The 72,089-nt window shown below is 40.9% G+C and overlaps 3 protein-coding genes and 2 pseudogenes across 3 annotated transcripts; 2 read left to right on the top strand and 3 right to left on the bottom strand.

Moving 5' to 3' along the window:
* Window positions 1–9,220: 9,220 nt before the first annotated feature.
* Window positions 9,221–10,170, bottom strand: LOC114638601 (annotated as a pseudogene).
* A 26,901-nt stretch (window positions 10,171–37,071) lies between these two features.
* Window positions 37,072–38,022, bottom strand: LOC114638599 (olfactory receptor 13A1-like). Its single transcript, XM_028787158.1, has one exon. The coding sequence runs from the start codon at window positions 38,008–38,010 to the stop codon at window positions 37,072–37,074; it is 939 nt and encodes a 312-aa protein (XP_028642991.1). The 5' UTR covers window positions 38,011–38,022.
* A 2,998-nt stretch (window positions 38,023–41,020) lies between these two features.
* On the top strand, window positions 41,021–47,666 carry LOC114638627 (annotated as a pseudogene).
* Window positions 47,667–48,750: 1,084 nt separating this feature from the next.
* On the bottom strand, window positions 48,751–52,156 carry LOC114638626 (olfactory receptor 13A1-like). Its single transcript, XM_028787195.1, has 2 exons — window positions 51,494–52,156; window positions 48,751–48,840 (listed from the first exon to the last, which is right to left on the bottom strand). The coding sequence occupies exons 1-2, from the start codon at window positions 52,154–52,156 to the stop codon at window positions 48,751–48,753; spliced, it is 753 nt and encodes a 250-aa protein (XP_028643028.1).
* A 13,219-nt stretch (window positions 52,157–65,375) lies between these two features.
* Window positions 65,376–66,305, top strand: LOC114638582 (olfactory receptor 13A1-like). The gene has a single exon (XM_028787141.1). It carries the CDS (start codon window positions 65,376–65,378, stop codon window positions 66,303–66,305), a length of 930 nt encoding a protein of 309 aa, XP_028642974.1.
* The last annotated feature ends 5,784 nt before the right edge of the window (window positions 66,306–72,089 follow it).

Raw genomic sequence — 72,089 nt, 5'->3', positions numbered from 1 at the left:
GGTCTCTTGCTAATCAGAGCTGATTGTTCAGCTTTGGCTGATCAGATCCTATAGAATCATCATACAAAAGACCTGGTAGAGTCTGCTTCCCTCTGAAACTTTACAAGCTAGGGTTACATTGTCTGTATAACTCCAAGCTCCTACAGTACAGCCCACTGAGCCCTCAACAATCATGTTCTTCCACAATCCTCCGACAAACAAAATGGTAAGGTCTGCCGCAACAATACCCAACTCTTGGTACCAACTTGTCTACATTAGAGTTACTAGTACTATGATGAAACATCCTGACCAAGCAACATGAGAGGAAAGGGTTTATTTGTCTTACATTTCCACATCACTGTCCACCACTGAAGTAAGTCATGACAGGAGCTCAAACAGGGCAGGAACCTGGAGGCAGAAGGTGATGCAGAGACTGTGGAGGGATGCTGCTTACCGGATAGCGCATCATGGCTTGCTCAGCCTGCTTTCTTATAGAACTTATAAAACTAGCCAGCATAATAAGCAACACTAAAAGTCTTTTGAGAAGTCCATATGGAAACAGTACAGTACATCATTCTTAAAATATATTCATATATAGATACAAAAAGAATTTATATGGAGTTATCTTATAATGAGGGGTGGGCAAAACTTCAATTAGATAGCAAATGCTATCAAATAAAACTCTTGTACCAGAACTGGCTTACCGCTTTCAGAAATGTTAGTCACTGGGTGACATTGACACTCAGACCTTATAGGCTATTGTTATTGTTCTTGGTTGTCTTCCAGAATGTGACGTTAAGATCCTACTGCTGGAAATACCACTTAACTTGAACCATAATTGTGGAGAAATCAAGTGTATACAGACCTGAAAGCTTTATTGCTACTTGCTAGCTTTTACAGTTCTGGAAGATGCTATGCACATTACTTGTGGGAAAAAATGTGATCAGTTTCATCCAACTCTGGACCCTATGAGCCTTAACAACCTGCTTGGCAAGATATGGCCACAGATGCAATAGTGACACAAATATAATGAGGTAATCAACTACATCCTGACTGAATTCAAACCCCACTTCACTAGACGGAACCCATACCTGATACTGTTAACAAGACCAAGAACTTGTGCCTAGAAAGATCCTAAGTTTAAGAAAACCTTACCATTGATTTCCTACTAAATGGACCTAGTGTTCGAGGGTCTTCTACTGCTTTACTGCCGTATGAATAGGTAAGTCCATCATACAGCCCTCAGCAGAGAGGTTTCTTCTTGCAGTAGATAAGAATTAGCAGAAAGGCTTCATACTGGTCAATGAGAACAGAATACAAACTTTGGGGTGCTCAGACCTAAACGGGAGGTTTAGATCACACACCTTTCCTCAAGACTTAAAAATATTCATGGATGAGGGGAGTAAAGAATTTTGTAAGATCTAGAGGTGGTAGATGACTTCATTTAGACAGAAAAATAAGTTCTAGGGCTCTGTATGTAAGAGTGACAAGCTCTACAATCATCTCTTATGTATTTACAAACAATGAGAAGAGATGAGCTCAAAGCCTGACAAGACAGAGATGACAAAGTCACAGAAACAAACTTACTTAGAACAAACAGACTTTACTTATAATATGTATAAACCATGCTGAAATAGCAACCTATGACCCATCAACATATACAGTGACTTGTATTACAAATACCAGTATTGATCGACATCATTCATGACAGCTATTGTTACTCATGATACCAATTCAGAAAAATATATCACAAAAAAGCCAGATATAACCAGACAATGATATAGATGGGGTTCAAAGTTTAAGATGTGCAAAATAGCTGTTAACAATAAAGTTATATGTGATCATGTAGAAGGAAATGCACTTAAAAGCTGATCTGTAGAAGATGCATATCTGTGTTACTTTCTAATTTTTGTGCCCTGATAAGGTGTATGGGACTTCTAGGATTATGAAGATGCCCTGTGTCTTCATAGAACTTGGCTACATGAAAGAAAGCATTCCATAAAACACAAAATGGGTTTAAAATGCAAGCATATAAAAAGATTGCTTTCACCTTTTAGATGGCCTTTAACCAACACCTTGATATCTATATTGAAAATATTTTAAGTGTGTTAGGGCAAACGGAATGTATTTTTAGAGTAATGGGAATACATACTTTTAGGTGGAGAAAGGAGACACCAATGAGAAAGGGGAGAGCGTGTGACCTCTATGGAGTAGGATTACTACTGGAGAGGTTAGATGGGGATGTGTCTTTTGAACAGTGGAACACAATGTCTTTGACACATGAGTAATACAATGGCAACATGTACACTTGTTCATTCACTTTACAATAGTGAGAGATGAACTATGAATGTGTGCATAGCAGGAGATAGGTCTGAATTGAACACAAGAAAACATCAATGATTTTATAGTACATTTATAAAATATTTTGATCAAATCTATATCAACTACATTGAAAAATACAATATTCCATTTGAGTCCACTTAGAGGCAAGAACAGAGAAATCACTACAAATGTCTGAATCCTGGTAAGCATGGTCAGTAAAGGGATCAAGAGCTTGTTTCAGGGCTTTGGCATTGACAGTGAGGTGACAACCTGTAAGAGCCTGTAGTGCCATCTTGAACAAGGAGCTCCTGTCCTAGCAGACAGAGACACCATCAGGGCTCTTGCCTGTGAGCCCTGAAGTGCCCAGAACTGGAAAAAATAGTGAAATCAGACAGGTGCCCAGATCTAGGATTTCTAAGTCCAAATTGAGACTGGCTAATGAACTAGAGGGAGCTTTATTCTTGAAAAAACAACAGAAATCTAAAGATCATGACCATAAATCTGTGATGGGCAGAGGCTGGATTAGACACGGGACTTTCCGGTAGTCTCAGTGGCCTACACATTATCAGTCGGCTCCACAGAAACAGTACTAACTTCCCCCTGTGCACCTCATCAGGTAATAGTATTTGCTGTTCTCATCAGGATCAAACCGGACATTCCCTGCATAGTATAATGGAGGAGCCTCAGTATTTGTACTGGGTCCTACTCAACATTTATAGTTTATCATAGAACATAAGCCACAGAGAGAAATGTGGGAGATTCCTTTGGCAGACCATGACTCCATTTTACTTGGACTGTACAACTGGGGGCTTGCCATGTACTAGTGCATCCAGGAGCCAAATACACAAATTTGATTTTGGAATATTTCATGCATGACAGAGAGGCAAATAGCACTTCTGGAAAATGGTAAATCAACAGTCTCTTCACACACATTGTATTTGGCAAGCAATATTTTGATGTTTGTCATTCCTATTGGCCTAGCGGACAATATTATCATATTTAGATATGGTACTGTCATACAGAAGCAAAAACTAATGAATACATTTCCCAACTGTTCACCAATGCACACTGTGAAGTAGAGAAGTAGCTGCCTCTCCTTGAGCCCTCTTTCCTGTAATCTATCATGCTCTTTGGAATTTAACTTTGATTGCTTATATGCAATCATTTGTGCCTAAGAGGACACGAGAGAATCTAGTGTCCAGGTGGGGAGTTTGTGGGAGCAATTTCACAAAAGCCTCTCATGAGTATATGTAAACCAGATCTCAGCAAGGCTGACTTGAAAACCTCCAGAAGCTGAGCCTCAACCTGGAGCAAAGCAGCTGAGGAACCTCACCAGGGTTGTGAACTAGAGTGCCTGCAGACACCATGGTCAAGACAGCAAAAGCGGCACAGGAAGCATCTACACCTTCAGTTCTGTTACCACAGCCTCCCATTATTTGGCCATTTTTCTTGATACTTAATTTTAGACAGCTGTAATTGTTTCTTTATGTGACTTTCAGTCATTCCAGCCCCGATTTGAAGCAGATAGCACAAGACTAACTCCAGGTGGCTGGACTGATGTTTTCAACTCAAAGTGAAGAACATTTTCTGAACCCAGAATAGTGGACTTGGACAACAGGTAAGAAAATCTCTTCTGTGGCATTTTTTCCACCATTCTCTATGGATACCACAGATCAAAAGGGGGAACATTAAAACTCCTCTCTAGTCATCAATATAGATCTTTGATTCATTTAAATTTGTTAGTTTCATTTCATAATTAGTGGGAATACTGTGGGTGAATGAATTAGTCCAGTTTTGGCTATAACAGACATGAGTAAACTCTTTGATCATGATTAGAAGTTAGACATTGTGCTGTTTGTACAATGGAGCTGGAACCCAAATTTTTCTATTAAATTCTGTTTTCTGATCTCCAACTCATCACTCTTCATCAAACCCAGTATCTGTTGAGAACCTGATCCTCCTGTGTTTCTGTCCCTTTGTACTGATTTCCAAAAACTGGGACAAATGTTATTTTTTAGAAAGTTATCTTTTGCTTGGCCGTCCCATTAGCCTGTGGAAGATAACTCTTCACTCACCTGTCTCTGTCCCAGTGACTTGAGGTGACAGATGGATCCCACACAGTGACCACTGTGCTGAGCACAGACTTTCTTCTCCTGCAAGCACCAAGTCTTTTGTCCTTCTGAAGCTCTGTCTTCCTTTGTGTTGAGTGTCAACTGACCGTCACAAATTCCAATGATTTTCTGAGACCAGGGGCAGGTGTTTGTCCTGGTGCCTCTTGGGATAGAAACCCAAGGAGAAATCTCTTAGGATCAATTAAAAAAAAAAAACTCTTGGCTTCATAAACCTCAATTCCCTGAAGACTGATGTGGAAGAGTGTGGTCAGAGGAGTTTCAAAGGTAGGAGCACTTCCTCCTCACCCGCCCTTCAGCACTCAACACACATTTCCCAGAATGTCTTGATATTCTCGTGTTCTGTTTGGAAGATCTCACCATGGTATTAATGGACTCCTTTGCACTCTGCTGAGAGTATTTCATGTAAACTGGATAAATGCAATGGATTTATTCCAAGTATGCTTTACTTTCTATGCCTCTCTTCCAAGCCTTCAATATATTGTTATGAATTAATGTTCCTTTAGTACATCCAGTCCATTCTGTTTGCTACATTTTAAATCCCTGAGAATATACACACAGGCAGCATTACACAGACATAACAGGTATATTTGATGAATGTAGATGAATCTACACATATGCATTTAATAACTCTTAGGAAATAAAGCACAGCCATGAATTTGTAGAAGAGTGGGGAAGGAATATATGGAAAGGTTTTGAGGTAGAAAGCAAGGACAGAAATATTAGGATCAAATTATAATCTCAGAAAAATTTTAAGGAAAACATTTTGTTCAAAGTTTTACTGTCATAAGATCTTTCATAAAGAAAAAACCAGATAAGACCAATTTAATTAAAATTTTAAATTGAAAAAATTTTTTTCACACAATGTATTTTGATCATGGATCCCCCTCCCCCAACTCCTCTCAGAATTTCCCAACCTACCCAGCTCTATGCAGCTTCTTTCTATCTTTATAAAACAAAAACAAACAAACAAACAAACAAACAAAACAAACAAAACAAAGAAAAAACCAAACTACCCAGGCAAAGGTATCTTGTGGCTATCTACTGATACTCATGGGACTACTCATAAGTAGAGTTTATTTATTTAGTCACGCTCTATTGGTGAGAATGTATTTCCCCTGAGAATTCCAAGGCCTCTCACTATTTGCACATTGTCCAGTTGAGGGTTTCCGTGTTTGTTCCTATGTACTGCAGGAGGAAGCTTCTATTATGACGGCTGGATGAAATACTGATCTGTGTGTATAACAGAATTTCATCAGGAGTCATTCTGTTGCTACTTACCTTCAGCAGAACTGTAGTGTTTGGTGCTTTCCTTGGTCCATGGCCTATTTAGTCTTGGGTTCTTAGGCACATGAGCAGTATCAGGCATGGGTTCCATTTCATGGAGAGGGATTAAATCCACAGAGATTGTGTGGTTGGTTACTCCCAAAACTTTTGTGACACTGTTGTGACTGTCTATGATGCAATCAGTTCACTATTGTAGACTGAAGGGCTTGTAGCTGGAAGATATTTATCTTTCTCTTTCAAATTTCATGATTTCGTAGTTTTTAACACCTGAAAATATTTTATTATGTTAATTTACCACTATTTTTATCTATTCGTGCATTTTCGGACATATAGGGTGTTTCAATTTCTAGATATTCAGCTATTACACACCTAGCATGGCCAAATGTACAGGCCCACTATGTCCCTATTCTAATGTGTTCAGACTTATTGATGTACATGTGAGCACTACAGGATTGACTATAAATAGAATCCCAGTCATTAGAAGTTAAGATTAAATTTCTTCTAGTCTACAGCTTGAATTTAATGGTGAAGTAGTAGTGGGGGTGATGGAAAGATAGATCTCCATCACTCTGTGGAAAGGAGGCCTAGGATTCTCACTCCAGAAGCATCTGTGGGTTTAGATCAGTGGTTCTCAACCTGTGAGTAGTGACCCTTTTGGGAGTTGAATGGCCCTTTCACAGGGGTTGCTTAAGACCCTTGGGAATATAAGATATGTACATTATAATTCATACCATTAGTAAAATTACAGTTATGAAGTTGCAACAAAAAATAATTTTATGTTGGTGGTCACCACAAGCTGAGAACAATCTTAAAGAGTGGCAGGATTAGGAAGGTCAAGAACGGCTGATCTAGATTCTAGATGCTTGATATGCCCTTCTTGGATAAACTCTGTCTCACAATCTGGGGCAGAGCAGTGATAATCTCCTTTCTGCTGATGGCAGTGAGTGGGCCCATCTGCTGGACATTTCATTTAGTACCTTTCTATCACTTCCTGGAAATGACACCCCCTCCTTTACACCACATTTTGTAAGTGATTGGTTCTAATCTTGTGGGTCAGCCAGGTCTGGTTGATTTTTGAAGAAATCACGTAGATCAAATCTAAACATAGTCTAGGAGGTGACATTTCAGAAAATACTCATTATTATTTTTTTACTAGTTGACCATGGATAAAAGGAGCATGGTTCCCTTGACAACTCCCGATCCTGAATCACAATTATTTTCATCTGGTCAAAGGTAAGAGACACCTGTCAAGATTTTTAACACTAGTGTCAGTTTGAGTCTGAGGCATGGAGAAGCCACAGGTTTAGGGGACTCTGAGGATCTCAGATATTTTCCATTTTCATAACTTTGCTTTAGATGGAAATCATGAATGTAAGCTGTGATCCCTGTTCCCTCAATGACCATGGGTGTTGTTAAGATCACAGCATATGATACATTTCAGAAAGGTCCCAGGATTCTTCTAGACAGGCAGTGGACCCAAACTAAGTTCCCAGGTTCAATGTGTACTGGTTCAGCCAAAGGCAGAGCAGGCAGTGTGTGTGTGTGGGGGTGATAGATGAGTATACATACTTAGTGTTTGGCTGATTATAGGTTCTATAGGCTACAGTCATGCGACTAATAACAGAAGAAATGGCACAGAATATGGCTTAAAGATGAAGCAAATAGCATGAAACAAACCAACAGGTAAAATAGGTCAGGCAAATAACTCGCAGATGCTACTCATTATTGTTGCGCATAACTGAATTAAAAATCACATAGGAGATCTCTGAGGGACGATTCTGTTTATGCATGTGTGAATGTGTTTCCAGAAAGTAATCACTGAAGCAGGGACCCACTCTCTATGTGGGTAACAGCATCCCAGGGCACTAGAAAGTATGTGCTAAAGAGAAAAGGAGAAAGTCAGTTGAGCACAGGTCCTCCTCTTCTATGTGTTATGGGCTGCCATGGTGGGAGGAAGCTTCTCTACAACATAAGCCCATCGCCATGGGCCCTGCCACACTATAGGCCAAAACAGTTAAGTGGCCATGGATTGCAGCTTCTGGAACTGTAGGACAAAATTAGTATTTGGAAAAGGTATTTGGGTCATAAGGATAAATTACTGCACCATATATGATTAACATCACAACTCCTCTTATGGTGCAGCAGTTAGGAAGAATAAGGAAGTAAGTTGGTGAAGAATAGGTGTACCTGAAAAGGATACAGCATCTCAGCAGCAGCTGGTGCAGAGATGCTGCCCTTTCTCTGCTGTGTTGTCTTCCCACCAATGTCTCAGCAGCGGGCACAGATGCACTTCTCCCTCCTCGCCCTCCTCCTTTCTCTTCCTTTCTGTTCTCATGGTGTTTTAGCCAGGAGTGGTTGTGTCAGGAGTGGTTGGTCAACACAAAATAGACTCTATCTTTTGTGTGCGTGTTTGTTTTGTTTTGGTATTATTATATCTTATTGTTTTGGATTTATTTTGTGTATGCAAAGAGAGAGAGAGAGAGAGAGCGTCAAAGAGAGAGAGAGACAGACTGAGAGACAGGGATGGAGAGAGATTGAGATACAAAATTATTGGATGGGTAGGTAGGATTAGGGAAGAGTTGTGGGAGGGGAAAGAATATGATTAAAATATGTTATAGGAAAAAATTTGTCTATGATCCATTCTTTGTAGACTTTTATTTAAATATGAAGGAGTTTCACTTTTCTGCGCAAACATTCATCTAGTTTCCCCCAAACTCTTTAATGGAAGTAATTAATCTTTCCAGTGCTTTAGATTATTTTCATTGTCATAAACAAGCTGGAATCACATGTGTGAGTTCATTGTTGAAATTTAAACTTCATCTCCATTGCACTGATTGCATCCCTCCTCAAACCTGTTTCACCTGCTTTGATGTCCACAGCACAGCAGTGAAACTGGGAACCTGAGTCACTTCATTCTTTATTCTTCCCAAGATACTGAGGCCATGCTGGCCCCTCAAGTTTACTTTTGAAATTTAGATTCATTAGCTGTAGTTCTTAACCAAGGCTCTGTGGTGTTCATAGGGTGTCCCTGGATGAAAGGCTATGTTCTTTGACTATCGCCAAAGTCATCCACAGAAAATCTTTTAGCCTAGGAAAATGGAATCTCTATTTAGATAAACTTTACTTTTGAAATGGTTTGTTCTTGTCAGGAGATAAAGTTGGTGTTTTATTTACACTAAATCAAAGAAGTTACAGAGAGTGGAATTGTCCAGTCTTTCCATCAGACAAATGTTTTCTGAAGCAACGGCTGCCCTCAGGAAAGCATTCTTTGTAGACTTTTATTTAAATATGAAGGAGTTTCACTTTTCTGTGCAGACATTCTTCTAGTTTCTCTCAAACTCTTTATTGGAAGTAACTAATCTTTCCTGTGCTTTTGATATTTTCATTGTCATAAACAAGCTGGAATCATATGTGTGAGTTCATTGTTGAAATTTAAACTTCATCTCCATTGCACTGGTTGCATTCCTCAGCCCAGGCCTGGAGAATAGCCTACATATCTCCACTTAATGTGAGAAAGAGGATAAGAGCCTGCCCAGGGCAAGCTTGACATCTTTGTTCCTCAGTGTATAGATGAGGGGGTTGAGGGTTGGGCTGAGGACTGAGTACAGCACCGAGGTCACTTTGCTTCTTTCTGGGCTGTAGCTGGAAGCAGGACTGACATAGGCACAGAACACAGATGAGTAGTACACAGAGACCACGATGAGGTGGGATGAGCAGGTAGAAAAGGCTTTCCTCTTGCCCTCAGCAGAACGCATGTGCAGGATGCTGGCGATGATGTAACCATAGGATAACAGGGTTAGCACGAAGTTGATGCATCCGTAGAAGGCATCTGCCACAAGTGTCATAATGCTATTAATGTATGTGGGGCTACAGGAGAGCAGGAGGAGTGGGGGAATCTCACAGAAAAAGTGGGTGATGATCTTGGGTCCACAGAATGACAGCGTGTCATCAGACCAGTGTTGATAGATGCATTCAGAGCACAGATGGACCACACACCCATGGCCAGGTCTCCACACAGCTGTGGGCTCATCCTAGAACTGTAGTACAGGGGACAGCAGATGGTCACATAACGATCATAGGCCATGGCTGTGAGCGGCAGCAGCTCAGAGGATGCAGACCATGCAAGGAAGAAGAGCTGGGTCATGCACCCCTTGAAGGTGATGGTGTTTTCCTCAGACAGTAGGCCAATCAGGGCCTTGGGAATCACAGAGGAGGTGCACACAATATCCATGGTGGCCAGGTTGCACAGGAAAAAGTACATGGGATTGTGAAGCCCAGTGCTGGAGGTGACCAAAGCAATGATCACAATGTTGCCCATTAGAGCCATTGTGTAGAGGTTCAGGAAACAGCCTGTCAGGAACAGTCTTAGACTAGGGTGCTCTGAAAACCCTTGCAGCATGAACTCTGTCACTACTGTCTGGTTGGGACTGACCATCTTTGTGTGGAGTATTCAGTTCACAGATGTGCAGATTGTCTTCTGAGAAAATATTAAACTTTGCCATGCCAAAGTCTGATTTTGAAACTAGATCATCTCACAATTCCCAGCTGTCATACAGAGAGTGAATGTATTTGCATCAGTGAAGCCTCTAATCCCCTATTTTCTTACCATACCCTTTGGTGTTTTGTTTACAGTTGAATTTTCACCCAGGAATCTCTCCCTGTAGATTTGGATCAAGGACATCCGATCCCCCCTCATCCTTTTGAACATGTCAAATCAGTGCAACATTCCTAGCTCAGGACCTGCCTGTGCTTTCCTTGTACATCACTTGTAAGCACCATGCTCTGCTGACAGTGCTGGAAACAGTGTCCCTTCCTCCCACAGCTGGTATTCTCCATGCAATGGCAACTTTGAAGGAACACACACTGAGCTGACTCACCCGAAGTTCGTCCTTCCGACCTGGTCTATTGATTCTCAGTCACTTTGTTTTTTCTGATATTTAGAGAAGATATTTCTCTTCTACTCATTGAAACTTGATAATTATTGTGTCTTTGGCTAAGTATACATGTATCTTCTGTTTCTATTTACTGTGATATGTGACTTCTCCTGTGGATGAAACTATCCTGACTCTAAACCATTTCAAATCTAGTGCCCCAGAGAGCATTTCTCAAAACCCCAGCCTATAGAAAGATTGTATTTCAGTTCCTTTTCTGTCTCAACAAACCACAGTGATATCAAAGTTAACACACCCAGAGTGAAATAATTGTCATAGTCTATAGATGTTCCCATGTGCTTTCACAGACATGCATAGAAACTCATCACCACCTTCCCAATGCTTTGAGATGTTTATTTAATATAGCACAGCTCCAGCTCTCTGATTCCTATCTTTTACCCCAGGCCCATGAAAGATCCAAAGTAGCTTCCTGTTCTATATGATGAATATGTTCTTCCTCTTATCTCTTTCATCCAACTTACCCTCAAAGCTTGCAACTATCGTTTTCCCAGGATTATACCGTATTCCCAATTTCTTTAAGTTTTTCATAATTTCTGACTTCCTTTCCAACATTTTCTCCTCCATCGCTCAAGAAGCATAGAGTGTGCACTTTTAGATCATTAGCCTTTGGACCCTAGCTCAAATTCACTGTCTCTCTCCAGTCTTTCAGCAATTCATACTCTATTGCTTGATACAGTCTCATCTGACATCACCCGTTCACTTTTTCTAAGGGTTTCATGAGTTCCTATGTGAACACACTCTACCCAATCTGCAAACGTCTTTGTAGCAATTATTTGCACTGGAAATATTCTTTGCCTTGCATTTTACTGCCCAAGATAAAAGAATATTTTTCATCATGACTGAGCACATCCATGGCACATCAGTCAGTGTAATGTTTTCCACTTACTGAATCCAGTGAGGCTCAGTACTTCCCACTTTGTCCTACACCCATCTCCTGATACTTCATTTTTTTAAAGTTACATTTTATCTCCTGTATTGTTTCTGTAATATGCCTCACAACCCATTTTCTCCTCATCCTAATCATACATGTTAAATTTTAAACATTATTTCTGCCTCCATTTCAAACTAGAGGTATTCAAATACAGTATTTTCTGTCTTCAACCATAAGGGCAGTGTTAGAACTGACCATACGTCTCCTCTCCTCAATTCTATTGCACTAGAGAACACCAATACATAGCTTGATATTTCAAGTTGCTCTACCAAAAAAGAATTCAGATGTAAATTCCCATATTGTCCTGGTATATTTTTGAATCTGTCTAGCTAATTCAAGTAAACCTGAATTTTGGATTATACTCCTGATAGTACTGATAATCTGTGAGTGATATTCAGCACCTTCCCTTGGGAATACTGATTAAGATCACCTCAGGCTGAGGTAAAGAGAAATATTAAAAAATATTTGAAACCTATTAAAAACATTTACTGTTTAATAGACTTTTGTTACCAATAGCACATATAATAAAATGAGAAATAGATTTATAAATGACACTCCTAAAAATAACAGAGAAATGTAATAAATTGGGTGATTTGAGGAGCCAGACTTACGTCCACAAACTTATGGATACATGATTTATTACAAAGGAGTAAAAGCATATACACTAGAGAAAAGAAAAATACATACTTTTCTTTCAACTAATGATCATGGTCAAACTGGATGATTGTACATAGAAGAATTATCACTTACTTGGTTAGAGTTACATGAAAATATTTTATATTACTTGTGGCTATTGTAAAAGCTGGGGGGAGTGTCTCTGTGAGGTGGGAGTGGGAATAAGTGTTTGATGGAAAGAAAGGAAGGAAGGAAGAAGGAAAGAAAGAGAGAGAAAAAGAAAGAAAGAAAGAAAGAAAGAAAGAAAGAAAGAAAGAAAGAAAGAAAGAAAGGAAGGGAGGAAGGAAGGAAGGAAGGAAGTGATGTTTCCCTAATTTCTTTCTTGGTCTGTTTATCCTTTGTATAAAGGAAGGATACTGATTTTTTTGTTGTTGTTGTTAATTGTGTATCCAGCCACTTTGCTGAAGGAGTTTATCAGCTGTAGGAGTTCTCTTTGATTTTATATCCTCCTTGATCTCTTTTAGTTGTCTTATTGCTCTAGCTAGTACTTCAACAATTATATTGAATAGATAGGGAGAGGGTGGGCAGCCTTGTCTTGTCCCTAATTTTAATTGAATTGCTTTAAGTTTCTCTCCATTTAATTTGATGTTGGCTACTGGCTTGCTATATACTGCTTTTATTGTGTTTAGGTATGTGCCTTGTATCCCTGATCTCTCTAAGACTTGTAACATGAAGGGATAGTAGATTTTTGTCAAAGGCTTTTTCAGCATCTAATGAGATGATCATATCTGTTTTTTTCTTTCAGTTTGTTTCTATGTAGGATCTTGTTGATGGATTTTCATATAGTAAACCATCCCTGAATCCCTGGGATGAAGCCTACTTGATCATGCTGGATCATGTTTTTGATGTGTTCCTAGATTAGGTTTTCGAGCACTCTGTTATGCTTGCAGACAGGAGCCTAGCATAACTGTCCTTCAAGAGGCTCTATCCAGCAGATGACTGAAACAGATGTAGATACTCACACCCAAACATTGAACAGAGGTTGGGAACTCTTATGGAAGAGTTGGAGGAAAGATTGAAAGTCCTGTAGGGGATGGGAACTCCACAGGAAGCTCAACAGAGTCAACTAACCTGGATGTTTTGGGGCTCTCAGAGACTGAGCCACAAACCAAAAAGCGTATATGGGCTGGACCTAGGCCCCTTGCACATATGTAGCAGATGTGCAGCTTGGTCTTTATGTGGGTCCTCCCAACAATGGAGTGGGGCTGTCCCTAAAGCTGTTGCCTGTCTGTGGAATATGCTTCCCTAAATGAGTGGCCTTGTCTGGCCTCAGTGGGAGAACACACACCTAGCTCCGCAGAGACTTGATGTACTAGGGTGGGGGGAATGTTCAAGGTGGACCTCCACCCTCTCAGAGGAAAAGGGGAGGAGCGAGGGGGGAAGAACTCTGTGAAAGGAGACTGGGAGGGAGGCAGCAATTGTGATGTAAAGTGAATAAATGAATAAATAAATTAAAAAACAAATGAACAAACAAAAGAATTATGCTAGATCCTTATTGTTAATCTTTTAAAAACTAGACTCCAAGTGGATCAAGACCTCAACCTAAGACCCAATACCCTGAAAATGACAAAGGAGAAAATTCATTGTCACTGGAAAGGTCTTTGTGAACAGATCCATGGTACTATAGGCATTGAGATTAATAATTGACAAACAGGCTCACTTGTAACTGTAATGCTTCTGTACAGCAAAGAATGTCATCATTTGAGTTAAGAGGTGTCCTACAGAATGGTAAAAGTCTTTATCATTTAGACATCTGACAGTGTTAATGTCTAGAATATTCAAATAATTACAAACTTTAAACAAGAAAACAAACAACCCAACTGACCTGGGGACTGGAACCAAACAGAAAATTTTAAAAAAATGTAACACAAATACCAGCATGGCTGTCTTCTGAGTGGTCCAACAAGCAGCTGACTGAGACAGATGAGATACTTACACCCAACCACTGGACTGAAGTCGGGGACTCTTGAAGTTGACCGACACTTAGACAGTAGAAGACTGCCTGATCTGGCCTCAGTGGGAGAAGACATGCCTAACCCTTGAGAGATTTGAGGTCCCAAGGAGTGGGGAGGCCTAACGGGGTGGGGACATACTCTTGGAGACAGGGGGGAGGAAGAATGAGATGAGGAACTGTAGGAGAGCACACTAGGAAGTGAGCAATGGCTGGAATGTAAAAAAAATTAAAGTAATAAAAATGTTCAACATGCTAAGTCATCAGAGAAATGCAATTTAAAACTTTTAAGAGTAAATGTTACTCCAATCAGAATGAACAAGGAGGGAAAAAGACAGGCAATGCTGGCAAATATGTCAGGAAAGGAGAATACTTATTCAGTAGTAGTGGGAGAGTAAAACTGGTACAGTTACTATGGAAATCAGTATGGCAGATTATTAAAGATGGAAACAGATATAGCACATACTTCAGGTATATCATTTTTAAGCATAAACCCAAAGGACTACATACCTTAATAAAGCAACAATTGTTCTTACGTGTTCACTGCCACTCTATTCACTGTAGCCCGTAAATGAAAATGACATAAAATGTTCATCATATAATGAATAGAGAGTGAACATGGGGTATTTACAAAATGAAATATCACTCAGCTGTTAAGACAAATAAAATTATGAAGATTTAGGAAAATAGGTGGAGCTGGAAGCAATAATCCTGAGTAACGTGGCCCTGACCCAGAAAGAGAAACATTCCCTGCTTTGTCTCACATGTGGGTATTACCTTTTAAGTTTTAGATATGTATGCTTCCTTTGGAATCCTCACAGAGGATAGCAACTAGTAAAGCAACGTGTTGAGGTAGAAGGGGAGATAGCATATAATGTTTCAGAGATGGGAAGGATCTCATTAAATAAGACAAATGAAATAATGTGGAGGATGGGACAGAGGGTAGAAGCGATTACGCAGAAGGTCATGTAACACTGGAACTTTTTGAAAACTCTCTATGGATATCTGCTGCAGTAGAAGCTTCCTAAAATATACTCATATACAGATATAAAAATATTTAAATGGGACTACTCTATAATGGGGCAGGCAACAGCTCAACTAGACGCCACATGCTACTAAATAAAACTCCTGTATCAGTAACAGATTGACACTTTTTAAGAGATGTTAATCACTGGACACTATTGACTCTCAGACATTACAAGTTCTTACTATTCTTCTTAGTTATCATCCAGAATTCGCGAGTAAGACTCTATTGCCAGAGACACCACCTACTTGAACAGTCAACACGGAGAAATCAAATAGGTACACACCTGCAAGCTTCACCACTACTTGCTTGCTGTCACAGTTCTGAAAGATGTTGTGCAGACTTCTTGAGGAGGAAAAAACATCACCAGTCTCACCCAGTTCTGAACCATATGAGCTACAGCAACAACCACAGACTTGGCAAGATATGGCCACTGATGGGACAGTGGCATGGATTCTATGGGATGAATAAACACCTTCTCATTGAATTTAAGACCCACTTCTCTAGTGGAACTCATACCTGGAACTGTTAACAAGGCCAGGAGACTGTGGCGAGATCCATTCTAGGTCTAGGTATTTCTCAGGGTATGAGAGCACGAGGGAAGAAGTAGTATTTATGCACAATGCAATGTTATTCAACCAGAATAACATGATACCCTATGAGAAATGAAAAATGAATGGGAATGGAGAATAATATGTGAAGAAATACAAGTCAGGCACAGAGAGATACTTAATTTATCCCTCACATGTAGAAACTAGAAAACTCTACCTTAGTAGGATAATGATTCACAGACTTGGTAATTGGCAAAGATGAAGAAATTCTAGGGGATATAGGACAATGGGAACCAAGTACATTTACAAAGAAGAGTAAGTTCCAGGGCTCTGCATGGTGGAGTGAAGACACCCCACAGTCATCTCTTACATATTCACATATAACTAGACAAGGGGAGCTCAAAGCTAGAAAAGGCAGAGATGAAAAAGTAACAGTATCATAAACATTTGCTTAGAATATGTACAAACATTTTGACATATCAACACAGCAACGTCTTGTTTTTCCAAATAGTAACAATGATTGAAAGTATTCATGGCAGATTTATTCATATACCATTTCAGAAAATGTTATCACAGAATAGAAAGTTATCAGCAGACAACAGTATGGAGTCCCAAGTTTAAGACGTGCAAAATAACTGTTTACAATTAAGTTATATGCTTCTATATGGAGGGAAATGCTCTCAAAACCTGACCTGTATCAGAAAATACAAATCTGTGTTACCTATGTTACCTGTGTTACCTACTGATTATTGTGAGCTGGACAAGAAGGTGTAAAGGAATTCTGGGATCCTGGAAATGTCCTGCATCTTCATAAAACTGTGCTACATGAAGGTAGCATCATGTAAAAGGCATCAGATGGTTAAAAGTATGGAAATCTCTTCCTTAAATGTTCCTTGAAAATTATCACCCTGTGAACTTATGCTAGTGGTACCAGTTGCTGCTTTTCATCAGGATAAAACCAGGCGTGCCCTGCACAGTATCATGGAGGAGCCTCAGTATTTGTACTATCATAGAAGACAAACTATAGATAAAAGAGGTTGGAGAAAACTCACTTTGGTGGCTAGTGACTGCTGTTTTGCCTGCATTGGTCAGAGGCATGCCATAAACTGTTATATCTAACAGACTAATGCACACTCTTTTCTGGGATAGTTTGAATGCATGACAGAGAGTAGAATAGCACTTATAGAAAACCACAAATCAATACTTATTTTTTCATACATACTGTGTTTAGCAAGCATTATTTTGATGCCTGTCATTCTTAAGAGTCTAGCAGAGACATGCAATATCATCTTCCTCAGATGTGATAAGATGTGATATTGCTATGTAGAGGAAAAAATGTTTTGCAGCTGCTCACCCATGCATACTGTGAAACAGATGACCTGCATGTACTTGAGCCGTTTATCCATGGTTCCATTCTGTTCTTGTGAATTTAGTTTTTATTGCTAGTGTACCCATTTCTTTCTAAGTGGACATGGGATAATCTAGTATCCAGGTGGGGAGTTCGTGGGCACAAATTCGCAACAGCCTCTCATGATTACACATAAGCCAGATCTCAGCAAGGCTGCCTTGAAAAGCTTCAGAAGCTGAGTCTCAACCAGGAGCAGAGATGCTGAGGAATTGCACCACAGTCATGAACTGGAGTGTCTGCAGATGCCACAGTCTGGCAAGAAAAAAAAGGATAAAGGAAGCATCTACACCTCCAGCCCGGTTATCATAGTCTTCTCTTTATCTGGCCATTTTCTTGATACTAACGGAGACATCTATAATTATTTCTTTAGATGACTCCCAGTCATGCCATCCTTGATCTGCTGCCGCCAGGGCAAGGCTGACACCATCAGGGCTTGGCTGGTGTTTTAACTTCACAGACAGTAAAGGCCATTTTCGGTACCTCAACAGTGGACTCTGAACAATGGGGTAAGAGATTCTATGTTCTGGAATTTTCTCATCATCCTCTCTGGATGCTAAGGCAAGACAAGACAATATTCAACCGCTATCTAGTCATCTGTATATAACATAGACTCACCTAAATATGTTAGTTTCATTTAAAAACTAGTGTGAGCATTGTGAGTGAGGGATGAGTAATGCTGAAATGTCAGACATAAAAATCTGATCATGACTAGAAGCTAGATATTTTGTTGTTTATACAGTGGAGTAGAAATCCATATATTTCTATTATCTTCTGCCCTTTGCCCCAGGACTGTTTATTAGAGTTAAGACCCATTGAAATCATGAGTTGATGTCCCTCCATGCTGACAGCCAATCAATGGGACAAATGCCACTTTTATAATGAGACTTTTGCTTTGCAGCTTCATTTTAGCCAGAGGAGTCACATACATGAAAATTTTCTTTTCACTCACCTTTCTGATGTCACAGGGAATTCAGGTGACAGACAGCTTCTACAAAAGTGCACACTGTACTGAGCACAGCTCTCCTTTCCTGCAAGCAGCAAGTCTTTAGTGTCCCTCTGAAGCTCTGTGTTCATTTGAGTACAGGTCACTGGTCATTCAGAAATACCCGTGATTTCTGAGACCAGGGGCAGGTGCTTGTCCTTGTGCCTCCTGGGATAGAAACTCAAGGAGAAAGCTCTTAAGATGAATTAAAGGAGATTCATGGCTGCATGACCCAAGCTCCCTGTAGGCTGGTGTGGAGGAGGGAGGTCAGGGAAGTTTCATACTGTGGGCAGGAGCAGTTCTCCCTCTGCACCTCCTTCTGCCAACCCTCTTCATTCATGTCTCAGAATGTCTTTGGTGTTTTCATACCCTGTGTGGAAGGTCTCATCATGGTACAAATTGACTCTTCTGTATCCTGCTGAGAGTACTTCATCTCTATTTTAAACACATCAAATGTGATTTTTAAAGTATGCTGTTTGTATACACCTCTTCTTCCTCTCTCTACACTCAACCCTTTCTGTATATTGTTATGAATTAATGTTCAGTCAACACTTCAGTTTGTTACATTTTTAAGCATTCAAAACATTCATTTAGGCCTGCAACTACATATACAGACAACATTTTACAGACATAACAGGTTATATTTAGGAATATACATGAACATACATATACCCATAACCCTCAATGACAATCAATAAATAAAAAGAAGCCATGAATTTGGAGGAGAATCATGCAGGGATAAATGGTAGGGTTCTCAGGGAGAAGGGAACAGTATAAAAGTTAAAATCAAAGTATAATCTCAACAAATTTTAAAAATAAAAGGCTAATTAATGTTTTATGTGTCACCAATCCTTTATAAAGGAAAATCTAAATAAACCAATTTAAGTAAAATTTTAATTGAAAAATAATTTTCACACAATGTATTCTGACTGCTGCTTTCCTTTTCCAAACTCCTCCTAGATCCTCCTTATTCACACGACTCCATGCCTTTTCTTCCTCTCTATCTTTAGAAAAACCAGCTCAAATCCATAAAATGCAAGTAATAGACCAGTCAGAGAATAGTCAACCAAAGAAATATGAGAAATAAAGTCTACTAAAATACTACTGAGTCCATTTTTTCCTCCATTTGGTGCTGGTCATGGGGTGTAGCAGTAAGTGAGGTTTATATCCTTCCTTCCTTCCTTCCTTCCTTCCTTCCTTCCTTCCTTCCTTCCTTCCTTCCTTCCCTCCCTCCTTCCTTCCTTCCTCCCTCCCTCCCTCCGTCTCTCCTTTCATTTCTTAGGTATTGTCTTTATTTACATTTCATGTTATCCCCTTTCCTGGTTCCCACTCCCCAGAAACCCCCTATCCCATCCTCCCTCCCTTGTTTCTATGAGAGTGTTTCCCCACCCACCCACCCACTCCCTCCTCCCTGACCTTGAATTCCCCTACACTGGGGCATTAAGCCTTCAAGTGTCTCCAAAAAGAGGTTTATATTCTTGTCAATACTCTAGTGGTGAGAATGAATTATACATGAGAATTCCAAAGTCTCTCACTACTTGCACATTGTCCAATTGTGGGTTTCTGTTTGCTCCTATGTACTATAGGAGAAAGCTTCTTTGAAGATGCCTAAATAAAACAATGTAGCAAAATAGCAAAATGTCCTTACGAGTCACTTTGTTGCTACTTTCCTTCAGCAGAACTGTAGTGTTTGCTGCTCTCCTTGGTCCATGGTCTATTTAGTTGCAGGTTCTTGGGCACATGAGCAGTGTCAGGAATTGGTTCCATTTCACAGAGTAGGCCTTATATTCAATAAGATAGTGGTTGGTTAATCCCAAAAGTTTTGTGCCACCGTTGCAACAGTTTTTCATGCAATCAGTTCACCATTGTAGACTGAACAGTTTTTAGCTGGGGTGGCACTTAATTTCTGTTGCAGATTTCATGTTTTTTGTTTTTTTTAACACCTGAAAATAGTTTGTGGTATTGCAATATCCTTATTTTTAACAAATCACCCACTGAAAGACATCTAGGGTGAAATAATTCTGGGATTTATGAATAGAGTAGCAATGAAAATGGGTTAGCAAGTGTCTCTGTTGTAGAATGTAGAATCCTTTGGATTTATCCCTCCAAAGATAAGCTGGATCTCCAGTTATATCAATTACCATCTTCCCTTGGAATTGCAACACTGATTTCCCTACTGTGTATCTCTGCACCTGTTTTCATCAGTGGCTGGGTGAAACCTCTCTGGTAACATTTGGGTCAGGTTTCAATCCTTTTTTTTTTTAATCAAATCATAATTTTTACTTATTCACACAGGGGTTATAAACACAAAAAGGCAGAATGTGGGGAAGGGGATGACACTGGAGCATGGGTGTGCAGGGGGAATACAGATATCTTTCAGGACATGGTATCGGCTAGGAGAAAGTTCAGGGGACAGGTCACTATGACTCTCTGTGTGATTCGCTTGTCCTTATCTAAGTTGGTATTATCCACCAAGGCTACCTATTTACAAGGTCTACTACTCAGGCTGGTAAATTTCCACAAAAGCTGCCTGTTTACAATAGCTTATAGCCATCTGTTTCAATGTTTTTCCACAGAGATCCAAGACTTGATGTTAGTGTACATGTATGACAGGCCTATTGCTGATTTTAGGCCTATGGCTGATTTTAGGCCTTCAGTGTGTAAGCAGGGCTGCCCCTGACATCTCATCCCTTCTCTAAGTATAGAAGTGCTGTGGCGATTCTAATCTTGCAAAGGCGAGGATAGAGGCCTGACCTCCAGTAATTGAAGGGGACTTTATAAAGGCTCTGGTCCCCCTGTTGTTGTCCAGTGAGGCATGAGGGCCACACCCATCCTGATGTCTTTTTCCTGGAGAAGGGATACTTTTGACATCAACCCCTATGCAGTCAGGCTTGTCCATCAGGGAACCCAGAGAGATATTTTTAACTTTTATTTATATTCCCTTGCAGTGCTTAGCCTCGCAGCCTAAGCAAGAATTCAGATCACCAGTCAGAGGGGGTTCTGGGTGGCCCCTCTCTGCTTGGTCTAGGGGTGGAAGTCTCCTCTTTTAAGTTGGGTGGAGATGGGTTTTGGGAACACCCTGGATAGAGTAACAACCTCATCTTGGGTCTCGTGGTCCTCCATAGCTAACTTATGATAATGTATCTGAATAGGTTTTGCCACCAAATTATTAATCTGTTGTTACACAAAGTTAGTCAGTCTATTTAAGGCCCAGGGACCAAAAGAAATAAGCAAAATAACCCAATAAATGGTCCCAAGATGGGAGGAGGTAAGGTTGACAACCATGGAGAGGTTGAAAGCCAATTCTTTCACCAGCTCTCATCTTTCTCTTTCTCTCTCTGTCTTTTCTCAGGGCCTTCTCTGACCTTTTTCATGCTCTCTTTAACCATCCCTGTCTTGCCTATGTAAAGGCAACATTCTTCTTTAAGGGCCGTACACAGTCAAGAGCTGTACACAGTCTTTTCTATTGTAAAAGAATGAATAAAGTCCAATAAAGTCTTTTGCAATTTTTGGAGGTCTCTTCAGTCAGCAAAACGAGGGATTTCTTCAGATTAGTGATGTCAACCTCTAGCTGTTTGATATTCTTGTCAATGGCCCGTCGAAGGTCTGAGTAGTATAAGGTCGGAGGCCAGCATCTGGATTAGAACTTCTAACAGCAGACATCATGGGTGATTCATCTTTACCTGAGATACTGCCCAGGTTAGAGCTCCTGGGAGGCCCTCTTCCTCTGGGTTTTGTGAGTACTCAGGTGCCAATCTTAATAAACATTTCATTGACTTTTGTTTTCTTTCTTTCTTTTCTTTTTCTTTTTCTTTCTCTCTTTTATCTTTTTTTTTTTTTTTAGCCAGTCTATCATAGGTCTCTGGGCTGTCCAGCCTCTGGTCCTGGTCTTTTAGGCAGTGTCAAGGGTAGGCTTCCTCTCATGTCATGGGTCTCAAGCTGGACCAGTCATTAGTTGTCCATTCCCACAGTTCCTGTGCAATCTTTACCCCAGTACATCTTGTAGGCAGGACAAATTGTAGGTCAAATGTTTTCTGGCTCAGATGGTGTCACAGTACCTTTACTGAAGGCCTTGCCTGCTTTCAACAAATGGCTGGTTCAGGCTCTGCATCCCTCATTGCTAGGAATATTAGATAGGGTCACCCTCATAGATTTCTGGGAGTTTATATTATGTTTCTTAGTTCTTCCCAGAAATGTCTCCAGATTCCAGTTGTCTCTTCCAGAACTCTCTTCTCACATCCCCCACACCTAGTCCCTCTTGTTCTTATCCTTACCCTCCTATCCAGACTCCTCTACCCATCCACCCATGATGTCTTTTCTATTTCCTCTTTATAGTGAGATTCATGCATACCTCCTTGAGCCCTTTTTGTTACTTAGCTTCTCTGGGTCTTTGGATTGTGGCATGATTATCCTTTACTTTATAGCTAAAATCCACATACCATATTTGTCTTTCTAGGTCTGAGGTACCTTCCTCAGAATGATCTTTTCTAGTTCCACTTGCCTGTATATTTCATGATGTCATTGTTCTTAAGAGCTGAGTAATAGTCCATTGTGTAAATGTATCACATTTTCTTTATTTATTCTTTGGCTGATTCTTTGGCATCTAGCTTGTTTCTAGTTACTAGCTATTATGAGTAAGGCTACTATGAACATAACTGAGCAAATGTCCTTGTGGTATGATGGAGTGTCCTTTGGGCAGGTGCCTAGGTGTGGTATAGCTGAGTCTTGAGGTAGATCGATTCCCAGTTTTCTGAGAAACCATCCTGTTGAGCCAAAACTGATACTCTGCATCCTCTTACTTATCCAATTCAAGTAGTGCCAAAGGCTTGCAACTATATCTTTCCCAACATTATACAACATGTTCCCAATTTCTCCATCTCTTTCATAACTTCTGGCTTCTTTTCATTTCCAACATTTCCAGTTTCTTACTCTATCACTCAAGGAGTACAAAGTGTGTCTTTAAATCATTGGTCTTTGGACCCTAGTCCAAATTTTCTATGTCTCTCCCCAGTCCTTCAGCAAAATACCCTACATAGGCATGGACATAGATGTTCTTGAGACATTACCCATTAGTCTTTTCTATAGGTTTCTTCCTGAGTTCCTATGTGAACACACTCTACCCCATCTGTAAACATCTTCATGACAATTATTTGCAGTGTTACTTATCTGGAAATATTCTTTGCTTTGCATTTCTTTCAGTGACCAAGATAAAAGGATACTTTCCTTCATGACTGAGCACAGCCATGGCATATTAGTCAGTGTGGTGTATTCTGCTTACTAAGTCCAGTGGTGTGCAGCACTTCTAAAATTTCTCCTACAAACATCTCATAATACTTCATTTTCTTTGGTCACATTTTATTTCCTATACCTCTTTTATAGTGTAGCTTACAACTGGCATCAAGAACCCCAGGTAGTGTCAGTGTACCTACCACCCTCACCCTCTCAGAGCCTGCCCAGCTGACCCCTAACCATCCTTCTCCTTATCACCATATCCCTGCCCCGAACTGCTGCAGGGGACTCTGTGTAGACCAGAGACCATGCCAGCTGCCAGAACACCAGCCTCCAACTTGGAAGGAAACCCTCTGCTAGACCAGAGGCCTTCCTGGCCATCAGAAATCCAGCCCCTAACTTGGGTGGAGACCTTGTACTCAACCACAGGTCACTCTGGCCAAAAGATGAGAGAGGAAACAGAAACCAAGGAACAAAAACCACCTAACATCCAACAAAGACAAACTCAGAAATTGGCTCCTAAGCCTATAATCACCCCAAACCCATATGCCTAGATGCCAGTGTAAGAACACAATCAACAACAGCTAGGATAATGCATCACAACCAGGGCTCAGCAATCCTACTACAGGAACCCCTAAATATTCCCCAAACTTGCCATTAAGAAACTAAAAACCTAATTTAAAATGGGGGTACAGGACTAAACAGAGAGTTCTCAAAGTGTGAATTACAAATGACTGAGAAACATTTGAAGAAATGTTCAATATCTTTAGTTACCATGGGAATGCAAATAAATCAAAATTACTTGAAAATGTTCATGCTATACTAGTAAGGAAGACCAAGATGTGTAATTGGTAAAGATCTTTTCCCATTCTGCAGCCTGCCACTGTGTCTGAATAATGGTGCCTTTGCCATACAGAAGCTTTCTGGTTTCATGTGGACCCATTTTTTAACTGTTGTACAGGCTTTTGCTATTTGTGTCCTATTCAGAAAGTCTTTCCCTGAGCCAATGAGTTCAAGACTGTTTTCACTCTCTAGTCTGTCAGAGTCAGTGTATCTGGTCTGATGTTGAGGTCCTTATTCTGTGTAGAGTTGAGCTTCATGCAAGTTGATAAATCCAGGTCTATTTTCATTTGTCTACATGCAGATATCCCTTTGACCAGCACCGTTTATTGATGATGTTGTCTTTTTTTTTTTTTACTAAGTATGTATTTCTAGCTTCTTTATCAAAGATCAGTTATCCATAGGTATGTAGATTTATATCTATGTCTTCAATTTGATTCTATTGATCAAGATGTCTGTTTTTATGCATGCTGGTTTTGTTTTTGTTGTTTTTTTTTGTTTTGTATTACCATAGCTCTGTATTTAAATTTGAGATCAGGGATTATCCAGCACTGCTTTTATTATTGTTAAGAATTGTTTCAGCTAGCCTAGTTTTTTTCTGTTTCCATATAAAGCTGAAAATTTGTCTTTTTGATTTCTGTGAGGAATTGTTTTGGAATTTTAATGAGGATTGCATTGAATCTGTAGATTGTTTTAGCTGGGAAGGCCGTTTTCACTATATTAATCCTACTGATCCAAAAGCATGGGAGATCTTTTCATCTACTGATATAGTCTTCAATTTCTTCTCCAGTGAATTAAAATTTTTATTATATAATTCTTTCATTTGCTTGGTTAGAGTTACCTCAAGATATTTCTGAGTCTATGGTGAAATGTATTGTTTCCCTGATTTCTGTTTTAGTCTGCTTGTTATTTGTATATAGAAAGGCTACTGTTTTTTAAAAATTTAATTTAATTTTTAAATGTTTACTTTTTTACTTTACAATCTGTTCATTGCCCTCTCCTGGTCACCCCCTTTCACAATTCTCCCCCCTTCCCTTCTCCTCTAGGCAGGTGGACACTTCCTGGGTATCTTCCCCTGATACTTCATTGATGGTTGGTAGATAGTTCTTGGTAGAATGGTTAATGGCATTTATGTATAAAATCATAATCTGTAAATAATTATACTTTAACTTCTTCCTTTCTGATTTGTATGCCATTGATCTCTTTCAGTTGTCTTACTACTCTAGCTAAGGTATTAAGTACTGTATTTAACAGGTATGGAGAGAGTGGACATCCTTGTCTTATTCCTGACTTTAGTAGAAATGCTTTGAGTTTGTCTCCATTTATGCTGATGTTGACTGTAGGTATACTGTAAATCTCCTGTTTCTATGTTGAGGCATATGCCTAGTATCCCTAGTCTCCCCAGTACTTTTGTTATGAAGGGATGCTGGACTTTTAAAAAGGCCTTTCTGTATCTTATGAGATGGTCATGTAATTTTTATCTTTCAGACCATTAATTTGGTGCATCATATTTATTGATTTATATACTTTAACCATCCCTACATCTCTGGGATGAAGCCTACTTGATCATAATGGATAATCTTTTTGATGTTTTCTTAAGTTTGTTTTTCAAGGATATTATTGAAAAATTTTTACATCTATGATCATAAGGGAAAATTATCTATAATTCTCTTTCTTTTTTTGTGGTTTAGGTATTTGGATACTTGTGGCCTCATGAAAAAAGCTAGGAAATGTGCCTTCAGTTTCTGTTTTCATAGAATAATTGAAAAATATTGTACAATTTCTATTCTGAATCAATCTGCCCCTAGGCTTTTTTTTTTTTGGTTGGTAGATAATTTTTAACTATTGGCTTCATTTCACTAAGTGTTACAGATTTTTTAAATTGCTTATCTGATATTGACTTAACTTTGGTAGGTTATATATATCCAGACTTATCTATTTCTTTTAGGTTTTCCAGTATGGTGAAGTATAGATTTTAAAAGTATGTCCTTTTGGGGTGGAGAGATGGCTCAGTGGTTAGGAGCACTGACTGCTCTTCCAGAGGTCCTGAGTTCAATTCCCAGCAACCACATGGTGGCTCACAACCATCTGTAACGGGATCCAACGCCCTCTTCTGTTGTGTCTGAGGACAGCGACAGTGTGCTCATATACATAAAATAAATAAATCTTTAAAAAAAAAAGTATGTCCTTTTGAGTTTCTGGATTTCTGCAGTATCTGTACTGATGCCTCCACCTTTTTCTACAGTTTTATTAATATGCATCTTCTCTCTTTGTGTGCCTTTTAGGTAATTTGGCTAAGGGTTTATCAAGCTTATTGATTTTTTTTTCAGAGAATCAGCTCTTTATTTTATTGATTCTTCATTTTTTTTCTTGTCATTTCCATTTTACTGATTTCACTCTTGAGTTTGATTACGCTTTTGTCAACTACTCCTTTTGGCTTGTATGCCTTCTTTTTCTAGAGGTTTCAGGTGTGCTGTTTAATTGATGATGTGAGATCTCTCTAATTATTTTCATGTAAGCACTTAGTGTGGAGAGTTGTCTCTTAGATCCACCTTTATTGTGTCAAATAAGTTTGGGTATGGTGTGTTTTCACTTTCAATTCTGAAAAGGTTTTTTTTTTGTTTTTTTTTTTGTTTTTTTTTTTTTGATTTTTTCGAGACAGGGTTTCTCTGTGTAGCCCTGGCTGTCCTGGAACTCACTCTGTAGACCAGGCTGGCCTCAAACTCAGAAATCCTCCTCCTTCTGCCTCCCAAGTGCTGGGATTAAAGGAGTGCACCACCATTGCCCGGCCTGAAAAGTTTTTAATGTGTATTTTCATTTTATTCTTAATTTATTTCTTACTCAGTAGTTGATCAGTTTTTGTGATTTTCTATTGGTAAACTTTCTCTTCTTTTTTTTTTATATTGTTGCAGTCCAGTTTTAATCTGTGATAATCAAATAGAGCATAGGGTGTTATTACAATTTTTTTGTATGTGTTGATACTTGCTTTGTGCCTCTTTCTGTGGTCAATGCTGGTAAAAGTACTAGGAAGTTTGGAGAGGAAACGTTCTGTAAATATTTGCTAGTTCCATTTGATGAAATCATTTAGCTACAGTATTTCTTTGTTTAGTTTTTATCTAGATGATAAATCTATTAAAGTATTCCAGTATTGAATTCATCCAGTATTGTGTAAGGATCAATATGTGACTTTAGCTGTAGTAGTTTCTTCTTTCATTAATTTAAATAATCTTATGTTTGGTGTATAAATGTTTAGAATTGCAATATTCTCTTGGTTGATTTTCCTTTTGGTGAGTATGTGGTGATATTCCCTGACTCTTCTGATTAATTTTTGTCTCAACTGATTAGTTGAAGTCTATTTTTTAGATATTAAAATGGCCACCCCTGCTTGCTTCTTGGATTTGTTTTGAATCTCTTCTTCCATCCTTTACTCTGAGGCGATGTCTATCCTTGATGGTAAAGTGTATTTCTTGGGGATACTAGAAGGAAAACTCCAACTGAATGAGGCTAAGTACACTCAAGAAAACACAAGAAATAATTTCACATCATTAAAACCAATAAAAGAGAAACACACATACACTACCACCACCACCATCAATATAATAGGAATTAACAATCATTGGTCATTAAAGTCTGTTTACATCAATGAACTCAATTTCCCAATAAAAGAAACAGTCTAACAGAATGGATGTGTAAACAGAATCCATCATTCTTCTGTATACAAGAAACACATTTCAGCAACAAAGATACATATTACCTCAGAGTAAAAGGTTTTCCAAGCAAATGGACTCAAGAACTCAAGAAGTAAGCTGGAGTAGCCATTCTAATATCTAATAAAATAGATTTTCAACTGAAAATAATGAATAGATATGAGGTAGGACACTTCATACTCATCAAAGGAAAAATCCACCAAGAGGACTTGTCAATTTTGAACATCTATGCCCCAAATGCAAGGACACCCACATTCATAGAAGAAACATTGCTAAAGCTTAAATCACATATTGAATCCCACACATTAATAGTGGGAGACTTCAACATCCCACACTCAACAATAGACTGGTCATCCAGATCAAAACTAAACACAGAAATAATAAAATAACAGAGGTTAATGATTCAAATGGACCTAATATATATAATATATATATTATATATGATATATATAATATATATTATAAATGTTATATATGTATATATAATATATATAACATTTATATATGTTAACATTATGCATACATTATATATGTATATATGTATATATATTATATATATATAACATTTCACTCAAACACAAAAGAAAATACCTTCTTCTCATCACCTTATGGAATCTTCAACAAAATTGACCGTATAACTTGTCACAAAGCAAGCCTCAACAGATGCAAAAAGATTGAAGTAATCTCTTGCATCTTATCAGATTACCATGAATTAAAGCTGGACTTCAACAACAACAAAAACAACAGAAATCCTACATACTCATGGAAACTGAGCAACTATCTACTCAGTGATTGTTAGGTCTTGAAAAACATAAAGAGAAAAATTAAGGACTTTTAGAATTAGATGAAAATGATGGCACCACATACCCAAACTTATGGGACATTATGAAAGCAGTGCTAAGAGGAAACATCAAAGCACTAATGATCATAAAGAAATTGGAGAGTTAGTATTTTAATGTATTAAAAGTACATCTAAAAGCTCTAGAAAAAAGAACCAAACACACCCAAGAGGAGTAGATGAAAGGAAATAATCAAACTCAGGGTTGAAATCAATCAATTAAAAGCAAAGAGAACAATATAAAGAATCAACAAACCAAGAGCTTTTTCTTTGAGGAAATTAACAGGATAGACAAACGCTTAGCCAAACTAGTTAAAAGGCAGAGAGACAGTACCCAAATTAACAAAATCAGAAATGAAAAGGGAGACATAACAGACACAGAGGAAATCCAAAGAATCATTAGGTCTTACTTCAAAAACATGTACTCCACAAAATATGAAATCTAAATAAATTGGATGGTTTTCTAGACAGATATAAATTACCAACGTTAAATCAAGATCAGGTAAACTCTAAAAATACTCTTATAATCCCTAAGGAAATAGAAACAGCCATTAAAACCCTCCCAACTAAAGAAAGCCCAAGGCCAGATGGTTTTAGCACAGAATTCTGCCAGACTTTCAAAGAAGAGCTAATACCAATATACCTCAAACTAGTCCACAAAATAGAAACGGAAGAAATATTGCCAAACTCATTCTATAAGATCACAATCATCCTAATGCCTAAACCACATGAAGACTCAACAAAGAAAGAGAATTTCAGACCAATTTTCCTTATGAATATTGATGCAAAAATACTTGGAATCTAATAACATTGTGATACTCAATAAAATACTCGCAAACTGAATCCAAGAATACATCAAAGACCTCATCCACCATGATCAAGTAGTCTTCATCCCAGCAATGTAGAGGTAGTTCAGTGTAAGAAAATCCATCAATGTTATACACTATATAAACAAACTGAAGAAAAAACAACATGATCATCTTAGTAGATGCTGAAAAATCTTTTGACAAAATACAACACCCCATCATGTTAAAAGCCTTGGGCAGATCAGGGCCACAAGGCACATACCTAAACACAATAAAGGCAATATACAGCAAGCCAGTAGCTAACATCAAATTAAATGGAGAGAAACTTAAAGCAATTTCACTAAAATCAGGGACAAGTCAACACTGTTCACTCTTTCCCTATCTCTTTAATATAGTACTTAAAGTCCTAGGTAGAGCAATAAGACAACTAAAGGATACCAAAGCAATACAAATTAGGAAGGAAGAAATCAAAGTATCACTATTCAGGAATGATATGATAGTACACATAAGTGACCCCAAAACTTCTAACAGAGAACTCCTACACCTGATAAACAACCTCAGCAATGTGGCTAGATTCAGAATTAACTCAAATAAATCAGTAGCCCTCCTTTATAGAAAGGATAAAAGGGCTGAGAGAGAAGTTAGGGAAACAATTCCCTTCACAATAGCAACAAATAATATAAAATACATTGGTGTAACTCCAACTAAGCAAGTGACAGACTTGTGTGACAAGAACTTTAAGTCTCTGAAGGAAGAAATAGATGAAGATATCAGAAGACTGAAAGATCTCCCATGTTCAGGGTTGGTAGGAATAACATCATGAAAATGGCCATCATACCAAAAGCAATCTATAGAATCAATGCAATTCCCATCAAAATACAACACAATTCTATACAGAACATGAAAGAGCAATGTAGCAGGATATTTATTCTGCTACATTGTATTTGCAGTGGAGCTCAGTGATTGGGCAGTAGAAGAGGAGGTGGAGCTGGGAGAAGGAAAGAGGAAGTGGAAGAGAGAAGGAAGAGGAAGGAGGAGAGCTAGTAATCATGGAGGAGGACAGATGGGTCGAGAGCAGTCCTGGGTAGCAACTTATATCAAGGGTTAGGTATTGGGTAACTATTCAAATTATGTGGGCATCTTGTTAATTGAGCATTTCCAAATATATAAATCCATTGGATGATCTTTAAACATTAAGAGTCTTCATTCTACTGGGTACTGCAAGTATGGCAGGTATTGTCTGGGGCTTAGCAGAGAACCATGAGGGTGACAGGGTTGGTCCAAGATCCATGCTTTAGGGTATGGTCTCTATGGAACTGATCGACAGAACCAGTTGCCATGCTGGTGTCTCGTGGGTGCCAGGGCTGATGCTTCTAGCTAGCTGGAGCTATGGTCTGAGTGAGAACAGCAGGAACATGGTAGCTGCCTGGGAACAAGCTGGACAGAGTGCCATTTTCTAAATATCTCCCATTTCAGAGCAATTCTCAATTTCATATGAGAAACAAAAACAAACAACAACAAAACAGAACAGGTAAAACAAACATGAACAATAAAAGAACTTCTTGAAGGATTACCATTCCTGACCTCAAGCTATACTACAGAGCAATAGTAATAAAAACTGCATTACATTCATATAGAAACAGACACATTGATCAATGGGATGAAACTGAAGACTCAGAAATAAACCCATGTACCTATGGATACTTGATTTTTTGACAAAATAGCCAAAACCAAACAAAAGAAAATATCTTCAAGAAATGGTACTGGCCTAACAGGATGTCTGCATGTATCAGAATGCAAATAGATCCATACTTATCACCCTGAACAAAACTGAAGTCCAAATGGATAAAAAGACCTCAATATAAAACCAGACACACCAAGTCTAATAGAATAGAAATAGCCTTGAGCTCATTGGCATTGGAAAAAATTTCCTAAACAGAACACCAATGGCTCGTTTTCTAAGACCAACAATTAATAAATGGGACCTCATAAAACTGAAAATCTTCTCTAAGTCAGAGGAAACTGTCAATAGGACAGAACAACACCCTCAGATTGGGAAAAGATCTTCACCAATTCTATATCCAACAGAGGGCTAATATCTATAATATATAAAGAATTCAAGAAGTTAGATACCAACAACCCAAGTAACCCAATTTAAAAAATGAGGCACAGAGCTAAACAGAGAGTTCTTATCAGAGGAATATTGAATGGCCAAAAAGCACTTAAAATAATGTCTTTAGTAATCAAGGAAATGAAAATCAAAACAACTCTGAGATTCCATCTTACACCCATCAGAATGGCTAAGATCAAAAACTGAAGGGAGAGCAAATGCTGGCTAGGAGAACACTCCTCCATTGCTGGTGGGATTGCAAACATATACAACCACTCTGGAAAACAATTTGGCAGTTTCTCAGAAAAATGGAGATAGTTTTATCTTAAGACCCAGCTATTCCACTCCTGGGCATATACACAAAAGATGCTCCACATACCACAAGGACACCTAAGGTAACTCAGACCCAAAGGACATGCATCGTATGTACTCACTGACTAGTGGATGTCAGCCGAAAAGTACAGAATACCCATGATACACTCCACAGACCCAAAGAAGTTTAAAAGAAGGAAGGCCCAACTGAGGATGTTTGAATCCTACTTAGAAGGGGAAACAAAATAGTCGTGGGAGGCAGAGGGAAGAGGGTATCTGGGTAGAAGAGGAGGAAGTGGGGCAGGATCAGTTATGGGGAGGGGCAGCAGAAAGGCACTGAAGGCCAGGAGAATAATTAGAAATATGCACCTGCTGGGGATGAGGGGTGGGAAGGGTGGGGGAAATTTCTGTAGTTAAGTCCCAGAGACCTGGGATGGAGGAGTCTCCCAGGAGTCAATATGACCTTAGTTGATGCCCAAAAGTGTGGTTTTGGAACCTAAAGAAATCATCTCCAGTAACCAGACAACACTCCTAGTGGAGGAGTCGGGACACCAACCCACCTACAAAACTTTCGATCCTAAATTGACCCCATCTAAAAGAATTGCAGGGACAAAGATGGAGTATAGACTAAAAGAGTGGCCAACCAGTGACTGGATCAACTTAAGATCTATCCCGTGGGCAGGCACCAATCCCTGGCACATAGTGATGCTATGTTGTGCTTGCAGACAATAGCCTAGCATGGCTGTCCTCTGAGAGGCTCTGATTGAGTCAGAGCAGGTGACTGAGACAGATGCAGGTACCCACAGCCAAACAATGGACGGAGGTTGGGGACCCCTTTGTAATAGTTAAGGGAAGAACTGAAGGCCCTGAAGAGGATGGCAACCCCTCAGGAAGACCAACAGAGTCAACTAACCTGGACCCCTGGGAACTACCAGAGACTGAGCTATCAACCAAAGAGCATACACGGTCTGGTCTGAGGCTCCTGAACATATGTAGCAGAGGCCTTGTCTGGCCTTAGTGGGAGAGGATGTGCCTAATCCTGCAGAGACTTGATGCACCAGGATGGGTGGGGGCATCTTCTCAGAAGTGAAGGGGTTGGAGGATCAAGGGAGAAACCCTGAAGCACTTGAAATATGAATAAATAAATATATAAAGTAAAACATAGTTGCAAGGGGAAAACGGCAAGTAAAAATAAAGGCAGGCATATCAGAATTACACCTGACTTCTCAACAGAGACTCTAAAAACTAGAAGAGTCTGGGAAGTTGTCTTGCAGACCCTAAGAGACCACAGAAGTTCCCTCAGACTACTGTTCCCATGCAGCTCATAGTATGTTTTTTGTTCTGTGTGTTTAGTGTTTGCTTATTATGTGTTGTGGAGAATTTCTTTTCTGTTCCTGCCTATTTGGTGTTCTGTGTGCTTGTTGTACTTTGATAGGCAACTCCTTCTTTAGATTACGCTTTTGTTGAAAATAATACTTTTCTGATTTCCCTCCCTCAGTTTCTTCTCCTTCCTCTGTCCCTAGTATTCAAAGGCTTAGTCTTTCATAGTGTCCCAGAATTCCTGGATGTTTTGTTCCTGAATTTCTTTAATATTAGCATTTTTGACTGGGGTATTCCTTCTTGTATCTTATCTTCAATGTTCGATAATTTCCTTTCCAAGCCTTTGGTCAATAGGCGAGGCTTACTTCTGAGGGTTTTTGTTTGTTTATTTGGTTGCTTGTTTGCTTTGTTGGTTGTTTCACTTCCTATACTTTTTAGTTCCAGTTTTATCTTAGTTTAGGTTTCCTTTAGTAATTCTGTTTTTGTTGTTAAATTCTTCTTTCATGTAATGAATTGTCATTTTGTTCATTCTATTGTTTGTGTTTTAATATTTCATTAAGGAATTCATTCATATTTTATTTAAGGTTCTTGAATATACTCCTAATTGCTGTTTTTCAGTCCTGTTTTGTGTTTCAGCTATATTACATGTCTTTTTTTCTCTTTGTATTTATTTATTTATTTTTTTCTCAAATCGTAATTAATTCACAAAGGGGTTATAAACACAGAAAGGCAGGATGTGGGGAAGGGAATGACACTGGAGTGTGGGTGTTCAGGGGGAATACAGATATCTTCAGAACCTAGTATTGGCTAGGTGAAGGTTCAGGGGACAATTCACTATGACTCTGCCTATGACATTTGCCAGGAGCCATCTAGGAGTGAGGTTCTGTGTTTCTGCCTCATCACCAGAGTGTTAGAACATCACTTGGGCTAAGATCGGAATCCCAGCCCGCGTTTCTCTGAGTGAGAAATGGCAGGGGCTACTAGCGTGGAGGTAGAGGCTGTGGTTCTCGAACTCCTGGGCATCCAGATGCTGCTGGGAACCTTGAAGAGTTGAGAAGAGGGGCAGGCCTGAGATGAGCCCAGTCAGGGCAGGGCATGGAGTCTGGTTTAGCTCAGAGTGAGTTCCAGGGGTGCAGAGGGGTCTTCTGCGGGAAACTTAGTCGGCTTTATATGATGAAGGCTTCCTCCCTCACACCCCCCTCCCATGGTCCTTGATGGAGACAATCCTTGCTTATTCAAACTGTTTATTCATGGCAGGAAGAAGATGCATACAACTTACTTAGGGTGGACCAGAGATTAAATACCTTTTGGAGGAAGGAATGTCTGGGAAGGGAAGCTTATTGGCTAAACCCCCAGGACCCATCTAGATACCTCATTAGCATGAAGAACTCTGGGTTTCTATGCTACATGACCAGATATCATGGTCCCCTTAGTGGGGTGTTGTGGTCATGTGCTCCAGGATAGGAACCTGGTCGGGTGTAGATTCAGATACCTACTGTTCTCAATTATGAGAATTTCCTGGGTTCCTTAATCAGCTCAACCTTACTAGTTTTTCTGTCTGGTGACACGGTTCCATTTGGCCCATATAGGAGAAGCTAAAAACTAGCAGGTGATCTTCCTGAAATGGTTCTACCATGGACTCTAAAGTTATGACAGATTTGCTTCTTTAGGCAAGGCCGAGAAGATTACATTTGAGGCAAGATTTCTGCTATTAATGTGCCTTTCCTGTTATTAAATTTATGTAACAATCACTAGGTATTGGCCCACCCTTTTGAGCAGATTTCTGCAGAACAACAAAGATGCACTGTCTTGTAGTGATGCTATTTAGACAAATAGGTGATTTCTTATCTTTTTTTCTTTTATTGGATATATTCTTTACTTACATTTCAAATGTTATCTCCTCTCCAGGTATCACCTCTGGAAACTCCTAATCCCATTCCTCCTCCCCCTGCCTCTATGAGGGTGCTCCCCCACCCACCCACTTTCAGCTTCCTGCCCTGGCATTCTTCTACACTGGGGCATCAAACCCCCACAGGATTAAGGGCTGCTCCCCCCACTGACGCCCAACAAGGCCATCCTCTGCCACATATGCAGCCAGAGTCATTGGTTCCTCCATGTGTACTCTTTGGTTGGTGGTCTTATAAGAATTCCTAAAATTATATTAGTAATTATTAAGATATTTTATAATAGGACTGCTATGAAGTCTTTCTGATGTCAAATCTGCAATGAGAACTCTGCCAGTCTTCAGGGGTCATGAGTTATTTGCTTCTGAGATAGAAATCACGCATTTATAACTTAGAGCACATTCCAAGAGGTTGTAAAACAATCAACCAAAACTCATAAAAAGGAAATTAACTATTTACTATAGGTACAAGGACAGAAGATAAAAAATTGACTGAGTTTATTTATACAAAACTTCAATGATAACTAAGTCACAAAATTATGGTTTTTAACTTTCAATGAACCTGTTGAGCTTGTGATAAATAATAAATGTTTAGCCAGATACTTTTAATGAATATGCATGTAAATATTCTCTGCTGTAAACTTCTTATTCAATTTATGATGTAAATTTATGCATAAACTTGTGGTAAACTTTTTACCATGCCATCATGTATTCTGAAAGATGCACAAGTACTGAGGAAAAAGAGAGGAGGGAGAACTATTTTTGGAGATCCTCTCTTAGAGAAGATTTTTGGAAAATTTTCAGATATAGAACTTAGAAACAAAGTATCCCTCTTTCTTCCTGGAACTTCAACTAGTAGGCTGGGTGCATTAGAGCCAAGCAGTTCCTGTGGAGATAGAACAAAGGCTACTTTACTTAATCCCACCCCGCACTTCTCACCCCTGCTGCCATTAAGCTACAAGTGTTAATCACCTAAGCAGGCAGTTTTTAACCCTCAGAATGAGGAAGAAAGTTTTTATGACATTTTAGAAGTTATCAGCAAGCATTCAGTATAGTTAGAGAGTTAGAATTGCCAGAGATCATCAGTCTTTAAAGTAGCTCCTGCGTCTGATTCTGCGTACCACTTCAACCAATTCCAAGCCAGGCAAACTCCCAGTGAACATTCATTTAGTTTTCTCAAAACTATTTGTTAAAAATAATTAATCTTTCCCATATTCAATTATCATCATTTTCTTAAGCAAGTTGGACTCACATATGTGAGTTCATCTTTGAAACATAAACTCTATCTCTGCTCCATAAATCACCTCTTTCTCCATGCCAGCTTTGACTTCCACAGCTTAGTAGGAAGCTATGAAATTGAGAGCCTGGGTCTCTCAACTTTAGACTTCTCAAGATTCTGTGTCCATTCCACCCAACCAATTTCTTTATAAAGTATATATTCATTAATATAGTCCTAGAATAAAGTCCTGTGTTGTTTACATGGTGACACTGGTTAAAAACACTTTGTTTTACATGAATCACCATTGTCACCCACTGAAAAATCTTCTAGTCCAGGTATGTAGAATTTCCATTTAGAGAAGCTTTACTTTTGAAATGGTTTGTACTGGTCAGAAAAAAAATCTTTATAGGTTATTTTATATTTTACATCTAAAGAATTTTGTTGTTTTGGGAGTTGCAGTAAGTGAAATTATTCAGTCCTTGAATCAGAGAATGGTTTTCTAAAGGAGCAATAGGTATAACACCCTCCATGTGGCTGCTCTCGGGAAGCATGTTTAGGAACAGCTCAGGCCAGGAAAAGAACATATACATCTCCACTTAATGGGTAAAAGATGGCACGCATCTGCCCAGGGCAAGCTTGACATCCTTGTTCCTCAGTGTATAGATGAGGGGGTTGAGGGTTGGGCTGAGGACTGAGTACAGCACCGAGGTCACTTTGCTTCTTTCTGGGCTGTAGCTGGAAGCAGGACTGATATAGGCACAGAACACAGATGAGTAGTACACAGAGACCACGATGAGGTGGGATGAGCAGGTAGAAAAAGCTTTCCTCTTGCCCTCAGCAGAACGCATGCGCAGGATGCTGGCGATGATGTAGCCATAGGATAACAGGGTTAGCACGAAGTTGATGCCTCCATAAAAGGCATCTGCCACAAGAGTCATAATGCTATTTACATATGTGGGACTACAGGAGAGCAGGAGGAGTGGGGGGATCTCACAGAAGAAGTGAGTGATGACCTTGGGTCCACAGAATGACAGCCTTGTCATCAGACCAGTGTTGATAGATGCATTTAGTGCACAGATGGACCACACACTCATGGCCAGTATCCCGCAAAGCTGTGGACTCATTCTAGAGCTGTAGTGCAGGGGACAACAGATAGCCACATAACGATCATAGGCCATGACCGTGAGCAGCAGCAGCTCAGAAGATGCAGACCACACAAGAAAGAAGAGCTGGGCCATGCACCCTTTGAAGGAGATGGTGTTTTCCTCAGACACTAGGCCAACCAGGGCCTTGGGAATCACAGAGGAGGTGCACACAATATCCATGGTGGCCAGGTTGCACAGGAAAAAGTACATGGGACTGTGGAGCTTATTGCTGGAGGTGACCAAAGCAATGATCACAATGTTGCCCATTAGAGCCATTGTGTACAGAAACAGGAAACAACCTGTCAGGAACAGTCTTAGATCAGGGTGCTCTGAGAACCCTTGCAACACAAACTCTGTCACCACTGTCTGGTTTGGACTCAACATTATCATGGAAAGTATGGGGTTCACTGCTGTGTCTATCACAGTTCACCACTGGTTTCCAATTGTTATCATGTCAAACTTCTCTGTTGACAGAAAGAGAAGTGAATGTATTTCCTTCATAGAACCCCGGTTTTTTGTATTATCTGTATTACACACCTGAAAATACATATATTTTATTTAATTTTAGATGCCCATGTAGAAACTTTCACCCTGTAGATTTGAATCAAGAGGGACGACATCTGCTCCTCCTCATCTTCTTGAACTTGTGGAATGAGTACATCACCCCTCCCTCAGGACCTGCCTGTGCTTTCCTTCTTTATTACCTGAAAACACTGTGCTCGAATCAGAGCTGTACCTCTCCCCAATCACAGCAAGTATTTTCCATTTGATGGTAAATTTTGAGTGGGCACACACTCTTGTGCCTTCCTTCCCACCTGACCTACTGGCTTCTCAATCACTTTTTTCCCCTCTCATATTTAGAGCAGGGAGTCTTCAATCCATTTCAACCTGGTAATTGCCATCTCCATGACTAAGCAGGCATGTATTTTCTGCATTTTACTTACTATAATTCTGTGCATTCTTCTGCGTTTGAAGCTGTCCTGACTCTAATGCACTTCAAGTCTATCAACCCAGAGAGCATTTCTCAAAACCTCAGCCTATAGAGAGAATGCACCTCTGTGCCTTTCCATCTCAACAAGCCATAATGACATCAAAGTCAATACATCCACAACTGAAATCATTGCCATTGTCTACAGTTCTGTGTGCTTTCAATGGCCATGAATAGAAACTTAACATCACCTACCCAGTGTTTCAAGCTGCTTATTATATAGAGCACAGCTGCATCTCTCTGACTTATTGTCCTCCCTTTATCCTATGTCCATGAAAGAACCTCAGTAGCTTCCTGTGCTGAACCAAGAATGGCACTCTTCATCTTCTCACCTCTCTCATCCAATGAGAGAGGAATAGTTAGGAGTCATGCTAACCCTATGTTCCTTTAGTAGAAAAACAGTTGTTAGTTTTCCTCTATGGCTTACCATCTATCTAGCCATAGGTTCCTGGCCTTGTTACTGTAGGTGTGGGTGCCATATACTGAAGAGAGTTCATCTGATCCTCAAACTCTGAAACCATAGCTTTCTAAACATTATAATTCATGTTCTTAGTGTCTTCAGCTGTTTCATAATTTTTTGTTTCTTGTCATTTCCAACATTTCCAGTTTTCTCCTCTATCTCCTAAGGACTACAAACTACTAAGGCATTTTATGATAAAAGGCCCTCTTCCCCTAGCCCAAAATACTATGTCTTTCCACAGTCTTTTGGCAAATCACACTCTTGCTTGATATAAAAGACACATCTGACATTACCCATTAGCCTTTCCTATAGGTTCTTTCCTGTATCCATGCTTGAACACACTATTTCTCTAAAAACCTGTTAGTGACAATTATTTGAAGTTCTCTGCAAATTCTTTGCTTTTCATCTCTCTTTCAATGCCCAAAATAGAAGGATACTATTCTTTATGACCAAGCACATTCATGATTCATTAGTCAATGAAGTGTGTTCCACTTACTGAATTGAGTAAATCTTACCACTTGTACTCTTTGTCCTACACCCATCTTCTAACACTTTTTTTATATCATATTTTATCTCCCATATCTTCTTTATAGTATGGATCACAACCTACTTTTTCCTCATCTGAGTAGGAAATGTTGAATTTTAAACATTATAGTTGTCTCATTTCAAACTAGAAATACTTAAATGTTGTATTTACCCTCTGCAACCAGGTGGACAGTGTTACATCTGACCATGTTTCTAACCCACTCTCAAATTTATTTCACAAGAGAATGTCAACGCATAGTTTGGTATTGCATTTAGTTCTCTAGAATCAGAATTACCAAAGGAATTTCTCAAATGATCTTCATAGTTTCTGGATCCGGATACCTAATTCAATTGTACCTTAATTTATGAAATATTCTTCTGATAGTGCTAATAATATATTGATGATATTAGATCCCAGTCCCCAGGGTTCATTTCCCTTGGAGTTTAGAGTATTAATATAGACCGTAGGCTCACCTATAGAGGAAGTTTTGAAAATTATTGAAACGTCAAAAAACATTTGCTGTCTGATAGAATTCTCCTTTACCTATACCACATCAATAAACATCTAGTTACACGGATAATAACTAATTGATTTCAAAATGACATGCATAAGAAAAATAACAGATTAATATAAAGAATAGAGTAGTTTGAGGACCCAGACAAATGTCCACCCACCTAAGGACACATGACCTATTATAATGAAGTAAACACACACACACTCACACACACTCACACACACATATACACACACACATTAGAGAAAAGACAGCATGTTCAACAACTGGTTCTGGTCAAACTTGACAGTTACATGTAGAATAATGAAACAATATCTTTATCTCTCACCCTGTAAAAAATTAAACTCCAAGTGGATCGAGAACCTCAGTATATGACACAAACATTTAAATGAGAGAGAAGAAAATATTCAATATCTTGGAACTCATTGTTACAGTAAGAACTTTCTAAGCAGGGTCATGGTAACAGGCATTAAGATCATTAGTTGACAAACAGGTAAAATGGAACAATAAAGCTTCCATACAGCAAAGAGTACCATCATTTGAAAAAAGAAGCAGCTTACAGAATTGCAAAAATATATTTACCAAGTATACAAATAACAGAAGGTTAATATCTAGAATATAGAAATAGTAATTTAAAAATTAAACTTGAAAAGAAAAATGCCATCAATCTCACCCTGCTCAGAATAATATGAGCTACAACAACAACCTGCTTGACAAGATATGGCCATTGATGCAGTAGTGGCTCAAATGCTATGAGGTAACCAACCACTTTTTGACTAAATATCATCTCACTTCACTATCTGGAACCCATACCCAGAACTCTTCACAAGGCCAAGAATATGTGGCTGGATAGACCACAGCTCATGACAAAACCTACTAATTTTTTTTCTACTAAATAGACATGGCAGTAACATGACTCCTTTTGTCATGCAAGCAAGACAAAATCCCAGCATTGAGGAGAAGGTAGGCACATAGTCCTGCTCTTGGCTGAGAAGCTATTGGCATTTGACAGCTTCTGGGGAAGGGAGAGTCAGTTTTATTTAATGATATAATCTCTCCATATAGAACACATTTCAAGGTTATACCACACACTTAAGAGTAGGTGGCCAATAAAACTGGATTCAGTGAGTTTTAAAAGAGAGAGCAAAAAAAAAAAAAATTGAAGTGAGAAGGGAGGTGGGGAAGAGAAGTGAATCTGATAAAAATACCGTGTATGGAATTCTTAAGAATTAATAAAAATACTGTTTTAAAAATTACATCATTTAAAATGTTGGTCCTGTTGGCAATATATTTTTAATCAAGCTACTGGGAGAAAGGGGCAGCTCAAAGCTGGGCTGATATAAAAAAAAATGAGTTCCACATTGGCCAAAGCTACATAGTAAGACACTGTTTCAAAAAGTAGAAAATATTTCTCAAGGAAATAATAACAGCATATCATAGAGATAGAAACACTCCCTTGTGGAAGAGTGGTCACACTGGCAAATACGTGGAATAAACTTAGGCATCTGTCTTGGGAAGAGGAAATGAAGAACAGGTATCATATATGCCAAAGTAACATTATTCAACCATTGAAAAAGCATGATCCCTTTGATGTATTGTAAGATGGATGGGAACGGAGAATAATATGTGAAGAAAAATAAGCCGGGCACAGAAAGACAGCTACCACATTTGTCTCTCACATGTGGAAACTGGAAAACGCCATTACAGTAGAGTAATGATCGATAGACATGATAAATGGCAAAGACAGAAAGTGTTAAGCAAGAGAGGACAATAGGAACCAAGCACATTTAGACAGAAAAGTAAGTTCTCAGGTTCTACATGTGGAGTGACAACAGTCTGCAATCATCTCTTAAGTATGTAGAAATAACAAGAAGAGAGGAGCTCAGAGCTTGAAAAAACAGCGATGATAAAGTCATAGAAACAAACATTTACTTACAATATGTATAAACATATTGAAATATTAACTTATGTCCCATCAGCATTTGCAATGACCTTCTGTTACAACTAACAGCAATGACTGACACCATTCTTTGTAGCTATTGGTGTTCATAATATGAATTCAGAAAAATATAGAACAGAAAAGCCAGATACAAACAGACAACAGTATGGATAGAGTCTCAAGTTTAAGATGTGCTAAATAACTGTTAATGTATGTTCACGTGGAGGGAAATGCCCTTAAACGCTGATCTGTAGAAGAAGAAGCACCATATGTATGTTAACTTTTAATTACTGTGACCTGAACAAGAGGGCGTGTGGGACTTCTAGGACTATGAAAATGCACTGCATCTTCATGGAACTGGGCTACATGAAAGAAAGCATTCCATAAAACACAAAATGGTTTTTAAAGTGAAAACCTATGCAAAAAAGATTACTTTCACCTTTAAAGTTTCCTTTAACCAAAGCCTTGACATCTATCTTGAAAATGTTTTAAGTGTGTTAGAACAAACAGAATATATATTCAGAGTAATGGGAGCACATGCCTTTAGGTGGAGAAAGGAGACCCCAGTGAGAACGGGGAGAGAGTGTAACCTCTGTGGGGTAGTATTACTACAGGAGAGGTTAGATGGAGACATGTCTTTTGAACAGTGGAACACAATGCCTTGCCACATAAGTGTTCCAATGGTACCATGTGCACTCCTACATTCAGTTTACAATAGTGAGAGAAGGGTTGTGAGTGTGTACACAACACCAGACAGGTCTGAACTGAACACAAGAAATCACCAATTATTCCACAGCAGGTGTGCCACATTTTCTGATCACATTTATGCCAATCACTTTGAAAAATACCATGTTCCACTGAGAATACTTAGAAGCAAGAACAGATCAACTACAACATGTCTGTAGCCTGATAAGCATGATCAGTAAAGAGACTGAAAGCCTCAGAATTGATAGTATGAAGACAACCTGTAAGATCCTGTAGTGCCGCGATCACTAATGGGCACCTGTCCTAGGAGACAGAGATACCATTAGAGTTCTTGTCTATGAATTCTGAAGCTCTTACAGTGTGCAAGGTGGGGGGCATTATAAGACCATGACCATGAATCTGTGGTGGTCAAAGGCTGGATTAGGCACTAGCCTTAGTCTTAGCTCCTTGTAGCATATGTGCTGGCTTTATAGGGAAAATATTAACTTTAATTTGTGCACCTCATCAAGTGGCATTCATTGCTACTTTTCATCTGGATCAAACTAGACATTCACTGAAGACTATCATGGAGGGGCATTGGTACTTATACTGTCATAGAAGATGAGCTTCAGAGAGATGTTGGTGAGGGATCACTTGGGGGTCAGTGACTGCCATTTTGCCTGGCTTGGCCACCTGTGGCATGTCATATACTGTTGTGCATAGGTTTCTTTTTGTATGTGTGTACAGTATTTTGCATGTACAATAGAGAGAAAAATAGCACTTTTGGTAAACCATAAAACTTACTCTGTTTATGCACACTGTGCTTAGCAAGCTATATTTTGATGCCTGTCATTCCTATTGGCCTAGCAGACAATATTATGTTAGATGCGATAGTGATATACAGATGGAAAAATTAATATGTTTCCTAAATGCTCAACTATAAACACTGTGAAGCAGAGACATGAACTGTGCCTACCCAAAATCTCTTTCTATAGTTTTCCATCCTGGTCTTTTGGGAGCTTAGCTTTTATTGTTTGTGTGACTATTTGTGACTAAGTGGACATAGGAGAATCTAGGTGGGGGGTTTGTGCGAGCAAATTCGCAACAGCCTCTCATGATTACACGTAAGCTAGATCTCAGCAAGGCTGGCTTGAAAACCTTCAGAAGCTGAGCCTCAACCGGGAGCAGAGCTGCTGAGGATCTGCACCATGGTCACACACTGTGGTGTCTGCAGATGCCATGGTCTGTTCAGAAAAAAATTGGTAGAAGAAAAAAATACATGTTCAGCCATGTTATCAGAGTCCTCCCTGTCTTTATTTGGCAATCTTCCTGATTCTTGAGGTCAGATAACAGAAATTGCTTTCTTAGGTAAGTCCTAGGCATGAGTCCTGCCAGCCCTGCTCTGCAGCAGACAGGCTGTGGCTAACACCATTAGGGCTGAGCTGATGCTTTAAACTCTATGAACGGTGAAGGTCATTTTCTATATTTCAACAGTGGACTCTGGATGATGGGATATGAAAATCTCTCTGTGGAATTTTCTCACCATCCTGTGGGTTCCATATCCAAACAAGACAAACACAATTTCTAGTTAGTCATCAATATAAATCTTAGATTAATCTAAATCTGTTGGCTTCATTTTAAAATTAGTATGAGTACTGTGTATGATTATGTTTTTGATATAAGGAAAATCATACATAATAAACTCTGTTATTGTGATCAGAAGCTAGACATTCTGCTGTTTTATACAATGGAACTCAACCTTTCTGTCATAATCTGTTCTCTGACCCATCTCTCTTCCTCAAACTCAGATCTCATTGAGAACACAATTATGTTGTTTCTGTCTCTTTGGTGCCATTCAAACACTTGGACAAATGTCACTTTTATAGTGACACTTTTGCTTTGAAGCTCCACTGTTAGCCAGAAACATTACATAGTGGAAGATTAGCATTCACTCACCTTTCCATGTCATAGAGAAGTCAGGTGACAGATGACTTCCACAAAAGTGCACACTGGGCTGCCAATTTCCTGTAAGCAGCAAGTCTTTAGTGCTCCTCTGAAGCTTTTTCTTCCTTTGCTTAGAGGTCACTGACCTTCAGAAATACCTGTCATTTCTGAGACCAGGGGTAGGTGCTTGTCCTGGTGCCTCCTGGGATAGAAATTCAAGGAGAAAGCTCTTAGGATCAATTAAAGGGTACTTATAGCTGCATGACCCAATCTCCCTATTGGCTTGTATGGAGGACTGTGGTCAGGGGAGTCACATATTGTGGGCAAGAGCATTTCCTTCTCAATGCCTTCCCCCGCCAACCCTGTACATATATATCCCAGAATGACTTTGGGTTTCTCATGGCCTGTGTGGATGGTCTGAATTGGACATACACACAATGGATTTATTCTAAGAATCTTGTACTATTTACCTCTCTCTTTCTTTCCTATACTCCAGCCTTTCTGTATATTGTTAAGAATTAATGTTCCTTCAGCACTTCCATTTTGTTTGCTATATATTTAAACATTTAAAATATTTATTCAGCCCTGTATTATTATACAGACTTAATGGGTTGTATTTAGGAACATATATTACACAGCAACAATTAGTAATAAAAAAGAGGTCATGCATTTGGAGGCGACTAGGTGGGGGCATATGAGAAAGGAAGGGATAAAATGCAATCAAATTATAACCTCAAAAAATTAAAGATAAAAAGTCACTCAATGTTTTATGTAACACCGAATCCTTCATAAATGAAAATATAAATAAAAACATTATTTAAAAAATTTTTAATTCTAAAAGATATCTACACAGTATATTCTAATCCCTATTTTTCCTCCCCCAACTACCCCCAGTTCCTCCTCTCCTCCTCCACTGACCCAATTCCAATGACCTTTCTTTCTCTAAAAAGTCAACAGGTAAACAAACAAATTAACCCAACAAGGCATACCACTACTACCACTAATAATAATATGAAGAAGGAGGAGAACCAAACACACACACACACACGTGCACGCACACGCACACGCACACACACTTAAAGAACCAGAAACCATAGCATACAAGGAAAAGGTCATTAAGAAAAAACTGTCCCCCACAATTCAATATGAGACAAAAAGTTCTCAAAAATGCCATTGAGTTCATTTTATGTTGATGGTCTTGAAGCCTGTCCTTAACTGTGTTTGATATCCCCTGTGAGACTCCAGTGGGTAGAACTAATTTTTCTTTGTAGGCACTTGTAATTTGGAGATAGCTTCTTAGTTATGGATATTTTATGTCCATTTCCTCCAGTCAGCTCAGGGAACTTGTCTAGTACCTTTGAAGTACTTGTGCATGCTGCCACAGTTTCTGTGAGTTCATATGTGCATCAGTCCTGTTCTGTCTAAGAGACACTCAGGTGTTTTTGAATGTTTGGCCCATAGGAAATGCACTATTAGTAGGTGTGGCCTTGTTGGAAGAGGTGTGTTACTCTGAAAGTGCTTTGAGAATGCTCACACTATACCCAGTGTAGCATTCTCTGCCTGTGGATCAAGATGTAGAACTCTGATCCTTCTTCAGCATCATGTCTGCTTAGAAGCTTCCATGCTTTCTGCCATGATAATAAGGGACTAAACCTCTGAAAGTATAAGCCAGCCTCAATTAAATATTTTCTTTTATAAGAATCGCTATGGTCACGATGTCTCTTTGCAGCAATGGAAACACTAAGACACCATCTCAGCATTTTCTTCTGTGAATGGTACCACTGGTAAGGAGGACCTCTGCTGTTCAAGTTATTGGCACAGAGATGTCTCCATTATATCTTTGGCAAAGCACAGCATTTGAGAAAATTAATTAGTAAAGAGAAGGCAGATATGAAGCAAAACGTCTTCTACTCTGTTTATATATTTATGAAGATGAGAAAGGGATATATGTGTCTCAGAACCTAAAACTAAAGGATGGAAGGTCAAAGGGCAGAAAGTAAAAAAATATAATAAGGATCTATAGTTTTCAAAATGGAGTGTGGCAGCAAGTAAGGATTAAAAAAATGTTCCCATAGTAGAAACACATGCACTCCTCATCTTTCTGAGATCAGGACAAGTTTCAAAGTAATCAAATATAAAAATCAAACTTTGAAATCATGAGCTATAAACTTTTCTCAGATTCCTGAAGGCACGGCAGTGTTTTGAGTACCATTCATACAGATGTTGAGCTCCAGCCAGACACTGGTGATTGAGATCCTGCTATAGAGGTTCTCAGAGCATTCCAGTCTATGACTGCTCCTGAAAAATGTCTTTCTCTCCTGTAAACCATAAGGCTCATTGGAAATGTTGTGATAATTCTTTTGGATTTATATGCCACAAGGTACTGGTTGGTCTAATTTCTAAGAAAAACACCACTTCTTTCCAGGGACATATGGCTCAGTTCCTTTTCCTTGTGTGATCCATACATTATGAGTTGCTGCTGCTGTTTGTGGTCATGGCCTATGACCACTACCATGTGGCCATTTGCTTTCCTCTGCACTGCAGCTCTAGAATTAACCCACACATATGAGGGACATGACTATAAGCATGTGGTCCATCTGTACTCTAAATTTTTTCATCAATGCTGGTCTGATGAGATGGCTATCATTCTATGACTCCAAGGACACCCACTTCTATGAGATTTGCCAGTTTTTACTGCTCTCCTATAGACCCTCAATTGTAAACAACATCACAACTCCCATGGCCAATGACTTTTTCAGAGGCATCTCTTTTTGCCTCCCTGTTGTCTTCTGGCTGTATCAGCAGCAGCGTCTAGCACATATGCTCAGCTGAGGGAAAGCAGAAGGCCTTCTCCTGCTCATCTACATCACTGTGATCTCTCTCTATTACCCATCCAAGTTCTGTGCCTGCTCCCAACTACAGTCCAGAAAAAGTTATTCTCCTGAAGTGATATGGCAGGCTCTAAGTCTCACTCTCAACCTTACACACTGATGAACAAGAATGACACACATGCTCTGAAGAGACTCTTGCAGGCCATTCTGATAGTGTAAGGTCATTTCTCACCTGCACTGCTAAGAGCATCTTCATGGCCATGTGGTTTGGTTATGGCCATTATAGAAAAGAACCTTTAAATTCAGGACCTGCACACGAGCTTTTTGTTCTTTGTTCATTGTTTTAATCAATTTATGATTATCTATGTTCACCAAATAAAAGCTTAATCCACATCAACACCACCCCAAGTCCTGATAGATGCTCTTCTTTCACAGAGAAAGTCATTTTGCCTTCCCAAAGGACACAAGAGAGCCTTGCTTCTCTGTCGGATCCTTGCTGGCAGGTCCAGGTGAGAGAAGAGTGGTCTGAGTCCCAGTCCGACCAGATCTCTTCAGGGCTGAGCGGGATGGTGAGTGTCAACAGCCCAAAAGAAACACACCGGGTTGGGAGTCTTGTTGAAGCAGGAACTCAATTTTATTGCTTCAGCCTCTCACTTATATAAACTCGGAGCATAGGGAGGGGGATTTTTGGTAAGGTGAGATGACGTAGGAGGCAGGGAAGGTGACAGAGGGTATGGAGTGACTGACAGGATGAATGGCAAAACTGTACATTAGCAATGGCGGGGCAGAGGCAGGGCCAAATAGGTCTTGCTGAGTCACCCCAATACAGAAGTGACTGAGACAGGTCTCAAAACTCAAGCCAGGCTCAGGTTTGTCCACAAGACCCAAACCAGGGCCAAAATGGAGCCTAACGTTTCTCTGAGATGAGTTCTTGCTTATTAGCTACTACTATTTCCATTAAACAATTCTTCCGAGAAAGGGCCACTGTCTGTATGTGTATAGTACTATCTCAATATGAATATTGGGAAATAAACAGTCTGTTTTCAGTGTCTTCTTCCTACTTTATATGTGGTCAAGTGCTGTACTTCAGCTGCCCATATGTTACTCCTAACTCTCCCTTTACTAGACAAATGTGGCATATCATTGAGTGCAGATTCTCAAAGCAATAGAATGTGTGACATAGATGCTTTTTTATCTTGAAGCAGTTGGAAAACCAAGAATTTTTTTTATTCTTCTCTCATGTGTTACATCTCATCTTCAATTTCTCTTTCCTCCACTCCTCCAGGTTCAGCCCCCACATCCTCTCTCTGCCAGATGCATTCCTTATCCATTTCCTTTCAGAAAAGAACAGGACCCCAAGAGATAGCAGCTGAACAAGGCATAACAAGTTACAATAAGTCTAAGCAAAATCCCTCATATCAAGGTTGGATGAGGTAACTCAGTAGGAAGAAAAGGGTCCTAAGGGCAGGCAAAAAAGTCAGAGACAACCCTACTCCTACCATTAGGAGTACCACAAGAACACTAAGATATACATCATAACATATTCAAAGAACCTAGATCAGATCCATAAGGCTACATAATAACCCCTTAAGTCTCTGTGAACCCCTATGATCCCTGCTTAGCTGAGTCTGTGGGCTGTGTTCTCATTGTGTACAAAATCCCTCTGGCTACTACAATCTTTTCTCTCCCTCTTCTGCAGAGCTCTCTGAGCTCCACCTAGTATTTGACTGTTGATCTCTGCATGTGTTTCCATCAGTTTCTAGATTGAAACCTCTCTGATTACAGTTGGGCTAGACATCAGTATATGAATACAGCAGAATACCATTAGGAACTGTTTTATTGACTCCCTTCCCTTCCCTTCCCTTCCCTTCCCTTCCCTTCCCTTCCCTTCCCTTCCCTTCCCTTCCCTTCCCTTCCCTTCCCTTCCCTTCCCTTCCTTTCCCTCCCCATCTCATTTTTGTGCCAGTTGTGTTTGGCTCTATCCTAGGTCTCTAGGCTATTGAGCCTCTAGTTCCTGCAGATTCAGGAATAGGCTCCCTTTAGTGGGATGGGCCTCAAATGGGACCAATCATTGTTTGGCCACTTTCACAAGTTCTGTTCCATTATTACCCCAGCACATCTTGCAGGCAGGATATATTGTAGGTTGAAGGCTTTGTGCCTGGATTGGTGCCCCAGTCTTACCACTGGAAGTCTTGCCTGGCTACAGAAGCTGACTGGTTCAGGTTCTCTACTCCCATAACTAAGAGCCTTTGCTAGGGCCACCCTTATAGACTCCATAAAGTATTCACTGCACTATTTTTCCACATTGTCCTCCAGTACCCCTCAATTCCAGTCATCTCTCCCTGTACTCTCTTGCTCCATGCCCCCAGCCCAATCTCTCCTGTTTCCATCCCTACTCACCCCAGTTCTACCTACAAAATCTATTTTCACTTCCCAGGGTGATTCATGTGTTCCCCCCTTAAGACCTCTTTGTTACTTAGCCTCTCTGGGTCTGTGGATTTTAGCATGGCTATCCTTTACTTAGCAGCTAACATTTGTATATAAGTGAGTATATAACATGTTTGTCTTTCTGGGTCTGGGTTATTTTACTTAGGATGGCTTACTCAAGTTTCTTCCATTTTCTTGCCAATGCTGGTGCCATTACCCAACAGAGTAATGCTCCATTTTGTAAGTGTACCAAATTTTGTATATCTATTTGTCAGTTGAGAGAAAACTAGGTTGTTTCTAGTTTCTGGCTGCTATGGATAAAATCACTATGAACATAGTGTTCTTGTGGCATGATGGAAGTGGTATAGCTAGGTCTTGAGTTAGATTAATTCCCAATTTTCTCAGGAACCAGCATACTGATTTCCATAGTGGCTGTACAAGTTTTCCAGCATGAGCTGTCACTTGTAGTTTTGATCCAAGTTTGAGAAGTACAGATGTTTGACGTATGACTTAATGATCTTTTAGATTTCCTCAGTGTCTGTTGCTATATCCCCTTCTCATTTGTGATTTTGTTAATTTGGCTGTTCTCTCTGTGTTTGTCTTTTAGTTAGCTTGAATAAAAGTTTATCTATTTTGCTGATTTTCTCCAAGAACCAACTCTTTGTTTCAGAGATTCTTTGATTCTTAGCCTAGTTCTCTTTGTTTCTATTTTGTTGATTTCAGCCCTGAGTTTATTTCCTGGCCTCTAGTCCTCAGGGGTGCTTGTTTCTCTTTGTTTTAGAGCTTTTAGGTGTGCTGTTAAGTGTAAAAGTAATTCCTGGGGGTGGGGGGAGGGAGGTCCTATGCCCTGATTTCCTCCCAAATAACTGCAGGGCATTTCTACAATCAATCTAACTCATTTTAGCTCCCAAATAAAGAAACAGAAACAAGCACTAATGGCTGGACAGGTTGTGATCTATTCTAATCCATTTAGGCTGCTACTACCTAGTCAAATTGTCCTTTGCCTACATCTGAGTCTGCCATGATTCATACATTACATCCCAATTTCAGTTTCCTTTCCTGCCACTCCTTCAAGTTCCCACCCTCATACCTCTTCACTCTGCCAGATGAATTCCTTTTCATTTTCCTTTCAGAAAGGAGCTTCAAGAATGGCATATATAGCTTGATCATGCTATCCCCTTTTTGTTCTGGGAATACTTTTATTCCTGTCTATCATGTTAAAGCTTGTCTTTAACAACACCAACATGTTGGCTGCCAAAGTACATGGCTTGAAACTGAAAAGGGACACCCAGACAGAGTTATTAATTTAACAGGCTGGTAAGCCAAGGACGGGTAAGATTCTGCACAGAGCCTTATCAACCTAAGATATAAGTACATTGCTTTTGATAATGCATATTCCATGATGGGTAAGGAAGGCATTCTTGTCAGAACAACCTAAGAGAGGTTCAGTCTTCTTTATGAAATAAAAAATGGGGAGAGGCAGAGAGCTTTTGAGGGTGCTTGGCAAGAATCTGACATTGGCCAAGGACAAAAAAATGGGCTGCTTGGCAGGAATAAGACGTTGGCCAAGGACAAGGATGTCATGGTCAATAAGAAGTCCAGGCCTGTCAGGAACATGTCTGCAATGACAGTCATAACGTTGTTGATAAAAGTGGGGCTGCAGGACAGCATCAACACAGAAGGGATCTCACAGAAGAAGTGTGTGATGAGATTGGGACCACAGAAGGACAGTGGCAATACCAGACAAGTGAGCATCAAGGAGTTGAGAGCTCCAGTGAACCACACAAAGGTTGCAAGGGCCACACAGGCCCTGCCACTCATGAGGGTACCATAGTGCAATGGCTGGCAGATTGCAAGGTAGTGGTCATAGGCCATGGCAGAGAAAAGCAGAAGCTCAGAGCCCAGGACCCAGGAGAGGATGAACATCTGTGTAAGGCATCCCTCATAAGAAATGCTGTTCTCTGTCACCAGGCACTGCAGGACTTTGGGCAAGATGGTCACAGTGCAGATCACATCCATCAGGGCAAGGTTGGCTAGGAAGAAGTATATGGGAGTGTGGAGGTTGGGACTGCTGTGGATGGTTATGATAATTAGGCCATTGCCAGCTATGGATGCCATGAACAAGGCAAAGAAGAGGCAGAAGAGGGTATCCTTGACCAAGTGGTCCTCAACAAAGCTTTGCAAGATGAACATGGTCACAGCCGACTGGTTTACTGGAGCCATGGGAAGCACTGTCTAGGCTAAGGATGAGAAATGCACCTTGGGCCTCTGGCACAAGTAGTGATCTTTATTCTGATGAACTCAAAATCATTTTAAAGCTTTGGTAACAATCAATTCTATGTAACGAGGAACCTGTTTTGGTAAGAAAAAATGGTTTAATTTTATTCTCATGCCTTACAGACTAAAGAAACTAGCAGGTCAAAGTTATACTACATACAGACTTAGTCTGTGAACATGGGTGGACCCTGAATGAAAGTTTCTATGCAAATTGCTTCATACAAGCTGCAGCTCATCCATCAAGGAAGGAGAGATCGCCATGCTTGTGTGCGCCAACCAGGACAAGTTATTGGAGACTGTCTTATGGATAATAAGAAGACATGAATAATCATGAAAAAGCTGAGAAAGGGGGCAGTGAGAAGGGTTTACCCTGGTGCTGGCTGCTGTCCTAGAATTGGAGAATAACACACAGAGCATTAATAGAATGTCTCTCTGGAGACAGAACCAAGTGTGGTCTTTATGGCAATATGGCTTCTCATCCGGATGACAGCAATGAACCCAGAACTTCCTATCTTAGAACTCCATTCCACTAGGACATAAAGCTAGAGGATAATAATCAAGGTTCAAATACAACCTGTGAAGAAAACTTGGATCTCTTGAGGGTCCCTAGGGTGTCTCTCAACACTTTGAGCCATAGGAACTCAGTTGGTCCCAACCCCAGCTCCTACAAGGTTACACAGAGAACCACCAAAACAAATCAAACAATCCCTGTACGACTTTACATTGCCTGTCCCCAAATGTTGAGAAAGCAGCCTTCTGTTGATAGGAGCGGGAGCTGTGGTCACCAAGTCTCATCTGGACTATTCGTATACTGGTCACTTGTCACTTTCCACTAACCAGACTCTGCCAATTGGGGTAAAGTAAAGGATAGGTCCATGAGTGTGATTTATGAATCAGAAGCTAAGGCCAGGCTGATGGTGACAGGGGACAGAACCTTCCAATGGGGAGTGCCACATGAAGGGTGTGATCAGGCCACTCTCATCTAGCGTTCAATGCAGCATGAAAAGACCTTTCAGGTCCTTGTGTAAAGCATTTACATATTTCTAGAAAAGAATGTTCTAAAACATAAAATAGTCCTGGACACACATTTACTCAAACTGCAAACACACTATGTACCACCTCCATTACTTCATCCCACAGTGCTCCAGAGGGATTTTCAGGGAGAGGGGTGTGGGTGTCTATGCTGTGCTGGCTCTGTTCCTACCTTCATCCAGCAAACCAAGTTCAATGTTATTAATACTGATATAGCTTGGCTGGTAGTCCTCGGAACATTTTCCTGGGGTTCACCTTCATTCTTTGTTTCCAAATGGCCTCAGATCATGCTTCACATGACCAAATCAGAGAGATTGTAATCCTAACCCGCTCCCCCGCCCCCAGACTTTATAAATGAATCTCCTGATTGAATGGCTGACAGGAAAGAAGAGACATAGCCAACTAAAACAGCAGTACACATTAAGAGTTTTTGAAACTAAGAATCTTTTCCAGATGAGTCCCCAGGACTTTGACATAGGGTTGTCAACTCCTGCCTAGAGAGATGCATCTGGACCCTACAAAGGAGGAGCATCTAGGTCATGTCCTCACCACACCATTTGGGATGCAGGGATGCCTTGGTCCTGAGGAGTACAGAGGTGTCTGTTTGCTTCAGGTAATCCTGGCTTAAGCCTAGATAGCTTTGGCTGTATGATGCAACCCAAGGCAGCCATGCCCCCATGGGAGGCCTGCCTCAGGGCTTTGGCCAAGGTGGCCTTGCAACTATTTGTCAAGTGGAAAGTGAAGGTGGAAGAGGGGCCTGGCCCCAGGGCAGATGGGAAGGACACTGCTTCTGCTTGCTGTGGCAGGAACTCATGCTTTCCCAGCTGGAGCTCACTTCTCTTTCAAGTCACTGTTGAAGCACAGCAGGGGAGGGCGCAGGGGCTGGTATTCACTGGTTAACTTCTCCAGAAAAGGATCTCAGACTTCTCTAACATCAGGGGCCATCATTGCCTGCATTTGAGGCTGTGATGACAAAACTTGTGTCGGAACAGGATCCTCTGATCTTGACAGAGAGGGTTGAGTCACACTGTGAGCTGTAGCAGACAGGAGTCCAACATCTCAGGCTGTTCTGTTGGATGTCTCAGCACCTCAGTTACTCTGAGGTGTTGCACACTCATCCAACTGTTGCTATGAAAAAAAAAAAGGTGCCAGCCATGTGCCCACAAATGGACTCCTCCAGTGGATGTTTTCACACTTGCTTCATATGAAAAAGGTTTTGAAATGTTTCATGTCTTCAGTTTCATTGGATACACAAACAGAATGTAGTTGGAAATGGTACCCAAGGTTTAGGAAAATTCTTATTTATTTATTTACTTTTTATTTAAAATTTAGAAGCCATGTAAGTATTTTTATTTTAGCTTTATGGTCTATATTCATTCATATTTATAATACACATACCATTTTGGACTGCATTTCTCTTTTTATTTTACATGTTGTTCCTTCTGTTGGGTGCTGCAAAATCATTATTATTGCCTTGTTGGGAACAATGTTTTGAGAGAATTCTAGACTTACATAGGAGCTGAAAAAAATACTAGAAGTTTCTCCCACTGTTCATCTAGCTTCTGCCCACCCCTTTGTGACAGTCACAGATACCTATAAACATCCTCTATTTGGAACTCCCAGGGGCCACACCAGGCTGGGACTGAGGTAGGTGATTCCTGTCCCCTTTTACAGACTCTCCATTCTCATCCCCAGCCCTGAAGCAGCCTGGGTGAAGGGGTCTGTCCTCCAATTGCACATCCAATCTTGAGGAACTCTGCCAAACCTCGGAGTGGACCCAGCTAGTACTTCTATAGACCCTCTCATCCCCTCCTCCTCATCCAGCACATCCTCATTCATTTCTGTCAACTTCTAGTACCCAGAAATGCCTTCTACCCAGACCTTCAATGGCCATGCCTGGCAGGGACTCCAGTGGGTAAGTCACACTATTCTTTCTGTCCTCCATTTGATCTTTCCATTCTCACCCAAACCCAGGAACAACCTGCTTAGGAGCCCTACTCCTCCTACTTCACCTTCTTGAGTTCTTTATATATTTTGGATATTAGCCCTCTGTTGGATGTGTGGTAGGTAAAGATTTTTTTCCCAATCTGTAGGTTGCCAATTTGTCCTATTGATTGTGTCTTTTGCTTTACAGAAGCTTTTCAGTTTCATGAGGCCCCATTTATCATTTGTTGATCTTAGAGCCTGAGACATTAGAATTCTGTTTAAGTAATTTCCCCCTGTGCCAGTGAGTTTGAGGCTCTTTCCCACTTTCTCTTCTATTCAATTCAGTGTATCTGGTTATATGTTGAAGTCCTTGATCCACTTGGGCTTGAGCTTTGTGCAAAGTGATAAATATGGATCTATTTTTATTTTTCTACATACAGACTGCCAGTTGGACCAGCACCATTTATTGAAGATGCTTTCTTTTTTCCATTGTATGTTTTTGACTTCTTTTTGAAGATCAAGTGCCCATAAGTGTATATGGGCTTATTTCTGGGTCTTCATTTTTATTCTATTGATCAACTTGTCTGTACAAATATCATGCAGTTTTTAAATCACTATTACTCTGTAGTACAGTTTAAGGTCAGGAATGGTGATTCCCCTGGAAGTTCTTTTATTGTCAAGAATTGATTTTGCTGTCCTGGGTTTTTTGTTTTTCCATATGAAATTAAGAATTGCTCTTTCCGTGTCTATGAAGAATAGTTTTAAAATATTGATGGGGATTGAGTTGAACTTGTAGATTGCTTTTAGAAGGATGGCCATTTTTACTATTTTAATCTTACCAATCCATGAGCAGGGGAGACTTTTTTCATCTTTTGAGGTCTGCTTCAATTTCTTTTTCTGGAGATTTTAAGTTCTTGAATTCAAGAACACATCAAAGAGATCATTCACCAAAAAGAGAACTTCAGACCAATTTCACTTATGAATTTTTTCATTTTTTATTGGTTATTTTATTTATATACATTTCAAATGTTATTCCCCCTATCCCTTCCCCTCTCCCCCTGCTTCTATGAGGGTGCTTCCTTACCTGCCCACCCACTCCATGCCTCAGTGCCCTAGCATTCCCCTACCCTGTGTCATCAAGCCTCCACAGGACCAAGGGACTCCCCTCCCAGTGATGCCCCCTAAGGCAATCCTCTGCTACATATCCAGCTGGAGCCATGGGTGCCTCCATGTGTACTCTTTGGTCATGCTCCACTATGTTCATAGCAGCCTCATTTATACTAGCCAGAAGCTAAAAACAACCCAGATGACCCTCAATAGAGGAATGGATACAGAAAATGTGGTACATATACACAATGGAGTACTACTCAGCTATTAAAAACAATGACTTTACACATTTTGTAGGTAATTTGATGAAACTAGAAAATATCATCTTGAGTCAGGTAACCCAGTCATTTTACGCTAATTCTGTTTTTATTGTTTGTGTATATGGTTTCAAGGCTGACCACTTTGCATCAGGCAACTAATAAAGGGACTGTACTGGCTGGTTTTATGTCAACTTGACACAAGCTGGAGTCATCACAGAGAAAGGAGTTTCAGTTGAGAAAATGCCTCCATGAGATCCAGCTGTAAGGCATTTTCTCAATTAGTGATCAAGGAGGGAGGGCCCCTAGTGGGTGGTACCATCCCATGGCTGGTAGTCTTGGGTTCTATAAGAAAGCAAGCTGAGCAAGGCAGGGGAAGCAAGCCAGCAAGTAGCATCCATTCATAGCCTTTAAATCAGCTTCTGCTTCCTGACCTGCTTGAGTTCTAGTCCTGACTTCCTTAGGTGATAAACAGAAACATGGAAGTGTAAGCTGAATAAACCATTTCTTCCCCAACTTGCTTCTTGGTCATGATGTTTGTGCAGGAATAGAAACTCTGACTAAGACAGGGACACATCCTAGATGAAGCTAATTCTCCTCCCAGCAGTCATTAGTTGCTTGTAGTTCTTTATCTAGGGATGGAATATTTAAAAATGTACCCAGTCATAGTAACATATCCATGGATATTGCCATTGCTTGGTCTTGTTTATACAGCCATATCTAGGAGAGATTATTTTAGCTCTTACTTTCTCTTCTTCCACATTCCCTGAGCCACAGTTTCAGGAGCAGTGATGAGTGTGTGTCTAGGGGCTGTGCTACCCACAATCCATTGCCATCTGCATTGTATCCAGGTGTGGTTTTCTATGATGGTGTCCATTTGCTGTAAAAAGAGAAGTTTCTTTGATGAGGGGTCATAGCTACCTTTATCAGTTGGTACAAGGATAAGAATTTGAATGTTGTAGAGAGCAAGATGGTCATAGTACAGTCTTTTCTAAGATCCATAGTCTCACTAGTCCCAAGAAGCTGGTCAGGTTTCCAGTTCCAGGTGACTAAGTCAGGATGTCTATTGCTGTGAATAAACACCATGACCAAGAGAACTCTTATAAAAGAAAACATTTAATTAGGGATTTACTGACAGTTTCAGAGGCTTAGTCCATTATCATCATGACAGAGAGCACGGTGGGAGAATGGCAGCACACATGGCATTGCAGTGGTTACTGAGAGCTACATCCTGATACAGAGAGGAGAGAGTGAAAGTGAAATAGAGAGATAGACAGAGAGAGATGGAGACAGAAAGAGAGAGAGAGAGAGAGAGAGAGAGAGAGAGAGAGAGAGAGAGAGAGCGCCAAGCGTGGACATTTTGAAACCTCTAAGCCCACTCCTATGACACACTTCTTTCAACAAAGCCATACCTTCTAATCCTTCTCATATAGCGCCACTCTCTGGTGAATAAGCATTCAGATATCTGAGCCTATCAGGGCCATTCTTATTCAAACCACCATGCCAGGTATGATTGAGCTGGTACCTACCTAAAGCCATAACCCCTATGGACTAGTTAGTATTCATGGTATTAGAAGATACACTGCACACTACCGAAGGAGAAAGGTAAACACCAGCCCAGATACAAACACTTTGGTTTACAAGAGTGACCTGCCTGCAAAAGCAATAGTGGCACAAGGCTTGTGGGAATAACCAGTCAATATCAGCTTTAAGGCCTACTCTATGAGAGGAAACCCTTACTCAATGATGCTTGGGTGGCTAAGAACCTGACACTAGATAGGCAGGGACCAAGGTGAAAATAAAATACACTGTTTTACTAAAGGAACTTAGTTCTAAAACAGCTTCTAGCAATGTTGTACTATACTTGGATCAGTGCCTTGCTCAGCCATCCTCAGAGAAGCTTTCCCCTTTAGCAAATGGGACCCACAGCCAGACAATATGCAGAGAAAGAGATCTTGGAACACCCAGCTCTAAAAATAATGTCTCTATCAGATTCCTCTCCTCAGAGCTCAGGGAACTCTGTGGGAGAGGAGGTGGGAAGACTGTAAGAGCCCGAGGGCATGGAGGCCACCAAGACATCAAGGCCTTCTAGATATAACAGAGCTGACACACATACAAACTCAGAGACTGAGAGGCAGCATGCACAGGGCCTGCATCTGTCTGTACCAGATGGAGTCGTAGAGCTGAAAGAAGTGGACACAAGCCCCCATCCCTAACCCAGAAGCTATGTCCAATTGATAGCCAATTTCAAATGAAAGATTTGTTTTCTGCAAGAGAGTCTCACGAAGGAAACAAACCACAATGATGGGTTCTGTGGCCAGCAGTAGATGGCCCAAGGAAAATGAACTCAGTGTCTGGTGTTCATTGGAAGCAAAGGATTGAAGAGTGACCTCAGGAGAAGGGTTCCAGGGAAGCCAGCCCAGGCTATGCCATTATTGCATTGAGCTTAGTTAGCTGGATGGAATTGGGAATAGACAGCACAGCATAGTCACCCACACCCCTCTCCCTGAAAACCCCTCTAGAGCACTGTGGGATGGAGTAATGGAGGTGGGCATAGGGTGTTTTGAAGTCTAGTGAAATGTACATCCTGGACTATTTTCTGTTTTAGAACATTCTTCTCTGGAAATATGTAAAATTCAGGAAGCTGAAATGTCTTTTCATGCTGCATTGAAAGCTGGAGGAGAGTGGTCTGATCATACTGTGTGCCTTCATGTGGCACTCCCCATTGGAAGGTCCTGTCTCCTGTCACCATAAGCCTGACCTTAGCTTCTGATTCATAAATCAAACTCAGGGACTTCTTCCCAACACCCTAACTGGTAGAGTCTAGAGTGGGAAGTGACAAGAGTCCAGTACACACACAGTCCAGATGACCTCAACCTTAGTGACCACAGCTCCCTCTCCTATCAATAGGAGGCTGCTTTCTCAGCATTTGGGGCCTGTGTATTCCACTAGGTTAGATACAATACTATGTAGGGAGGGTTACTTACAGAAATGTGGAGGAAGGGTAACTTATAGGAGACAGAAATTATTCAAAGGCTGCATCACCAAAGGCAACTGCATCTTGGGAGACAGCTCACAAAATTTGGAAACCTGGAGTATACTGCACAGTCTGCAGGCAGTGCGGATAGTTGGAGAGTGTTCTTTCCAAGTGACCCAGTCTAAACCTATTTCAGGAAGCTGGACTAGCTTCTTCTTCCAGACAGCTGGTCTTGTCCCAGAGTCTTCTTGCAGCTTGGCTTGTCTGAGGGTGACTCTGAGCAGCCTGTATTATTTATTCTTGAATGGGAGGGACATACTGAGTCTGATTAGTTTTAGGGACTTAGTGAAGCTATTTTGATGTTGTTGTTTGATTGAGTTAACTTTCTGGCTTAAGCTGTTTCACTCAAGATTGAATGTTTCAGTCTAGGAGGAAACTGCAATGATGTCAGCTCAGAGTAAGAATGACTTGTGTTAGTGTAGGGAATGACGACTCTGAGTGCATTCCTTCATGGTTAGTGGGCAATGATGCTCCTGGACTGACAGGGTGCATATCCTGCAATGTGAAGGAAAATACTTGCAGATATGATAGATGAGAAAAACCATAGTAGCAGGGTTCATGGGTAAGGCTGAGCCAGTGGGGAGCATTGCTGGGTTCCATGGTGGCAAGGTGAGCCAATGGGAAACATTGCTTAGTTTTCTACCAAGTGGTGCAGATGCCACTGCTGCTCTGGTCTCCAGTGGCGAACATTCTCCCCATCTGATTTAGTTACTTCTCTGTCATGATTAGACACCATGAGTTCATAGCAGGGTCTCTTTGGGTTGATGGTTCCAGAAGGATAAGAGTCCATGTATCCTTGATGCATAGCAGCAAGGAGCAGGCATGGTGGCTGGAGGAGGAAGCTGAGAAATTACATCATCAACCATGAACACAAAGCAAAGAGAGGAAACTGGTGGCATAGCAAGGCTATAAAACACCAGAGCTTACCTTCAATGATATAGGCCCACCAGCAAGGTCACACACCCTAAAATTCACCAAACAGTGGTGCCACTTTGCAGCCAGCTGTTCAAATACCTGAGCTTCTGGGAGTCATTTGTCGTTCAAATCAACATACCATCTGCCCCTGCCTGATCCCTATGGCAGGAAAGACCTGTTTCCTCTAGGTTCCAAGGTTGACACTCCTAGCCTTTAAGTGGCTTTCTTAAAGTGACATTTGGGTTTTTGTTTTCCAGAAAGATGTACCAGCAACTGTTGGCCTCAGTGATGCAGATGAAGGAGGGAGGATTAGTTTTATTTTGATATAAGCTGGATGCATTTGCTGGACACTCAGGCCAGTGAGGAAAAGACACTAAGACTAGCACAGTTCACAGGTGGGAAGCCATAAAGGAATGAAGTATTTACAGTAAATGATTGTGTGAGCCAAACACACATTGCATGGAAGCTAGTGATTTTGTAACACATTTACTCTTCTGATGTCTTTGTTAATGTTTCCCTTAGCTTCCAGCAAATACAAATTTATGGATAAATCAGATACCATAGGACACACTGATAATCCCAGGACTTGAACTTCACAATAAAACTCAGGATTTTGTCCATGTGGGACATTACTCAACCCAATGAAAGTGATTCAGGTTGGCAAGCTATTGGAGGGGCACACAATGGGTTTCCCTGCATAGGATGCCAAGCTTTGGATGCTCCAGTAAATTGTAACATAGGATTGGCTCTGGAGACAGTCATGCATGGGTGCGGGGTTGCCTTTCTACTTTTCAAGAACTACTGTGGTCCAGATCTGATGCCCATCCCTCTGGAGCTCAAGGAGTAAGCCTAGCCCATATAACTTTGTATCTTTATAGGTTTGTGAAACTAGTGTCTATTGATGTATTAGCCTTCAGAGATCATAAATAAATGTGGTCCCAGAAATTCTTTATGTCCAAACTACTGGAAGAGACAGCACCACTACAAAGGGAACAAATTGGTCTCCAGTGACTTGAAACTGGCATTGAACAGCCCCATGTGCACCAATCCCTAGGCAGCTCCAGGACATCAACAAGTGAAGCTCCTATACAGTAAGCAAAGGGGTGATCCAAACCTGATCACCCATCCTACTGAACAAGGAGGCCCAAGGTCATCCTCAAATCAGCTCTAGTTTAATTCCCATAAGAAGGCAGTCAGATGTAGCCCAGACAGTCCTACCTAACTCCATGATGGATGTGTATACTCCCCTGACTCTGAGGGATGATGAGCAGGGGCTCCTACATTATTAGTACATGCAATGTCAGTCCTTTAATGCCCTGGATATGTTATGGATAAGGACATGTTGTGTGTTCTACAGGAGTCAATCAAATGTCATCAGACTCACTTTCAGAGAGCCTTCATGACCAGCTCCCCCTAGCTTTCCTCTTCTGAGCCCTCTTTCCTATTTGGGGTTGGGTAGGAGACAGTCCTACAGCTGCTTCAGAAACAAAAATGAAAAATGTAGCTCACTGTGCCTTCTTGAGGAGTCAAAGACTCCTGTGCTCTGCGTTATCATACCTGGCATGGAGTTGGAGCGCTTGCTTCAAGGTGACAGAGGACAGGCCTGTTGCAGGGCTGTGCACCTCATTCAAGTTCTGGACCCTACAGCCCCTCCCTGCTGATTAGCTTTTAGCTGTTAATGACCTTCACTGAATGTGACCATTACAGCAGCCAAACCACACTACACATTATTTTCACAGGCAGAAGACAGCGTCCTCACCAGGCCCACGGGCAGTTAGGTCAATGGCCACACTACCACCTCTCACTGCTGTGCTGTCTGGGTACCCTGCTCTGTGGATGACTGCTACTCCTGTCAGTGAGGGACAGATGACCATCAGTTTTCCACAAACTAATTGGCCCCAGTTTTGAGGCTTATATGCTATAAACATGGTGACTTATTTTGGACCATGCATTATCCTTAAACCAGGTTTACAGCCTTTGATTGCTTATTAGTTTTATAACTCAGATTAGTCTCTTTATGGAGAATTGACTAGAAAGGTCAAATGTAATTGGAGCTCTTATCTCATCTTAATTGCTCACATCTTGAGTTGTGCTTCATGTGTTGTGTTTGTTCCTCTGTTAAGTGGGTGACATTTTGGGAGAGATTGACGAGTGTGTATGTTGACATAGTTCAAGAACTTTGGAGGATTTGGAACTTAAGGTGGCCAGTGGTTATTTTGTTTGTGGAGTTTGGATTATTTTAGCTACTTTTGGTTTTTGCAATAACTGATTATGAATTGGTTATTTTCTGCACTGTTCTGTGACTGCAAGAGATAGTTTACCCCTGTTACAGGTGTTCTGGCTATAAAGGGAAGCCAATCTGCTGCAAAGGGCTCATGCCACAGAACATGGTGGAGCTCAAGCCCTGTGCGCTGTTGCTGACACTCACCTCCACAGACTTCACACAGTTTCTCCCCATGGGAAGACTTGAACACTACAGTGAAGAGTTGCATCCATTCAGGGTCAACCTCAACTGTGATTTACCACAGTGACTATGACTCCCCAGGCAGTGCATGAGAGTGGCCGACTCTTTCTGACCTCACACAGTGATGAACTAGCTGGTCAGTCAGTGTTGGTTTATTGAGAGGACTATGTCACAGCAAGATGACGTAATGATCTGATGATGTAATGATAAACTGAGGTGAGGGAACCCACAGGCTATGCTGAGGGACAGTCTGTTAACAGGAAATACATCTTCCTACAGGGATCAAGGGCACACCACTCTCAGCCAAGCTATTTTGAGGTCATCCCCAGGGTAGAAATCACCATAGGGGTTAGTGTCCTAGAGCTGTGCACATGACCTCAGGCTTCTGTTTTCTCCATGCCTTAGGGCCCTGGTCTCTCAGCTTGGGGACTACGGCCTGTAGGGACTCCTGTTTACCTTTCTGTGGGTAATTGCTCTCTGAGGGCCACTCCCTAGCAATCTCACTGTCCACCCCTTGGGGCAGATCCCACTTTAAGGTCGATAGCAGACAAAGGAGTCACAGGGCTCTAACTTTGAGGCCACACTGTATATTCTTTCAGACATGTAGACATCTTGGGTTTAGATGGGCAGCCACAGACAGCTTCTCCTTCCATGTGAGTTGCTCCTTCCTCTATTCACTTTTTCCTTTTGGGCACTCACCTTCTCTCCTACTCCTTCCATCCTTCCTTCCTCCCTTCCTTTCTTCCTTCCTTCTTTCCTTCCTTCCTCCCTACCCTCCTCCCTTCCTTCTTCCTTTCTTTCATTCCTTCCTTTTTTCTGTGTATTCTTCGAGGGAGGAATGATTCTCAAAAGAGATTTGGTTTTGTTTTGATCTATTGTAATACATAAAAATGAAAAAAAAAACCTGTTACCAGAATCATTTTGGTTCATAGTTACAGTTTGAAACTTTAAATGCATGGCTCTGTACAGCTGTTTTATGACCTATCTGGGCTGTTGATCAGTATGGATAGAAATCTTATCCTGTGGCTTGGCTCTGAGGCAGATCTGGGTCTCTAGAGAGGCATGGTGGTTTCCTCTGGATCTGGTACAGAGTTCAGGGCTCAGAGCCACCTGTGGCATGAAGTGTTACAGGCAGACAGGTACTGAGCTGAGATGCAGACAGAGAGGATTTGGGGGCTCAGTTGAGAAGCCCAGCCTTCTGTATGAGGCCCCTGGGTATCTGCATGGAATGGTGACAGATCACCCTTTGCTTTTGGGGGGACAATTATGGGTCCTGAAGATTCTATGGGTAGCTTAGCTATTCAGTGAGAGGAGATGGAGCTATCAAAAGCTCAGGCCCTGCTTTCAAGTACACCCTGTAGGAGAAAGGCCTTGATCTGTGCACTCACAGGATAAGAATGTCTTCTTCATTCAGCACACACCATGTGAGTTCTTTGTTTTCATGTAGCCAACATCCCACTCATGGAGTCTCCAGGATGGGTCTGGGCCTGCTCATTCCCATCAGATAGTAGAAGGGGCCGAGCTCTCTCTGCATGCTGATCAGTCCCCATCCTTCTCTGCCTGAGAGGCACATATTCTTGGAGAGTCCTGGATGATTAGAGATAGATATGTGTATGAGGTGAAGGGAAGACAGACTTGGAGCTGGGTAGGAGTGATAGCCTGGAAATTTGGGGCCTGGCTTGAAGTCAGGTCCATGCCTTTCTTGCTGTGTTTCGGCACTGGCATAGGCAGGCACCTTCTCTGGCAGGCACAAGCCTTCCCAGAGAAGTGAATGATACATGTTGTCCTCACTGGGTTTATCATCCTCAAGGGAGTGATATAGAGTGGCCATGTAGAAATAGACAGCTGTGGTGTTTACAAAAGGGATATATTCATTCCCCAAGAGCTAGAGTTATACATACCACCTACATGCCATTCTGTAACAGCTTCATGTTCTAAACCTATCCAGACCCTCCCCGCACCCCCAAGCATGCTTCCCAGAACTGTTTTTCTGCAAGCTTCCGGGAATCATGGTCCACGTCTTGGTAAGGCTGGTCTTCTCTAAGTTCCAAAAAAATCTTTCTGGGGAAATGATTGCCCTTTGGTACACCTTAACAGGCCAGCATACATGCTTAGAGATGCTCCAGTTCTCAGGGCATCATAAGATATGATCTATGTTAAAGCAAACAGAGGCTGTAGGATACTGCCCATCACAGGCAGGGCTTCCTTCTGTTCTGGGTCTACTGTGTATAGAGTGGAGAGTTCATGCTCACTGTCGCACTGTGTTGATAGATGATGTCATCATTTTTACAGTGACAGCGCCCATGAGAAGCACTCCTACTCACAGCTGGCTGGATCCTGTGTGACATGATGGCTGCCCCACACCCTATGTCTCCTTGACCATCTATAGCTGTATAACGCCCAGTAACTCCCAGGACTCACTCTCAAATGGCAATAAACAACTACACAACTGTGGTAGAGTTTGTCCTGCAGGGACTCTCTGGGGATCCTGGGCTCCAGGCTCTCTTCTTGGCCTTTTTCTTGCTTCTTTACATCCTGGCTCTTTCAGGAAACACCGTCATCATCATAGCCATCAGCCTCAATCCAGGTCTTCACACTCCTATGTATTTCTTCCTTGCCAACCTGGCCCTGTTGGACATCGTCTGCACATCCACTGTTCTTCCCAAGCTGCTGGAGGGTCTGGTGGGTAAGAGCAGTCACATCTCTTACAAGGGATGCATGACCCAACTCTTCTTCCTGACCTGGTTCCTAGGGGCTGAGCTGCTGCTGCTCACGGCCATGGCCTATGACCGCTATGTGGCCATCTGCCGCCCACTGCACTACAGCATGCTGATGAGCTGGCCCATCTGTGTCCTGCTCGCGGGCAGTGTGTGGGTGATCAGTGCAGCCAGCACATCTGTGCACACCGGCCTGATGGTACGACTCAATTTTTGTGGCCCCAACCAAATTCGTCACTTTTTATGTGAAGTCCCAACACTGCTGCTTCTGTCTTGTAGCCTAACCACCCTCAACAACATCATGATTGTCATCGCAGATGTCTATTTTGGTGTGGTCAACTTTCTGTTGACTATGATATCCTACAGCTTCATCATCTGCAGCATCCTGCGCATCCGCTCCACAGAGGGCAAGAAGCGTGCCTTCTCCACCTGCTCTGCCCACCTAGTGGTGGTCATCCTGTACTACTCCACTGTCATCTACACCTATTTGCAGCCTGGCTCTGGATCCTCTTTGGAGAATGGCAAGGTAGTTGCCTTATTGTACACAGCAGTCAGTCCTACGCTGAACCCTGTCATTTATTCTCTGAGGAACAAGGATGTCAAAGTAGCCCTCAGAAAGTTATTTTCCTGTTTCCATTGAGGAGCCAGAAGGCACTGGTGTGGCCTGATCCAACTGTTGATGAACTAGTTAAAATGCATGATTGAGAATCTGATGTCATGGCAGGGCACAGGAAGGTAATTTATGTGGAAGTACATATAACGTGCTTTCCTTGCAGGATCCACCGCCCATTTCCTTTTGAAAGTGTGGACATCCAGGTTTGGGACAGGCTGTGTGTCTATATCCCAGTGTAGCTATCTCTGATGTAGGGTTTTTTGTTTGTTTGTTTTTGGTACCCTACCTGCATTGGAAAAAACCACCCAGACCCTGATATTGGACTAACTCCTCTTATTTTGAACTTGAGAACTGTGTCTGATGGTACGACGATCCTTACATTTCTGAGAGGACAGAGAACAAGCAATCTGCTTCTCATACCAGCAATGCCCAGGAAGGTGTGGGTTGACTCATCAGTTCCTCTTCAGCTGGAATGCTTTGCCATCATAGTAGAGGATGCCAGCCTTTTCTTGGTTTGGACAGAAGCTTCTGCAGACTGAGTAGGAGTTCAGTCTCCCACTGGCCTCTGAAGCCACTGTCCACAGCATCCTCCTAGACTCTCTTCCCTCCTCCACACAGTTTCCTCAAAGGTATGATCAACCCTGTGTTGTTTGATGCTGTTGCTTGCAATATCCAAGTGTACAGCTGCCTCTGAATCCATTGGTATAACTGGTTTTTAAGATCTTGATTTCTTTGCTAACTGCTTTTTCCAAAACACTGGTTTATTGCTTTGACCAACTGCCTGGCATGCCATGATTGTTTTCTCACTGCAAGGGCATTCTCATGATCCTGGGAAGCCTCCATGAATGGCCCAATACCCTCCAGTAAGTCTACAAACACACACATGCATAAGGGCATCTGTCAATGTCATGCTGTTCATGTTCATCAGAGATCAGGCTACAGGATCTAACTCTTCTTTTTCTACCAAGTGAGCCCTTAGAATTAAATGCAGGTTATCAGGCTTGGCAGTTATCACCTCTACTGGCTGAGACATCTCATTGGTCCTACACTTTTTGTCTTGAGATGTGTTTTCTACCCTGTCTCCAAGGTTTTAATGTCCACAGTGCCTTACTGAAAGAGCTCAAGCTCAGTGAACTGGACAGGATTTAGCTGGGCAGCTGTGATCTTGTCTCCACAGCTCTGCTGTTGAGTTCTTGCTCTATATCCACTTCCTAATTTATTTATCCACGTGCCCTTCTATTTTACTCATTTCAAAGCATGCTGCAAACATCAATTCACTCTTCCTTAAACAGTTTCATATGCATAGTAGAGACAATAATTTGTTTATAGGTTTTTCTGGCTTGGGGATCTTAAGATAAAAATTTTCAGTAATTTCAGTGAAATGGGTGAATCAGAGTATCATTTACCAAGTTTTGGCAAATAAACACAGCTATGTAATGCAAGTCTCTGTAGAGAGTAGAGATGGTAGCCTTTAATGTAGGATGTTTTACCCAGGGCTGCTCAACCTGTGTGGCCTGAGGTCATCAGTGCCCTTTGTGGTAGTCATTGTTGTCCTGATATTTCAGCTGCAGGTCAGTTTTGTATGTTATAGAACTTTGTACAAATGGCATTATGCAACACACATTCTTTGACATGTGTGCTCTTTCATAGCATAGTGTTTTTTATTTTTAAATTTTATTTATAAGCTTGAATGTTTTAACTGAATGTATGTATGTGTACCACAAGCATGCCTGGTGCCCTTGGAAGTCAGGAGAGGGTGTTGGATCCCCTGGAATGAAGTGACAGATGGCTCTAATCCAACATGTGGGTGTGGGACTAGAACCCAGTTCATCTGCATGGACAATAAGTATTCTTAACTGCTGAGCCATCTTTCTAGCCCTCCACAGTGTTTTAAAGATTTGATCCTATTCTCTTGTGTAATCAGTACTGTGTTCTTTTCTATTTTGTTGAGCACTAGGTTCTGTGGCTATAACACACCTTATTATCCAGCTTCCATAGATAATTGTGCAAATCCTCTCCATGCTTTTCTTTCTCCCTAGTCTACATTCATGCACAACAGCACTAGTGACTGTGAATGGTTTTGCAAGGTGTCAGCGTGTGGCTTGCTGAGTTTTGTAATGAAATTTTCATCGAGGTCGTACTCATAACACTCTCAACAACAATGAATGGGATTTCTACTGAATTTTACCACCACCTACAGCCATTGATAGAAAGAGGCTCAGAATTGAAGCCTAATCATCCCTAACTCCTGCTCAGCTCCTGAGAGGCTCCCTGCTGCTCCTGGAGTAACACTGGCATTGGATGGCCTGCACTGTTTTTCTTTACTGCAGAGGCGCAGCCCTACAAACTACCCCAACTACTGCTTCACATGTGTTCTGCCCCCATGCTCATTAACACCCCTGTTGATCCTTTATTTGATGAGTTACTTAGAAAAGCATTACTTAATTTTTAAATAATTTTAAAATGGGAAATTAGACATTTCCCAGATGGTTTTATCATTGATTGCAGGAATCATGGATTTGGTCTGGTCTAGCTTCCTTAGAGTCTGTGGCTCCAGGGAACCCTGTGCCTTTCAGTTCCGGAGAAATTGAGGCACTCCCTTAGGCAGGGAAGCATTCAGGCTCTGTGTTCCCTAGAAGTCAGAAAAACATATAGATGATAGACAGGACAATTACTCTGAGACATTAATATTGCACACTCTGTATTGCATGCAAACATTGTATCCTGGCAACTACAACTGTATTCTTCCTGGGCAACTGCTATTATATTCTGTTTCTGATAGGGGTATATACAGTCTGATTGCTTGTAGTAAACTTGTCTCATCCTCAGTCTCGCTGAGACCCCTTCATCTTGGTCCGATTTTCATTTCTCATTCACACACACACACACACACACACGCACACGCACACGCACACGCACACGCACACGCACACGCACACGCACATTCCAAGGGTCCTCAAAAGACCCTGTATTCTGTCATCATTGTGTTGGGGCTCATGCAGGGTGGATGTCTCAGTTTTTGGAGGCGGTTAGTCTGTGCTGATGAATGTCCTTGTTCTGTTCATTACTGAGACGACTGAGACCCTCCACTGTAATAAACCAGTTTACTTTGTCTTGCACTTATATCAGTTTCTCTTCCTGTGTCTAATGCTTCTGTTGCTAGGGGCAGACCTGTGTCTAATGGTTCTGTTGCTAGGGGCAGAAGTATTTTGGGTTCTTCTGTCACAATGACTGTTTCTAACTCCATGTTAATACTTTTATCAATAAATAAGTGCCTTTATTCATCCTGCTAACTTCTGCTCTGAGATTAACACTGTCTGTTATTAAATAGTGAGTTGCTCCAACTTTCATTTAACAGGTTGTGTGGTACATTTTTCATTATTTTACTTCCAGACTAATTTATTTTTATATTTTAAGTATGTATTTTTGTAGGCATTATATGACCTGGTTATGCTTTTATTCTGCAACTTGAAAAACATGCAATAGTTGATTTAGATATTCTGACTGTATTTAATGTGGTTATTTCATTTATAAAAGGTAACGTCACTGTGTATTGACGTCTTAATGACTGCTCTTTCAGGGCTCAAAGTTGTTGCTCTTTTTCATAATAAGAAACGTGTCTTTCTTTTTCTGTATATAACATGTAGTTTAATAATCTTTTCTTGAAAGTTTGTATTCTTTGTGAGTTCCCATCATGCATCCCAGTCTGACTCATCTCCTCATCCCTCTGTATCTTCCCTCTGTCCTTGTAACATCTCTCCCACCTTGTTCTTCCTATGGGGTTGCAAACCCCTTAAGCTTCTTCAGTCCTTTCTCTAACTTCTCCATTAGGGTCCCAGTGCTCAGTCAGATGGTTGGCTGTGAGCATCCACTTCTGTATTTGTCAGGCTCTGGCAAAGCCTCTCAGGAGACAGCTATATCAGGCTCCTGTCAGCAAGCACTTCTTGGCATCTGCAATAGGGTCTGGGTTTGGTGTTTGTTTATGGGATGGATCCCTAGGTGGAGTAGTCTCTGGATGGCCTTTCCTTCAGTCTCTGCTCCACACTTTGTCCCCATATTTCCTTTAGACAGGAGAAATTCTGGGTTTAAAATTTGGAGATGAGTGGGTGGCTCCATCCCTCAACCAGGGGCCTTGCCTCACCTCTGGATACGGTCTCTACAGATTCTCCCTCTCCTTTGTTGGTCATTTCAGCTAATCTCATCCCGTTGGGTCCTGGAAGACTCTTGCTTTCTTGACATCTGGGACTTGCTGGTGGCTATTGCCAGTTCCCCATCCCCCATTGCTACATACCTTTGTTTAAATTCTTGACCCTCTGTATTTCATCCCCATCTCCTCCCATACCTGATCCTACCCTTCCTACACAGTATACACCTTTGTTCAAATATATTTATTTGCAAATTTTCATTGCAATGAGTCATTGGTCTGCTCAAGACCTCTGGCTTCTGTTACCCCATCAGTACTGGATCCTCACTGGGACCCCTCTCAGATACCCTGTTGTTGCCCTGTGTCATGGATCTGCTGGAACAATCCATTTATGGGCTCCAGCAGTTTATAGATGGGGTTGATGGTGGGGTGGGCCAACTCAAAGCCCTGGATCTAGGCCTGAGTGGCAGCTGAGTTGGGCTCTCCCACACCTATACCACCAAGACCAGCTCTCCAGCACTATCCTCCCTGCCTCACTCAGGAAGGAGTGGGGCCATTTTTCCTGCTTTAATGGCCTCAGGGCCAGCTGTCCTTCCTGTCAGAGGTAGCAAGATGCCAGGGATTGGGAAGGCATCTTCCTCTCTCCCACACCACTTCACAGTAAACATCAAGAGGCATGGGCATCTTTCCCATGCTTATGGACAAGCTCACCTGTACCCCTGCCAGCAGGACCAGCTCTACTCTGCTGCACAGGCAAGGTTGGGAAAGGGGAAGAGGGACTGCTGTCTGGCGTGCTGCAGCCAGTGGGGCATGGAGACACCTCTAAATAGACCTTGGACATGAATACGGTCCTAGGCAGCAGCCCAGATCAGGGACATGGCCTTTGGTGATAATATGGGTCCCTGATTTCAATAGATACAGCCTGCTGCTGCATGGCCACAAACCCAGACATGAACTTCACCATGGCCTCAGGTGGCAGGACATAACGTGTGTGACACATCACACTCTTCCTCACTACCCTCTCATCTCCAGTTCTGCCTCTCCTCATAGTGCTAAAACCATTCTGTTTCTCTTTCTCTCCCATCTGTCCACTACACACTTAGACATTATAATGGCTCCCACTGTGGGTGGGCCACACAGTGGGTGTGCCTCTAGGTGTCTTCCTGAAGTGTAACAATCTTAAGGGAAGCAGTTCCTTGATTCCAGTGGTGTTGTTCAATATGTAGGTTCTCCCATGTTGAGTACTATCCAGGCCTGATCTTTTAGCTTCTGAGACCAGACAAGTTTGAGTCCATTGAGGGCACTATGGCAGTAGACTGGACTGAATATATGCTACAGGAGACATGTCATAACAGGAGAGACTGTTAAAGCATCACCTACTTACTCAAAATACTCAAGAGACTGACAGTACAAAGAAAGATTCTATCCATCTATCGTGATTGAGAGTTTTGCTGGATATAGTAGTCTAGGTTGGCATCTGTGATTTTTTTTCCAGAGGTTCAAAGATATCTGTCCAGGCCCTTCTAGCTTTTAGAGTCTCTGTTGAGAAGTCAGGTGTAATTCTGATAGGTCTGCCTTTGTATGTTACCTGCCCTTTTCCCCTTATTGCTTTTAATATTCTTTCTTTGTTCTGTAGATTTCTGTGCTTTGATTATTGTGTGGTGGGA

The sequence above is a fragment of the Grammomys surdaster genome, unplaced genomic scaffold, assembly GCF_004785775.1.
Source record: "Grammomys surdaster isolate TR1022 unplaced genomic scaffold, NIH_TR_1.0 125612, whole genome shotgun sequence".
NCBI classification, from domain to species: domain Eukaryota; kingdom Metazoa; phylum Chordata; class Mammalia; order Rodentia; family Muridae; genus Grammomys; species Grammomys surdaster.
Note: the sequence above shows the minus strand (reverse complement) of the source record. Positions and strands in the feature narration are given on the sequence as shown.

Bases quoted from the DNA above. Each gene is read 5' to 3' on its own strand.
- LOC114638599 (XM_028787158.1), bottom strand. From the start codon at position 38,010: ATGATAATGTTGAGTCCAAACCAGACAGTGGTGACAGAGTTTGTGTTG.
- LOC114638626 (XM_028787195.1), bottom strand. From the start codon at position 52,156: ATGGCTCCAGTAAACCAGTCGGCTGTGACCATGTTCATCTTGCAAAGC. The intron at 48,841-51,493 runs GTCTTATTCCTG...CTTTTCTGAAAG, and splicing joins CATCCTTGTCCTTGGCCAAC to GAAATGGATAAGGAATGCAT.
- LOC114638582 (XM_028787141.1), top strand. From the start codon at position 65,376: ATGGCAATAAACAACTACACAACTGTGGTAGAGTTTGTCCTGCAGGGA.